We start from the raw sequence: 69178 nt of genomic DNA on the forward strand, positions 1-69178 counted from the left end.
CCATATATCAATAATTTAAAACTCAAAACATGGATGTACCAATCCCGGAATGCCCCTTTAAAACACAGCTTTACCAGTTCAACCAGTTTCAAGTTAATGTCATACTGTTGTCTTTCTGAAGCAAGTAGATTCTCATGCATTTATATTAAATGTTAACTTTTTTTTGGACAAAAGCAGACAGCTCTGTGACAGAGGTTAGGGCAATTTGTAGGAAGGAATGAGAAATTATCTCTTGATGGATCATTGGAGACAGTAACCTTAGTTTTGCATTGGGAGGTAAACCGAGGAATGTATTGTAGTCTTAAAATGGCTGCCCCATATTAACTCACACAAACGCATAAATGCATACACTCTCCCACAAACAGTGTGACATTTTAACTGTGATCTACTGTTACAGTACTAGTATACCAATTTTGCAAGTCAGTAAGCAACAAAGCATGGTAAGTGTCAAGTTTCTGATTTATCAGGTGTCTCTGTTTCCATTTTCATCATATATTCACATCAAAATCCAAACTTTGGCCCCAGAATAGGGAGGAAAACCAAGGCCTCATAAAATACGTTGACAAGATAATTTAAATAGGAAGTGCACTCTGACAAATATCTACCTTTTTTGTGTGCCACAAATGACAATTACACACTGAACTGTGTTCTGAGAGTGAGAATATGTATGTCTGTGTGTGTGTGTGTGTGTGTGTGTGCAACTGGAAAATGAGGGGGAAATACACAATGTATGATAGTGGTGCCACCTAGTGGCTGAGAAGCAAGCTCTGTGACAGTGAGTGAAATTCTCCTCACACCAGGCTATTATTCAACAATGACAATTCCCAGCCAATCAATATCTCATCATTGGCAGTCGACACAGCCTGATTCCTGGGACTAGAAATAGTCTGAGTGAGCTGCTGAAATACTCCAACGTGGGGAGCATGACATGTCCTCCTGTACATGCCACTGTGAATCTGTCTGTCCACTAAAACATGCACAGCATCAGTCAGGCAAGCCGTTTGAATCAATTTAATGCAATTTGATAACCATTTCTTTCTAGGATAAAACTACTGAAAGTTGAAATTCTGCTATACATTCCTTTACCAGTTGCACAATTCAAGATGAATGTGAGGGCCCCACATAATGTATGAACTATTGAAACATGTTCACATTTACCAAGCCAAGTTAATAGCCTTTTCCAGTCTGTAAACCATTCATCTGTAAGACAAAATTATATTTTTTCCCACATTGAAACACAAGCCTACTTACAATAGAAATAGCTGAGTGTGGAAAGGGATGTTATGATAAGGACAGCGCCAGTGAACACTGGAATACCAAAAAAACCAAATCATTTAATCTATGCAAGTTGTGATACAGCTGCCCATCAAAGTGACTGACAAGCAATGCAACAATGAAGGTGCTTTCAGCCACTGACGGTATAATGCAGCACTGCCAGTGAGAGGAAAGACAAAGACTGACTGGGATTGAATTGGAAAAAAAGATTACATTTCCATTTTATTTTGCCCCCCTAACTATGAATATGGAATGGTAAAAATACTACTATTCAATGGATTATTGAATCATATATTTGTATACATTGTATACATTCTTGGAAAATCTGGAATTAACCTAAACTAAAAGAAGAACATGAATGTCTATTTTAAAGTAGGCAAGAAGGTTTGGTATCACTTCAATAAGGATACATTAAAAAAACATGAGTTAATGCAGTAATTATTGTGAACTAATGATTAACGGATCGGTGTAAGCCTTGAATAACATGAAACACTGTCTTTATAAAACATGAGTAGATGTTTTGGTATAGATAGTGGTTCAAGCCAAACCTATTTACTACCATTAAATAACATGCTTCCAATCATTTATTGATAGCAAGATTGAAAAATGCTTCGTAAATGCATTTATCGTGTTAATCACTGCATTCATTAATTATTAAACACTCATAAATATGAGAACGTATTCAAACCCAATTATATTTCATGATTTCAACAATACATAGTTTGAGGCTATGCATTTATTGTTAAATGTGTCTTGAATGATTAGATATTAGATATTAGATGTTGTGGTTATTATTAGCAGTTGCACTTTGTCATTGAGCAGCAGAAGAACAAGCAGAAGAAAACCTTACTGATTGCAGAAAGGAACACATTCGAAATGCACCTTTGTGTGCTGTTTTTGGCACATGCTCTCCTCCACAACAGTTAAAAACTGCTGCTTTAGAATTCTTTGCCAGCAACGGTAAACTAAACTTTTATTCACGCTTCACTCCAGTGACAAGGAGAATGGAATTTGGATCAATTAAATTCCAGCCCCATGCTCAATTGGAATCATTTGTATCGAGATATCCTTGCCAGGAGTCAGCCTGAAGAAGTTAATTACCTGCCTGAAAGGAAATATTGAGAAATCACGGGGCTGCTGCCAAGAAGCAATAGAGTGGTGCTCTAGGATCCTCAGTTTCCTCTGTGTTTCCCTGGTAAAGAAAAATAAGAGAGAGTAAAGCTTGTATCTGTCTACACTGTAGCAGATGGCAAAGTTAGCATCGTGCAGTGACGTCGCCTTCCCGAGACCTGAAGTAGTATTGCCCTCATCCATAACGTCCTGGTTTTAGTAGGGTAATGGTAAGTACGCTAGCCTCTAGTGTACATTGTATTGTGGGATATGGTATTGCATTCAGCCTTGGGCAGATTGATCACACAGATTACATATACTAACAGAGATCATAATAATGTTCTTAAGAATAATGTTCTTAAACTGTCACGTCAGATAATACATGAATGCTCACTCTCAGATACAAATAGCATACAAATATAACAGTTTAACAGTGCAAATTCACAACTGCATCACCATAATCAACTTCACACATCAAACTGCAGGTTTATGACAATACACCCCATTGTGATGTCCATTTCTCCCCTCTGAAGCTGTGCACACAGATAGCAGACGTGGTGTATTCTTCTCATTCCCATCCTGATGCTCACCTCCTCCTCTGTGTTCATTAGGCCTGTGGACTGACCCACTCTAATCATCAGCTGCAGGATTGCTTTCTCTTTGACGGTCTGTAGACAATCACCCATTCCATTAAGGTGGCCATATAATTTCTCCTCTTCACGCTGGCTGGCGCAGAATAGGCTGCGAGATGGACAGTTTTCTTTCTCGATAAACAGAAAGACGGCTGATAATGAGAAACACTGCCAAGGCTATCTCTTTCAACTCGCTCTAGTGTTTCTTTTGTTGGAGGAAAGAGGGGGGTAAAGTGGTTGTGGGAAAAGCGACTGGTATTTTTCTGGGAGCAAATAATACAACCTCAACCAGCTCTTCACATCAAAGACAATGCTCTGGGAAGGCCCTCTTTAGATTCCAGCCAGCCAGCATGTCACTTTCTCAAAGATTCATGGGAAAGGTAGTTCAGTCTACGAAGGTCGGTGGGGATCTTCGTATCACTTTTTTCTGACTGTTTGATATCCAGTACTGATGTGCAGTTCACGAATGATTCGTTATTTTTGAAAACATCTTTTCAGTTAACTAAGTGTACTGAATCACTTCTCTAAAAGGCATGCTTTGAGATTTGTAAATAATTCAACATTTCTGTTGAAAAATGCAGGATGCTGTTCTGAAAATATTTTTGAGGCCTGTCAAAATGAGGGGTGTTAGCTCAATTCATGATCATGCACCTTACAGGAAATGTATCAGAACTTTTGGATTCATGTTATGTTGGTGACATACAGTAGTAATTCACAATGCAAATCACTGATTCTGTTATTGTTGTCACTAAAGCAGTTTATGCAATTTTATGACCATACAGTTTGAATTCAAGCCAAAATGCAAGGTAGATAATAATACGCAACTTTCCTGTTACAACGTAGGAGGCCAGTGGCCACCATAACATATTGTATTTTATTTCACTGATCATTGACAGTACCAAACATCACAGTGGAGTCACATCATTACAACAGGGGAGACCACATACTGACTACTTCAGTAGATAACTTCAGTCTATAAATCCACAAACTCGCATGTAAATTCATTTGAGTTCAATGGGTTATGTACAGTATGCACTCAGTACAGACATTTGCTGCTTTTTTCAAGCCGGGCTCCTGACAGAAAGTGTCCAATCAATCCAGTTGGATTCACTGCGATTTAAGCCACAAATAATATTTTAGGGCTACTATCTCGCCGCAGTGTGCATTTCTTCATGATACAGAGATGAGGAGACGGTGTGAGATTCACTGAAACGTTTATAGAGTCCTTTAAGATTGTTAAAAAAGGTCTTTGTCTGGCAAGTTTTTCAAATATTTTAAAGAATTTCAAATACTTATTTTGCCCGGGTCTAACACAGTTGATTAGGTCCATGCAGACAAACTACACAGAACTGACGGAGCTTGAACAGGGTCGTATCATTCTAGGATGGATGGAAGCAGAATATGGCCAAGGAAAGCAACATTCTGTCATATTCAAAACATTGTCCACTGTGAAAAAAAATGATGTCTCTTTAGGATCATGACAAAGTCTCCCTTCTCATATTCAGTACAAGTGCACAGTTCAGTTGCATCTGTGGAAGAGTTTGGTTGAAGCCATGTTGTCTTGGAGTCATCTTGGCTGAGGCCTACTGTTGAGTGGTCTGTGTGTGCTCCTCTAGCACCTGTGTCTCGCCTGGTGTTTCTGTCTGCTGCTCCGCCAGCATGTCGGTCAGCTTCATCCCCAGCACTGGATCCCTGCTGTGTGATGCCACCTGCAGGCCAACAGGAGAAAACATCTGCCATTGAGACAAACTGTGGTGAGGCCTCATGAGCCCAATCCAAAATCGACCCCTAATCCCTATACACTTACACGTGGAGGTGGCAAGATGGTCCTCAGATGTCCACAAAGGGACTTGATTTGGGATTGATTTGGGATTTACTAAGTGACCCCAGTCAGACCACTCAGCAAAGGTTTTCAGATTTCCGATTTGGGGTCAATACCATTTAAATCATATTCAATTGGAGATGGAGTGAAATTCAATGCACTAATTGGACATTTGGCCTACTGCTCTCAAAAATGATTTATTTTCATCGAATTAATCGAATTTTCAAGTTGTTTTACGACTGGACCGAACCACAATTGTCACATTGACAATGACTAAGTGGGAGGTGTTAACTATTCATTCTGATTCTCATCCCTTCACCCACCAGTGTGCACTGGTGCGTTTCCTCTCATGTAGTTAATAGCATTGGATTGGTGCCAGCATGCCTGTGGATAGTTCCCACCATATTTCTTACACTAGTCCATTCCCTATAGATCCATGCAGGGGAGTGTACATTTCTGAAGAATGGTAAAGAATCGGACCCCAGACTCTGACGTCAGACTACAGTACAAAAAAAATAAAATCAAAAATCAAAAAAAAATTGGGCAGCCATTCCAAGCTTATACATGGAGTAGCATCCTGTGGGTCATGGTGCTTTACACACTACAAGGCCAACCTGAACCATACTCTGCTGGCTTGGATATTTTCCTTTCGCGTTGTCCTTTCTAGCACTGTTCCAGCAACTATGGTGGATGCATAACCAGGCCAGCACAGTACAGCTCAGTCAGTTCAGGTTAGTAGTGTGAAGGGGTACGTGTCATCCGAACAGCACTCACCGCAGGACCACCCTTCCTCCTCAATGTAATACCCTCAGCAAGGAGGGCTTTTGCAGTCTCCTCAAACAGAGACCCTGCCTCCAGGTTTCCCTGGCTCTCTAACTCGGTATACTTCTGCACGAACCTGGAAGGCGGAAACAGAAGAAAACATTTATTTTCTCATTTGTGCCACCACTTAAAAGCAGCAATGCATCGTCATTATTGCTTACCAATGGCAGACATGCATCAATAGCCACACTGATGCAGGGAATCCAGTCCAATAATAACAGAATACATACAGTTCAAAACTGTACTGTTATATTACTGTGCATTATTTTGCAAACATATACACATATTTCATTGCCTGTGATTTACATCATTTAATTGAAATCGATGCGATCCTATGGTTCATTGAAATGAGAGGTCACAAATTTGGGTTTTTGTGTGCTTTTCACATGCAGTAGAAAGTGTAATAATGTGAGGATTTGAGTGTACCTTTGGCATGTAGAAACAAAGTTGACTTTGGAAAGGTCTAAGGCTCTGGGCCCTACTCCATACACCTCATAAAACTTCCTGAAAGAAAGAACCACATTTATCAACAGCATGAGATTTTAAAAACGAACTGCTTTTGGACGCCATCAATTTTGATTGGATTCGCAGTGCTCCTATGTTATTAGCTATGTATGTAAGAGTTCAGTTAACTTACGCTCTTATTTCATCCTCTCTGTAGAAGATCTCTGGCACAGTAATCTCTTTCTTCCCATATACCTTGGCTACTGGTTTAACATACAGTGGATCCCTCTTGGGTGGAAAGGCTTTATACACATCATACCAAATGGGTTTGTCCGACTGTTTGATGACACCAGCCCGCATGAGATCTCTGACTCTGTAAATGACATGGAAATGAACAATACACAACAACAATATAGATGCCAAATCAAGAAAAAAAAATGGCAAGTTGATGCAAAAATGTGACAGGTTTTTGGAGTTGCCCTGCATGAGGTTACGAACAACAATTCTCAGTCTCTGGTTCACGTAATATTTTTGATCAGGTACTCAAAGGAATAGCAGCCTTGAGCAGGGTAGCTGAACTGTTTTGAGTTCATGTGATGCCAGAGTTACATGAATTTTCTCTTTATTCAACTGCTAATACATTTGATTGAAAAATATGACTTTTACTCAGACGTTGTGGGGCCATGTGAAACGGGTCGTGGGCAGCATTTGCCTCTATTGATTAGCCCTGGTCTAAAGTCGTTAAGAAACCATTGTTGTCCCATTTTAACAACATGGATGTTGACATTTACGTCGAAGGGGGAAACTTCAGCTGCATTTTGCACCAAACACTACACAGCCTATGGCTTTTGCACATACACAAGCCTGATTGGTCAACTCTGACAGTAAACGTTATGTGAAAGCTGCAATAGAGCTAGCTAACTGTCCCTAGCTAACTGTCCCTTTGATGTAATGTTGAATTCAAACATTGATTGCAATACGGCTATTTCCACCTCTGCATAGTAGCCAACTAGCCACAAGCTGAAACGACAAGTGGATAGTCACTAGGTCGTAAGAAAACATCCAGTAGGTAGCTAGCTATAACCTTGGAACTAGCCTACACTTAGCTAGCAAGCTGCCTCCTTTGACAACAAAAAACAGGTCCTACCGCGTAAACACCGTTCCGAACTTTTCAAGCCGACTTCCAGCCATTGTGGACTTTATATTGAACTGTTATATATAATCCTGCCAACTATTCGGAAAACTCAAAAGCAAGTCTATAACTCTCATCCATCCAGCATGAGATCCCGTGTGTTGGGTGGGATCTGTGTTCTCTGAGCTCCAATACTGGAACTCCGCCCACCTACTACCGGTCAATGTAAATATATGTAAATGAGGATTTCTTCTAAATAAGAGCACCCAAGTTTAACATTTATTTTGCATTTAAACATGGTAAATAGGGATCCAGGAACCATAATATGCTAATCATCTTTAAAAAAAAATATAAAAATCATAACCATATAATATGTGTTTTTTTTTTTATTGCCCCAGAAGGGTTTGTAATTGTTCTTATATCCTAATTACCCTGATGAAATGTTATTGCCCCAGAATAAGAACTATTTTTGTGCAGATTGGGCACTTGGAGGTATATGGCCGGAGTAAATAGCCAGAAATATTTGCTATGACATCGCTTTAGATTCAAACTCACCTGATATGCATTCCAGAAGTACAGTGGTAGCAGAGATGAATTGAAATCTCCGAAATATTTCTGTACAATGTAAATTATAAAGTTCAAAATTACTTTTTCAAAATTGTATATAGTTTCTGTTGGGTAGTGGTAAATGTTGTGATTTCATCACTTTGCGTTCATGTTTTATAACTCTCGCTTTTATTTTGAAGGCGCAAAAACGGCGAAAAGCGAAACCGGAAGTCTTCATGTTGCTATATGGAGTTTATTAGAGCACAGAGAACGCAGATCTTGATAGGGTGGCTTACAACCGGTTGCCACTGGAGAAATGTTGTTTACTTCCGGGTCGTCTCAGACGAAAACAACACACCCACATAAGTGGCAGATACTGTAGTACTACTAAGCCGATTATTATACACGTAAACACAGCGATGGCAGGGGAGGCAGAGGACGAGATACCTGGTAAGATAATTGCATTATCAACCCGTCTGAGTGAACATGAGTAAATAAGTTAACTGAGTGAACATGAGCAAATAAAGTGAGCTAGCTAGTTACCAATGAGCTAATCTGTTGCTATCTAGCTAACCTAGGCTAGGGGACTAATATGATATAGGTATATTGGTATTGGGCTACGAGCTAGCAAGCTGCTATTACTAGCCAGAAAAGTAGCTTCTATCGACCCACTTGCATTCACCCAGCTAGCTTGGTTACTGGATGCTTCTCTCCACATATTTATTTTTATTTGTATTTAACCTTATTTATACAGGGGAAACACACTTAGACCAAGGCCTCTTTTGTAGGTGCACCCTGTCCACAATATTTACACAATAACAAAACAACACATAACAAATACAACACAGTTCAATACATAAATCAATACATTATATGTTAGAAGAAACAATCACATCTTTCACCAATGAGATCCTCAATTAACACCCTAAATTGCCACCATAACTAAAAGCAGATTTACCCAATTCGGTGGAACCTCAAGAGTTAATCAACTCTGAAAATGGGTTAGGTCATTTATGTTCTTGAATTGTAATAATGAGGTTAGGTAAGCTGGGAGTTTATGCAGTAGGGCTTATTGTTGATGTAAATAGTAAAAAGAACCGGACCAAGAATTTATCCTTGTGGAACACCCTTTCTTATGTCCAGAAAACCTGATTTAACACCATCAGTTAAGACACACTGTGTTCTGTCCGTCAAGTCATTTTCAAACCATCTACATCTACCATCTATTTCGGATAACCTTTGAATGAGTAGGTAATGAAAAACCGTCTGATCAGGGTCAGCAAAACCACAATTTCTCTCAAATAAAAAGCCTGCTGAGATGAAATGCTGGTTAAACACATTACTTCTAAATTTTCTCTGTAATGAGGCCAGAGTCTGACAAAACATCTTTAGGTAGGGATGAAGAGGAATTTCCATGCTTCAGGACGTTAATTGTTTTCCAAAATGTTGTAGGATCACCAGCAGAATCCGAGATAGCACCGAGAAAGTACCTTGATTTAGCTTTCTTAATTGATGAGGTGCATCTATTTCTCAGAATCAGGAGCGGTCTTCACGTTTGGGAAAAGCAAATTTGCTGATAATGTCCCCAGTAAGTTTTGGCTGAAAAACGACATACCCCTGAACATAGCCTGTGGGGATGAGCACACAGCATTGCTAACAGGTAGGTTTTTCAGTTTTAATGACGATATTATCTTTCCTTTCCACAAGAGTGATGGTTTATGTTAATGTCATTGTTAATATAATTTTCTATCCTAGCTACATCTGAATGTACACCCAACAGAAATGCTACACTCAGCACATTTTTGCAAATTAAATTATGTTCAAGAACAGCATCCAGCATCTATGTCTCAAGTGGTGTTTTTGTCTCCACAGAAAATGGAAAGCTATTTATGTTTGGCAGTAATAACTGGGGTCAACTTGGTTTGGGATCAAAGACCACAGTGAACAAGCCCACTTGTGTGAAAGGTTTGTATACATGAAAATATCACTTTGCTTTGTTTGGTTCTAAAGCTCTACTCTCATGTATTGCTGGCAAATATGTTAAGATATGGTGCAACTTTATTTATCCTTGATTTAGAGCAACTATTTTAGGACTACAGTACTGTATCATACATGGACAATCAACATACAGACAACTGACATACAGGACCAAGACAGAAATTTACTCAAGATGTAGACCATCAATAAAAGTCAGATGCCCTCAATAATACTAGACAAGATGGAGCAACCAGGATACATCATATAACATCATTAGACTAGATAAAAACCAGGCATACAGACAATATTGTTTTATTCTTATCTGATAAAATTATTTAATTGGCTGTGTTTCTGTGACCAACTAGATTATGGTATACCCTGCTTTCAGTTGCTGTAAGGGGGTACAGGCTTCTAGAAGGTAGCAACAAGAAGCATTTGAAAACAAAGACCCAGATTTGCCATCCCTGTAATCCCAATCTGGAGGGGTCCATAATCTTTCGTAATCTTCCGAGCAGGCAGACTGCAAAGATATGAGAGAGAACATTTCACCTACCATTGGATAGAATATTTTAACACTTATATGAATATTGATATACAGCTTTCCATCGATTGCTTTTTTTCTTTAGGATAGAATTGTGATTTTATGTATGTCTTTATAGTCATAAAGTGAGAGGAGTAATCACTGCATTTCATATAACATACAACTCTGTAGCTCAGATCTCTCTTTACATTCATTATGCAGTGTGAAATCTAGGCTAGTGATTTCACATTCTGCTGCTAATGTCATTTCCTATTTTAAACTGCTCTCCTTGAGAACCAGTCAAGTATCACAAAGTACCACACACAGAAGTAGTGTATGTCTACCACATTTATGTATGAAACTGAAACAATGTCATAGTAGTTCACACATCAGCCCCAATTACTGCTCCAATTTGGGCAAAAACAATACCTAACAAATCAGTTTTGAATACTCTACAGCATGATTATTTATTGTATCTTCTCTATAACAATGTTTTTTGAGAACTGATTCAAGCAGAGTTTTACTAAACAGTCTGAAAATGCACGTATTCAAAACTCCCATTGGATTATGTCTCATGGTGTCTATTATAGAAATATTATGGTTAAGAGCCTGACAAGAGAGATTAGTTGACACCCAGCCTATGTCTGAATAAGGTTTGTGTAAATGGCATGTATTATTTGTAAAATAACATGTCTCAATTATTTGTCTTTCCCCAAGCTTTGAAGTCTGAGAAGGTGAGGCTTGCTGCCTGTGGACGAAATCACACCATAGTTTATACATGTAGGTGTTATTATTATATTCTTCTTCTTATTATTATTATTATTATTATTATTATTACATTTTGTGTCCAGCAAGGATTTGTAGTTGACCTCTAAGCTCAGGGAGGAAATAGATAAGAAATTCATGCTGCATTAAAAGTTTTGATAGCAATTGCGTGTGTGTGTTGTGTGTGTGTCTGTGTGTGTCTGTCCGTAGCTCGGGGAAATGTATACGCCGCTGGTGGGAACAACGAGGGCCAGTTAGGTCTGGGTGACTGCGAGGAGAGGACAGCCTTCCAACTGGTGGACTTCTTCAGTTCACACGGACCAATCAAAATACTTGCTGCCGGCTCAAACACCTCTGCTGCACTCACAGGTCAGATTGTCCAGCTGCAAACACATGACCTTGTGATCTCTCAAACTCCTAAAAACTCCCGATGCGCCGGTGTGTGATATTGCATATTTGCATATTTTTGCATATGCATATTTTTTTGTACCTCATTTAGTTTTAGGTTAACAAACTTTCAAAAACCAATCTACATTCCTAAACGTATGATCCTAGGCATGGAGAGGTAGGCCTACGTCCTCCTCAGGCTCCTCTGTCTGATTTGTCAGACTAACTGTAGACTACTGTAGTGTCATATACATAAACAGTTGTCTAGCTTTTTATAGCCTTATCAAAGATTAATAAGCAACACTTTATTTGATCATTAAACCTTGCGCCAACTACACAGCCTGTCATGCTCAGAGATCCTTGGCCTATTGACAATTTTCTAGGAGTCTCTCTCATTATCTCTCTCATTATACTTTTTTAATTTCATGCTTACAATGGAACCTCCTGGTACATGCCTCCTGCCTATCATGCCTGTTTTTGGCTGTCTAGTATTGCCATGACATATTATGAACCCCCCCCCCATTTCAGAGAGTGGCAAGCTGTTCATGTGGGGCGATAACACAGAGGGTCAGATTGGGCTGGGGAGGGAGAGCAACACCCTGACCCCTCAGGAGGTGACAGTAGGACGGCCAGTGGCCTGGGTCTCCTGTGGATATTACCACTCAGCCTTTGTAACTGGTAAGAAAATTACACACTTCACTCAGTTACCAAATTAAAAAAATGTTTTCCAATTCCTAGAAGCTAAAGCAAGCACATATTGTTATTGATATTATTCAGAAAATGGTGTGGTTGACTTGACATTTTGACATAAAAAAAATAGCAAGTGCATGGACCTACCTGGCACTTGTGAAATAAGTAAATCTGCCATTTTGTGTCCTCCCTGGTCCCAGTTGATGGGGGCCTGTATACATTTGGGGAGTGCGACAGCGGGAAACTAGGCCTGACCACCAATCAGCTGGCTGGGCACCGCGTCCCCCAGCGGGTGAAGGGCATCACGGAGCAGGTGACTCAGGTGGCATGTGGAGGCGGGCACACTGTAGCTCTGACAGGTATGCAGCACAGTCAGTCTGCACACATATTAGAAACAACATGAAATGTTTTAGAATCTTTATTCCAAAGGAAGAAATGCTGGTGCGATTGACCATTCCAAGTGTTGTTGTTTTTTTTGCTGAACATTGTTTTTGATATCCAGCAGCGTTCTCTATCGTATCTAACCCCAGTGCATAATACATATTCCCAGAGTAGCTGAAACATTTGTCTTCTCTCCCTCTAGAGGAGAACATGTATACGTTTGGCCTGGGCCAGTTTGGTCAGCTGGGTCACGGGACCTTCATCTTCGAGGCCCGTCTGCCCAGAGCAGTGGAGTACTTCAGGAAGGGACGGGTACACCATGTGATGTGTGGGGAGAACCACACCGCAGTAATCACAGGTAAAACACACAGGCCAAGTGGACATAACTGGACCTGACCTGGGTCGAAAACTATCACAAATTCTGTGAGGCTTTGCTTTAGCCTGCCTGGAGAGCCTTATTTTAAATACTATTCTGACCCTGGTCTGAACAGAGCACGTTGGTGGTTGTTCCAAATACATTGCAGCCATGGTTAATGTGTGTATGTGCAGTGCCAACTGTTTTGGTAACTGGTTTTCAAATTAATAGAGACTGACTTTGATTTGAAATCCATAGATCAATTATATATATTCAGGAATTTATCAAGGCATAAGAGAGAATGGAGGATATTTGTGTTTTGAATTTCAGTTTTCTTTCTTTGTCGGAAAGGACTGGTTGTTAATATACTGCTGCAATACTGTCATAATGACTTACCCCTTGTAATGATGACAGCTGTGTCTGTCAAGTTGATTGATATGATTTGTCATGGCTTCAGACAGTGGCCTTCTCTATACCTTCGGAGATGGTAGACACGGAAAGCTGGGCCTTGGAGAAGAGAATTTCACCAATCAGTTCAAGCCAACCATATGTCCACGTTTCCTCAAGTACTACGTCCAAGCGGTATGTGTCTTATACAGGAAAGGTTTTGTGACAGTGGAGCAGGAATGATTTTGTGACAGTGACTTCCGGTGGAAGAAATTTTATTTCCTCTCTCTCTCTCTCTGTCCGTGTGCGTGTGCGTGTGCATGCGCCTACATGCATGTGTGTTCCAGGTGACATGCGGGGGCTGTCACATGCTGGTTCTGGCCAAGCCCAGAGACAAGAGCTGCGAAGAGGTGACTCTGGAGGAGGAGGATGTCACCAAGGACTACCTGGAGAAGTCCTACACAGATCTGCTAGGGAACACCACCACATCTGAAAACCTCAACAGGAGCCTGTCTGCCCGGGTCAGGAGGAGAGAGAGGGTAGGTGCTAGCCTGGGAGTATCCAAAAAGGGGAAAGCATGTGCTCAGAGCAACAGTATATAAACATCCGGGGCTAAACCCTTGTTTGTGTATTCTGTTTCTAGGAGCGTTCTCCAGAGCAGTTTGGCCTTATGTTCCGCACCCTGCCCCCCCTGGCTTCGGGCTACCTCACCGCCTCTCTACCCTTGTCCAGCCAGACCATCCCCCCCAGGCTGCCCCCCGCAGAGCTGGCCCACAGAAAGGTGCAGAACACCAACGGCATTCACCAACACAGGAGCACGGGCCCAAACAAGAAGGGTACCTACATACCAACCACCTCCTCGCCATCATTACTCTCTCCTTCGCTCCTGGTCTTATGGAAGGGTTTTAAGGATGTAAAGGATAGGTCTAGTCATATCTGTATAGGATCTCCTTTTGAGTTCCTTGAGGAATAGATCTCCACGCATATTTTAAGGCTTTGTCACACTCACAAAATGAACTATTACCCATAATGTACATCTGTACATACAAAATATTATGATATGAAAAACTCAAGCAAACCTCAAGACAATTTAACATTATACAATACACAATATTGACATAACCTATACCTATTCAAAATGTACTGTATACTTGCCAATAGCTCCTGGTTCTAGCATAGATTATTTTTTCTTATGATGACTGATGGATAGATGATTCACTTACTTAGTCAAATGTATTTGTTGTAAGTCGCTTTGGATAAAGTCGTCTGCTAAATGCCATGAATGTAATGTCAATGTCAAGGATTCAACAGTCTATTGTGCTATGTTTACATGTCAGAAAAGAGGACAGTAGAGAAGGCCAGTGATGAGAGAGACAGCATTGTGGAGAACATAACGGACAACGAGAGTGTCAAAGACTTAGGAGACACCACTGACTTTCTGAATATGGTGAGTATACCGTGTGACCCAGCCGCCTCACACTAAGCACTAGTTTGGTTATCTGCAAGGACCCACGCATTCTATCCGGATGTGTGCTGGAATGTAATTCAGTGACGTCATAGAGTGCCATAATAGATAAGTTGTATGCGGGACGTACATGTAGTTGACACAAATACCTTTTGTTAGACTCACGTGATGAAAATGGATCCCAGTGAAAAGACACTGACGTTGTCCCCTGTCCAGAAGGTAAGCCACTTACAGTGCTCCACATAACACTATTCTCTTTTGCAGTAGGGATGTAAGAGCAGCGTCTGCACATATACATATCAAGTAGGCCCTTTGTTTTGTGTAAGCTGTCAGTTGAGACCTTCGTCAGAGCAACACGAGTAGGGTTAAGCTACAATACTAGTAGAGTTAAGCTACAATACTAGTAGGGTTAAGATACAATACTAGTAGGGTTAAGCTACAATACTGGTAGGGTTAAGCTACAATACTAGTAAGGTTAAGATACAATACTAGTAGGGTTAAGCTACAATACTAGTAGGGTTAAGATACAATAAACTACAATGCTTAAGTAACAAAGCCACACCGTACCTTCTTTGTAGGTTAGATAGAGATTCTTTTTTTAAAACCTTAAACTTCAAATAATTAATAATTCGGAAGCGGGCACATGCTAATGTGTTTCTTTTTATTGTATATAGTCAGGTTTATAACTCAGAGCATCCATTTTCATTCTGTCCTTCTGTCTTTTTGCATGGCTCTTTCCTGTACCAATAATAGCCATCTCTCTTGTTTGCTTCCTCCAGCATTGAGTTCTGTACTCTGCCTTCCCTGCATTTTCACTTTTTTTTCTCTAACATTTCCCCTTCTTTTCCATCCTCTGCTTACTGGCGCCGGGATAGAGGAAGGGTAAGCTTGTGAGAGGGCATGTTAAGGATGGGGAGAAGGGAAGGGGGCCAGAGCCTTCAGCCGGGGATTACACCCCCTCCCATTCCCCTAGGAGGGCAGACCACACCCCTCGGCGAGCTTTGCCCACGGAGATGCTGAAGGGCACCAGTGCCAGGTCTCGGCTGGCAGAGAGCCCGCACCACAAGAGACCCCAGCACAAGGCTCCCCAAAGCAGAGGCAGTGGAAAAGAGAACCTCATCATGCAGGAGATAAAGCCTGCTGAACCGAAGGCTGGCACAGTCAAACTAAAGCCTCCGAGTCTAGGGGACATTAGCAAGGCCAAGCCGAAACCCCGTCCCTCTATGCAAGCAAGGCAGAGCGAAGTGAAGAGCCAACTGATAGATGTTGAGAGTAAAGGGAAGGAGGCGAGGGGCAAACCGATAGCGGACCTTAAAGCAGTGCAAATGAAGAACACTGCCAAAGGTTCAAAAAGCCTCAAGATAACTGAGGAGGATGCTCTTGGGAGTACAGATAAAGTTGCTGCTCTACCAAAGAACATAGCATGCAACGGCAAGTCGGCTCAATTGCTCTCTGAGGGCAATGCAAGGGCAAAAAAGACAGTGAAATCCAAAGAACCGGTCGTTGTATCTAGAGTTCCCAAGAAAACAAAGAATGAAAAAAATGAAAAAGAGGCGAAATCTACAATTGTGAGGGAACCAACTGAGGAAGAAACACCCAAAGAGACTCCGCAGCGCAGCCTACTGACTGAAGTAACCTCCCTCATGCCTGTTGTGGGACTAATGGGTCCACTGCATATGGTTAGAGAGGTGGTGGCGTCTAGCCAGTTAGGTTCGCCCTCGGATGATGACTCGGCCATGTCCAGCCCTACAAGTCAGATAAAGGCAGAAATGGTAACCAAAAACAGGGCGGTTGCCCAGTCTTCCTGGGGTGAGTCATCTGATTCAGATGCTTCCAAACCAAGCAAGAGGACTGCCGTTAGCATCAACATTATACCCGCATCAGGCACCCTCGATCAGGGGCCGGAGGAGAGCAGCTCCTTCTCCGAAGCCGTAGAGAAACAGGGTGAGAGAAGGAGAGGGAGGGGACGGGAGGAAAGTGATGAAGAGACAGAGAGCAGCGACGATCAGACATTACTCAAGCAGGAGAGTGGGAGTGAGGGGGAAGAGAGCCAGGGAGGGGTTGGAACGAGTGATGAGGATCCAGATGAAAGAGAGGAGATGACCAACAATATTGATAAGGTTACAGAGGAGGAAGACAGTCAGGAAGAGAGCACAGCACAGGCAGAGGAGGAGGAGGAGGATACAGGGACTTCTGAAAGAGAGGAGAGCGAGAGGGGAGAGGAGAAAAGCCAGGTAGAAATAGAGCAAGGGGAGGAGAGTGAAGCAGAGGTTGAGGAAAAAGAGGAGAGTGGGCTGGAGGAAGAGGAGGAGGATGACGGGATGAGTGGGACAGTGGGAGAGGATCCAGAGAGTGTAGAAGAGGAGGAGGAGGAGGAGGAAGAAGAAGAAGAGGGACAAAGCCAGGCGAGCGAGGTGGAGGAGGAGGATAGCAGAGAAGCATCGGAAAGTGAGACAGAGAGCAAGAAACAGGAATCTGAGGATGAAGATGAGGAGGAGGAGGAAGATGATGATGAAGAGGATGGAGAAAGTGAGGAGGCAGAAAGTGAGAAAGAGGAGGATAAGAGTGTAGAATCTATGGAAGAAGATGAGAGTGAGGTGGATAGTGGAACTGAGGGGGAGGAGGAAGAAGTGGAGAATGAGAGCAGTACACAGGAGGGAGATGAGGAGGAGAAGAGTGAGGAAGAGGCAGACAGTGATGAGGAAGCAGATAAAGAGGAGGCGGAGGAAGAAAGTGAGGAGGAAGAAGAGGATGAAAGTGAAGGAAAAGAGGAGGCGGAAGAAGAAGAGAGTGAAGATGAGGAAGAAGAGGCAGGGGAAGAAGAGGAAGAGGGAAAAGAGGAGGAAGAAGAGGAAGAAAGTGAGAGTGAAAAGGGGGAAGAGGAGCCAGAGGAGGAAGGTGAGGAGGAAGGAGAGGAGAGTGAAAAAGAGGAAGGAGAGGCAGAGGAGGAAGAGGGAGAGGAGAAAGATGAAGAGGAAAATGAAGAGGGAGAGGAAAGTGGAAAAGAGGTAGAGGATGACAACAAGGAGGAGGAGGAAGAAGAAGAAGAAGAAGAGGAGAAAATTGATAACAAGAAGGCCAAAAAATCTGTTCAAACCAAAAAGGACAAAGAGAGCAAAAAAGAGGCAGCACCCAGTAGTAAAAACTCTGATGCTAAAGCTACCAAGACTGCTGCGAAGACCAAACAGGGAACCACTGGGAAAGGTCAGCAGGCAAACAAATCCCAGGACCCTCAGGAGTTCTGGGATGATGTTTTACCCCAGTACCTTAACCTGAAATGATCTCTGTTCCAAACCAAAACCTATGCCACCTGTGCACTTTTCTACATAACATTCTCATTACTGACTTTTTGTTTTGCTTTTTTTCTTTCTGTTATTCAGTATTATTTTTGTTTTAGTTTGCTTTTTCTATCTCGCTGTCTTTTAATATTTTTGCATGATCACTGTTTTTTTTGATCAACAGTCATTGTTGTCTTCCATTGACTGTTTTCATGTGAGGATTAGCATTAGTCTGGATATTGTGGTGTGCCATAAATGGTCATCTTGAAACCCACAATGCTATGGTATCAATATTTTCTTTTCTTTCATTTTGGGCCACAGAAACGACAACTGTCCGTTTGAATACATTGAGTTTGATTCACTCAGTATTTCACTTGCCTTCTTATTGCTTTACCAGTAAACTAAAGCAGAACTGTGTTTCAATGTTTCAGTACGCTAGCTGTACTGTATTTGTTTTACTTGGCAGCTAAATTGGTGCTTAAATGCTAATGCCTGTGAAAAAACCTTTTGAAATGTTAGGTCTTCTGCAAAGACAATATGCCAGTACCTGCTACAGTGCAGTAGTAGCTTCACATGACTAATTCAATGCTGAATTCACCAGCAAAGACATTCTGAATTATAGGCCTACTCTTTTCTAACCATGTTTCTATTGATATTATGAATATTTTGGGTGTTCTTTTTTTACATTGTTTTGTAATAAAACATTTTTATAAAATATATAATCTCTCCAGGGAGATTATTTTATAGGACAGTTGTCTTCATAAAATGTTTTAAGTTGCATTTGTTATTTGTTGCATTTGCCGGTGGTACTTACTTGTGCACTTATCATTGGTCTGTTCCAGTAGCAGGTGGGATACATTTTTCTATCTCAGACCCCATTAGTGATATTTCACCCACCCACCCTCAGTTTGTTGTGTGTGTGTGTGTGTGTGTGTGTGTGTGTGTGTGTGTGTGTGTGTGTGTGTGTGTGTGTGTGTGTGTGTGTGTGTGTGTGTGTGTGTGTGTGTGGACCCTAAGCAGTCTAGATGTATTCTCCCCCTGCGACCAATCTCTATCTGAATTTATGTTTCTGTAATTCTCTATTATTTGATTTTAAATGGCATATTGAGCATTCTCACCCATTACTCTAACCGCACTACCATCCTTTGGCAGGATTTAAGAGCTGAAGAGGAGGAGGAGGAGGATGATGATGATGAGGAGGAGGAGGAAGAAGAAGAAGAGGAGGAAGAAGAGGAGGATGAGAAGCCGGAGGAAACAGATGGACAGTTGTTCCGGGGTCAAGAGCATTCAACAGGAAAACCTCTTGGGGTACAGCAAGCACCTTGCAATGCTTTCAGTTAAATACTATTGCTTCCATCCACTAAAAGTGTCCATTTTACCTTTCTCTTGAACTGAATTTGTTCTTTCTAGAAACCAGAAGAGGTGAATGAAAATACTCTGCCAGATGGAGCACAGAAAGGTGAATTTTACATTTTTCATTTATACTATGTTTTACAGTCTCTATGGAATGGGGCAGATTGTTAAGTATTTGTCTTTTATTGCCAGTTGCTGAAGATTCAGGTGTACCAGCCGCTCAGACAGAGGAGAAGACTGATTCCACAGGCTCACAGCCGCATAATGGAACCACAGAGGACAAACCAAAGAGCCAGCTGGGGCCTAACAGAAAGGTTATTGATGTTCTTACAGTGTACATAATTACTCAAGGTCTAGGCTGACACTTTATCAATGAACCTAGAGTTAATACAATACAATACAGACGATTGATTGGGTACGACCCTACTGTCTTCTCTCCTTCCCCCTGCTCTCCTTAGCTTTCCCTGTTCAAACGATTGTCCTCTAGCAAAGCCAAGCAGCCAGAGGAGAGGGCAGAAGGCTCAGAAGAGGGCAATCACGGGCGAGAACCACCTGCCGAGGGTCCCTCTGGAGTTCCGGAGAGCAGAGACCCAGAGACAAACACTATCGGCACCCAGCCGAGGGCCCCAGGCCCTGGCACCAGGGGTGCCCACTCTGCAACTTGCATTTTACTGTGACTGACTGAACCACTCACTTGGGGCCTGTGAATGACTGGACTAATTTCACCAACCAACTAACTCCCTTGTGCCTTGTGTTGAAGAGGGTGCACCATTACAAACAGCCACTACACTTCAACCACTATATTTTCACCAAGTGACCTATTTATTGAGATTCGGTTCTCTCTTGTGAAACATGTATTATCAATGTGTATACATGTATTTACTATTTCTCTTGCACAAAAATGTCTAACCACAGCGTGTGTGTTTGGTTTTGGTACTGTTTGAGGAATTTGATCTTTGTTAGAACTTTTTATACAGTGTAATTGATAGTTTCAATGTGTGTTTTAAACTGTGTGAATGTATTATTAATTATTTATTGCAGACTAGAATATCCTTAAAGCACACTTGCACTTTAAATACAATCTTTATGTGTGTCTTTCAGGGAAATATGACTTGTGTTGGTATATGGATTTTGTAATTCATCATCATAAACTGGTTTAATTGGATTGTGGTTTGAAAATCATCATCTCATTTGGATTTAATGTGATGCTTTTAAAGGGGCAATCTTGGATTCAAACAACAACAACAGACTCCCACACTGGAAATTAATCAAAAGAGTAGGCTACAAAAGCCTACACAACATATAAATAATTCTGACAACGAAATATATTTTAGGAGTTATTACAATAATAACAAATGTGCGAGAAATAAACATTTTTAAAACAAAAAAGTAACATTTTGTATTCTGTTGAGTGATAAATGTCATTCCCACTTATTCACCATCTGTGGGCAAATTGCTCTCGGCCTATTATTGTCATGAGGTCGAAATGTAGCAAGTAATCTAACCGAAAGTTAGAAGGATGTATTGCAAACATAACGGCCTACCGGTATTCAGTTATACTAGGCTTATAAATATACTAGGCTTATAAACACCAATGCATCCCAATGTAGGCCTACCTACATCTCGGTGGAAGGGTCACTGACGACATGACGCGGGAGAAAACAAGAACATCTGAATTCTTACGACCACGATTCCTTTGATCTTCGTTTCCTCTCCTTGATTCCTCTCCTCGTTTGTGACGTTTTGAGGAGGACGGGGGGGGAGAGGACGTGAGGAATTTACCAATCCCAGATTGCCCCTTTAAAGCAACATTGTGTAAAGCCTTAGTGATGGTTGTGCGACAGAGATGGCAGGGAAGCTCACGTTTTTATTCTATTTATTTTTATTTTTATCAAATCTGTACTGTACCCTCTGACTGTCCTCGAACAAAAAGACAGCAACGATTCTTCTCCACACTAGGTGGCAGTATTCATAGAATGTCAATCATGGTTGCGCTGTTACCCGCCTTTCTTTCACTCTTTGATTACTTGTGTGACAGCTAACAGGAAACTAGGAAATTTGTACTACAAGACAATACTACAAGACTATCAAACCGATTCTCAGTGGGAAGACACTGATTTTTTACCACTTTAAAGAAGGAAAGAATGGAGGAATATCATCCTGGTGACGAGGTAGAGAGTTAATAATATTTGAGAAAACATTCATGAGGCTCTTCTTGAGTACTGAATCAACAAGCTAGCTAGCCACACAAGGTTGTGTAGCTAGGCAAAAGAAAGCGAGTTAAAGCTTCCTCCAGACGGAGAGAAAGCTATGTAAATGTATAGTTAAACCAAAGACCGCATTTCCCTCTGGTTAAACTAAACTAAGCTCTGCTTCATAGCCTAATGTTGACATTGTAAAGTGTGTCAGTTAAAGCTACTTTCCAGCCAGAGTTTTGTCTGCTGATGATGATTGGTGGGGTGTGACGCCTTCACTGAACTGAACCAATAAATCACCCATGCTGTACTTTTCCATTTCGTTTGTTTTTAGGGGTCCTTTAATCCTGATAAAGCGAGTGATTCAGTGAAAGAGGTAAACATATTGTCTGATAATACTAATATTTGTGAAGTGGCTTGTTTTGTAGCTAATGTAGAATACTTGTGATTTGTTCCCTGGGGGCATTTAGCTAAGCGGGTGATGCACAACACAAGTTTACACATGACTCTGAATACAGCACAGCACTGTTTTCAATTGGACTCATGCTCCGCCGTGTGTGTGTGTGTGTGTGTGTGTGTGTGTGTGTGTGTGTGTGTGTGTGTGTGTGTGTGTGTGTGTGTGTGTGTGTGTGTGTGTGTGTGTGTGTGTGTGTGTGTGTGTGTGTCTTCATCTTCCAGTGCATTGAGAGTATCATAGGAGGAGTTGACTACAACCAGAACCTAGTGAACAAGTGGACAGCCAGTATTGTGGAACTCTCCCTCACCCAGCTAGTCAAACAGGGGAAACTATTCAAGTACATTGGTATGGCGGTATTGTTGTCAATAAACACACATTGTATACTTTCAAATGTTATTGTCGATACAGAACACCGTACCCTGTATAGTTTTCTGTCTTGCCACATCAATTCACTGTTAACAAGTTTGTTGTTTGTCAGGCTGTCAGGTTGTCATTTAGTTAATGTTTTTACAGTAGTCTGACCACTTTCTGTTTCTCTCTGCACAGTCACCTGTGCTGTGATGCAGAAGAGTGGTGCAGGTCTCCACACAGCCAACTCCTGCTACTGGGACACCACCGCTGACGGTAAGATTTAACACTGTGTGCTCAGCAACAGTGTATCTCCCATACCATCGCTTAGAAAGGAGAGCCCTATGTTGCTTGTCATAATCAGTCTTGGAGACCCTCTGATGACATTGTTTATGTCAAGGTGATGTATGCTTCACGGATGTTCATACATATGACATGGTGGCATGGTTTGTGTCACACAGGGTGCTGCACAGTGAAATGGGAGAACCGCACCATGTACTGTGTGGTCAGCCTGTTTGCCGTGGCTTTAGTCTCCTAGACAAAGACCAGGATAATGGATACTTCTTAGCCTGAGATGGAGAGAGGGCAATGCTGCCTGCTTCCAGCAGGGGGCCTCCAAGGCCTCTTTAGGCTGACTGTAAGACAATCTGAGGAGCTTAGAGATGGTGATTGGAAAAAGCAGCCTTGCTCTGAACTGGCTGAAAAGTTTTAGAGAATGTATTGATTTTCATCCATTGACATCTCTGTGTTAAGACTATGCTTGGCTGATGACTTATGCTGCAATTATTATTATTATTATTATTATTATTATTATTATTATTATTATGTCTGGCTTAATTATTTGATACAGGGTGAGGCAATGGCATGTGATTATATATACTATTTTGAATCACAGTTTAATCAGATAAAGAAGTGTATCTATGGAAACACTTGATATGATAAATAACCACAACTGGCAATTGGGTGTGTTTGTATGTGAAGAAGTGGCATCGGTTTAAAGCTGGGAGAATGTTTGTGCCCAATGTCGTTGATTTTGGCGCCATAACTGAATGACATTAAATATGGGATGTTTGATCTTTTATGGTGTTTCAGTTCTTTATTTTATTAATATCTCAGCATCACAGACCACAACTTAGAGGGTTATTGATGTTCAGAACCACTGTAGTTCAGAGATATTATAATACTTTATTCAGTGTCTTTCATAAGCCACAAGCCGTAGAAATAGCTAGCAAGCTACAAGTTAGTCAAGAGCAGTTTTTTTTCACAAGAGCTTTTGGTTGATTTTAATCTTAAACATTTTGTAGATTTTTTTACATAGGGAAAAAGGATAGGGATCAAAGTATTATGCAACATCTCACACTTATGCACATAGATGTGCACCTGCTCACTGCTCACAAATCACTTATTGAAGCGTTCACATTGTGAATGGTATAAACTGAAATATGTCACTCTCACACCACTTAACCTGTCCGCTTAAGTTCTGAGTTGAGTTTGAGCCCAGTAGAGGCTGCAGCTTTGGCCATTATCATTATCATTTCACCCAAAATCTTATTTTACACAAGCTTGTGATTAAAGCATACGAAAAAGGAAGGGGGGTGTTGAAACCACCAGAGTTTCCAAGACAGTTTTATTGCAGAAGGGAAACAAGACGCTGTCCGCCTTTGTAAACATCGTTAGGCTGTTTCTCCACATATTTGTGCAAGAAAACAATTGTGACATTTGACCATGAAGAGGCGTACTAGACAAGATTATCATGAGTAGGTGTCAGATTACTTACATTTTTGCTGGACAACATAGAGATACAAGAACACTTGTGACAGGTAAATTGTTTCCATTTGTGCAGATCATTATTTTTCTTTTTCTCTCACACATGAAAAAGCAAAGCAGTTTGCAGCACAACCTCTTACACACACCATTGACTGTCCATGGTAGGGACAGGAATGCAACAGTACAAAATGCTAAATGCAAATTCTTATAATTATCACTGCAATATTTAGACATCCTGGCAAAATAGAAACATTGCTTAACTTATCGTCATAGAGTATGGCCCTCACGTTTTTCCTGGTCAGCTCACATGGTAAGGCATAGGCATAGGCATAGGCATAGGCATAGTCATGAAACTGAGCATTTATCCACCATGGCTCATAGTTGGAGGGGCAGGGTGGGCTCAGAAGTTCTCTTTGTTGAATATGAACTCGACCCCGGCCTCAGAGTGGGAGAGACACTGCTTCTCTAAGGCTTTCCCCAGCTGGGTGGGGCCACACAGGAACACACCTACTTTAGACCTGGGTGTCCAAACACACACAAGCATATGAATTTGAAATAGGAACATTATGTTCCAAATACTCCAGTTGTGAACTATACAAGTACAGTTATTTACACATTTTACAATTTGTAATAATTATAACACAATTAAATTTGAACATGACACTAAGTCAGACGTTCAGAGATTACATGACACATTACCAATTCTGTGTAGAAAAAGGCTACATTGCGCTTACCCTGGGTGCTTTGCACCAATAGTAGTGAACTCGTTGTCCCAGTTGGGTTTCCCATACAGAGTCTTCTGTTTAAGACCTGTAATAGGGTCGTTCTCAGCCTCATGGTGAACTCTAAAGTGAGCAGCCTTTAAAAAAAAAAAGAGATTGTATGAAAATGACTTGCAATGCTCGATAGGAACAGCAAGAAGCCTAATGCGTCAGGGAGGCGTTATTTCTGGATTGATCAACCGTTGCAGCGTTTCTGACATGATCCTCTATACCTAAATGATCCTCTATGCCTAAATGATCCTCTATGCCTACAGAATTGAAAACAACCTACCACCAGAACTAGATCACTGTCTATTAGCACTGTGTATATCTGTATGCATGTGTGCTGCTGCACAATGGCTTTGGATTGGAAAATAGAAATAGAATATTCAGAAACAGAATTGGTCATCATGCTATGATTATCCATATTGGTCTACTTCCAATAGCAGACCTTGGTCAAATACATCATGTAAAATACTTTCAAATACTCTAGCTGCACTTGATTTGATTTGGCTGGCACAATGAGATGGCCCCAAAAGTGAAGTCCATACTAAATCAAACACACCTCAGATACTTTCAAGTATTTGACACACAAATAAGTAGGGAAAGTAGGGAACACATATAACACTGTAAAGATAAACTCCATGCAACACTGCAAAAATCACTGGGTTTAATAATCACTGACGTTTTGGTCAAGAGGCCGAGTGTAATGGCACTTGACACATGTATTTTTACCAAGCCGTGTGTGTGTGTGTGTGTGTGTGTGTGTGTGTGTGTGTGTGTGTGTGTGTGTGTGTGTGTGTGTGTGTGTGTGTGTGTGTGTGTGTGTGTGTGTGTGTGTGTGTGTGTGTGTGTGTGTGTGTGTGTGTGTGTGTGTTTTTCACCTCGGTCTCCTTCCAGCGGGTCAGGTAAATGTTGTAGGTAAGGAAGTCAGCCTTGCCCTTCTCCGTCATCTGGCCCTCCACAGACTGCAGCAGGTCAGCAAACCACTCGAAGGCCTGCGTTTCGGGGCACAGCCAGTAAAAGTAGATCTGGGAGGATGACATCAAGGACGTCAAAGGTCAAACAAAGGTCACTGCAGGACTGCGTTCCAAGTTAGGATCTTTACTCTTCTCCCCGAAGTATACCCCCATTCACTCCCTCTCTTGGATTTAAAAGCGTCGGACTGGTATAAAATGTATGGTAGAAACTCTGGTTCATGCTCACACACATCCAATGCTTTAAAACAACATAGGGGGAGTGATCTCTTAGAGATGCATTTTGTAAATGTCTGACAAAATATTTGCCTGTTCTTTTTGAATTATCATCCAAAGATTTATATCATAAAAATAGTTCAGTCTGATATGTAGTTCAATATTAGAATAAGTAATAATAATAATAATAATAATAATGGAAACTTCACATATCTTCTGTACCACATTGTATTTTTTTCTCTTGGGGAACTTCGATGGTGAAATTCATGGTGAAATGAAATGGGGAAGTACAGTGTAAGTGTGACTTTCATTATTTGATTTTTGCAGGGCGTTTGCATATAATACACCATACATCATCCCAGAGTTTTTCAGTTTTGTACCTAACGAAACAGATCCTCTCACCTTTTTGGTGAAGACCTTTTCGTTTCCCTGGATGTGTTTGTACCACACTGACTTAAGGATAGAGGCGAAAGGGGTGACTCCGATGCCAGCACCCACCAGCATCACCACCTCGTAACGGAAAACATCCTCACTAGCTGTTCCAAAGGGACCATCTATCGCCATTCTGCACATAGGAGGAGAGAATTCAAGTATTAGTCCTGTGCAGAAATAACCCACAGTCTAGCCTTCCACCCTTTACACTTAAATTTGAAAGGATTCGATAGGTACAGTACTACAGTATAAGCAAGATAGTGAATATTCAACCTAGCCAATCATAGTGCAAGGTGGAACTACAGTACTAACTCCTTGTTTGTACGCGTCCAAAGGGTGAAGGCCAGTGGTTGCAATTTTGCAATTAGACCTCTCCATTGCAATCCTTACCCCTGAAAAACCACATAATATCCTCTTTCATGTTACTTCCTCAAGTCGTTATTTCACAGTATAGTGCAACAGGAACCATTTGGCCTTGTTTTTTTTTATTTTATTATTACAGCCTGCTTAATGTATGTTGCCACGGTAACGGTAGAAACAATATACCAGTGATGTACAGTCATTTCTATAAAACTGTACGTAGATAAGTGTGTGTACTACGGTCGACGGAGGCATTTGCTCGCTAACAACGGGACCAACGTACTTGGGTAGCTTCCATGCCTCCTGGGTTTCAGTCTTGTCTCCCCCGCAGGCCTCGTACACCCCCTGTGTCCAGTCTCCCACGATGCGGATGTGCACGCTGAAGTGGTCTTCCTCGGGGGCAGAGGTGAGGGTGAAGGGGTGCCACTCCAGCTGAGAGACGCAGGGGCACTGAATGGAGACGTACTGGCCCACCTCCATCTTAAAGCCCTTCTTCTTCATCTGCAGCTCCAGGGTCTTGGAGGGGTGCATCACCACCTGCAGTGGAGAGGGGGACAGACCCGGGTCAAATACATCAGCTCAAATACTTGAAGGTTTGAAGTGTGCTTAGTTTAGCATGGAGTTTTGTGCACTGTGCACTTTTCAAGCACAGCTCAAGTATTTGGATGTCTTTGACAGATATTTGAACCAGGTCTGGCAGGGAAACATCAAGAGATTTATGTAGTAGTTGCTCACAACTAAAAACAATGGTGCAATGGAATGCAACAGATGGTATACTGAGGACACAGACCTTGGTGATAACAACTTGCTGTTGGGAACGATAGAACCGGACCAGTCTCTCACACAGGTACAGGATCATAGGGCCCACCACCCACTTCCACGTCTGAAATAGAAACCATAGAGAAAATGTACTTTGCACAGATATGATTCTGAATACAAAACCTTTTGCCCTCCTGAGATACAATTCTTGTAATATACCCTTTGTCTCTTGTGCGCAGGAGGAAAGAAACTTGAAGGAGAAAATGTTAGGGACTCCAGCAGACTGCTTGCAAATAGAAGTTGCAGGACAACGGTCTTTATTGGACCAAAACGTTGCACTAAAGTTACATTTGCAAGCAGAGATACTGTGTAAGTGCAGGAGTCCTGATACTTTTCTACGAAACAACTGAATTCATGTTAAAAAAAGGCTCAAGACACACAGTTGTGGCTCACCATAGGGGGGTTCCCAGCGAACTTTGGCTTAGGGCAGTAGCTCCCATTCTCCCCCCAGGTCTCAAACTGGTCAAAGCACATCAGCGGCTTGTGCTCCTTTAGGCTGGTGGCCGTCTGTCCTCGTACAATACGCCTGTGGCCAACACAACAGTCATTCACTACTACTGTCACCCTTGCTCTGCTCAGTAGGGCACAGAGAGGGGCATCCATGGGACAGAGGGCATTCTACTAATTCTATCATGAGAAGTGTGCCCCTAACTCAAACTCTAAGGTAAATCTTGCATTGGTACCTGTAAAATTTGTGCACACACACAGATTAGGCCAAGAGTAAGCACATATCTTAAATGTGGGGCACACACCCAATACTCCCCAAAAAGATTTAGAAATAAAAGCCTGTGTATGAATATTTTCTCTGTTTAAGATTTCTATTTTTCAATCACCTGTAAAACAGTAGATATGCTCATGCCACTGTGAGACTTCTTTGCACTCACCCAAACCCATGGAAGACCAGGCCTATGAAGAAGATGACAAAGAGATGATGGGTGTACCAGAACACCTCAAAATACGACCTCCTTATGATCTCCATGGATGATGTAATGATCAAGATGAGGGCCAGGGTGATAGCGACGCCCGTTAACCCCGCGATGGTGGTAAACATCACAATGGTCGGGTTCTGTCTCCCAGAAAAAGAGGATTTTTTCAGACCACAACTTGTAACACTGGAAAGGCATATCCGATGACTCATATTGTAGAGGGTCAATTTCATCCAGGAAAGTTGATTTTGTTCTTAAAATCCACATTTTCATACCCAATAAGTGGTCTAATTAGAGATGAAACCACATCCCACAACATTCTGTTTGTTGTATACAGTATAATATAACAGTCTGAATAAATCTGAATCCCAAATGAATCCCAAAAGAATCTTAAATAAATAATTTGGAGTTTAGTTGTACAGCTTGATCTCTGGATCTACAGATCTACAATAATAAGGGCCTTGGCTCATCTCAACATTTGACCTCCTTTGAGGACTCTGAGCAGACCCACTGAGTAGAGGGCATTCCATTAATAACCAAGCCATACATTAGCTGAAACAAAGATCTGGACAATTGTGAACAAAAAGTATTGCCATTTAATGACTTATTATGGACTATGGACAGCATGTTCTCTCTTCCTTTTTTTTTTTTTGCCAAACAGATTCCTCCTTCTGGCAGGAGATGAGTAATGGACCATACTGTAATGTCATCTGGGTGAGGGGATTCCCTTGTATTGTTTTTCTCTGATGTCACCATACTGTACTGTCATTGGTAAAGACTTCATTCAGTACCAATGCCCACGTTTTGCTATTTTGTAATTTTTTTGTTAATATTTTGCTTATATATTGTTTTTTTTATATTGTTTCTTATGTCCCATGCATGCACCAACCTCACCAAGTCAGTTTCCTGTATGTGCACATATGCTTGGCCAAATAAAAGAATTCTGATTCTGATTCTGATTTTACCATACCATTTCCTGTTAGAGTATTCTATGTGTGCAGGCTGGTATTGACAGAACAGACAGAGGTTGATGATAAAGCAATATTTTAATAATTGCTTGAAATAATTTGTTGGGTGAAAATGTGAAAATATACAACAATGTGATTGTTTGAATTAAATGGAATGCTTCTGATCTTAGATTTGAATGATTAATGGAAGCTTTAGCAGAGTCATTGTCTAAATAGCATTACGGCCATGAATACTTTTTCTCTGTAGCTACTGTACATGTGCATAGAAGACTCACAGTCTGGTTGCTCCTGATGGGGTTCAGGTAGGAAGCATTGTCTCCGTTACCGATCTGGGACAACACGAAGGGCAGGAAACTGCTGTTGCCAATCAACTGGCCATCCATGAAGTACTCAAAGTTAAACAAGTGGGCAACGATGTGCACCGCTATGGAAAACAAATGACGTGATTGAATGGCATAGTAAAATATTGTTACAACATCTGCACTTTTTAGTAAACAGCTGAGGGATGGGGCAGAAGAAATGTAACCGCTCTCAAATTCATAGATGGAGCTATGGATGCAAGGACTCACCATCCATGACATCAAAATCATACTTTTCACCATGTTTTGAAGCTAATAATAGTAAGAATAATCTTGGAACCCAGAAGTGAGACTAGGCTGTAAAAGTATAATTAAGAATCTGAGTGTCTTGGGATGAGAAAATGGTACCTGTGTGAAATGCTATCATGTAAGCCACCAGCTTGTGAAAAGTGATGTTTCTGTCCAGTTGTCGAGCAGCTGTGCGACTGCAATACTGAACGGTGAAAACAGACAAGTAATGCTGTTATTGTCACGATAAAATACATTTATTAATTGTTGTACTCCTGTAAGATACTGTATGCGTTTGCATGGGAAAGAAATATAATTGTGTCAAAAATACGATCTAAAGTATATCAACATATATAGGGTGGTTTCCTAGACTCCAGGTCCTGGAGTAAATACCATGTTCAATAGTGAACGAGAACACTATGGGGCATGTAGGGGGTAGAGGGTAGTGGCCAATTTGGGATTAGGGGTATGTGTCACCTGTATGGTGCCACGTAGAAAGGAAAGTAGGTTCCGGCAGACTGGCAGCAGAATCAGCATACAGTTAAAGTTGAGACAGGCAGCAGGAGCCCTGGCCCAGGAGAGGGCTTGCTGGTCGACAGAGAGAGAGATCACGGTCAGAGAGAGAACCCTGCAGATGTTCTCCAAACAGCAATGAGAAATGTATTGAGACATTGGAATCAAGAGAAATTGTTATATAAGATGTTTACCTATTACCAATTCACATTACCATAACACTAACAAAGGTATCGTTTTGGCAATAAAAGACTGCAATAATATAATCGAAAGGACAGCTTCAATTGCTAATCTGAAAACAAGGTTTCCAAAGAAGGGTGTTTGCAGTATGTGGTCACTGTACAACAGGAGAGATAGAGATGGTGATGCACTTCCTCCTTCACTGTGAAACATTCTCTCAATTAAGAGAATCTTTTGTTGATAAAATATCAAAATCAATTCCCAATTTCTATGCATCTACAGATGACAAACATTTTTAAATCATTTTGGGAGAGGGAGAAATGGCAATTGCCGCCCTATATATTTATAATTGCCATAGTTATTATTGTTTTTATTTGTATTTAATGTAATGATTATATTGCATTTTCTTTGGACCAAACATGTCACAATACAATACAATATTATATGTATTATCATTGTTGTATTTCTAATACTGTGATAACTATCACCATAACTGCTTTGACAATATTTAGAGTGTTTTAGGGTCAGAGAGACAGACACAGGGAGAGAGAATTGAAGAGAGAAGAATGCAAAAATACTAATTCTCTGAAAAAATTCACTCCCACTAACCCTATAAAAACACAAAGTTTCCAGCGTGCAACAAAACTCAAGTTATTATCCATTAAAATACTGTTTTGGACTCATTTTAAGCAAAAACTAAAATAATCGGTGACAGTTTCACTTCTGGTCATCATTACCCTGAACCCCAGCCACCTGGTCTGGCTGTGAAGCAGGGTTAATCAACCATGCACCCAGCTGTGACCGTAGAGGGAAGGCAAGCTGTTGCTATGGGGTTCAGTTTTGTTTCAATCTTTGTCACAAGAGCAGGGGGTAGGTAAAACATTGTGTTCATGGTTTAATATAACAAAATGGTATCCCTCATGAACCACATTCACTGAACACATATCACCAACTGTAAGTGTACGTGTTTTAGAAGAAAAAGCATTTGCTTCATGGTCATAGGCACATTTATCACTCTTTGGTTTTCAGTCGTTGAAAAGTAGGTGTACAGTATGTGTCATCTAAGATTGACATTCACTTGATTTATTTAAAAAAATATCTTGAAAAACATTTCTGTGTTCGCACAAACTTACCCCAAGAAGGGACCTCGTGTAGAACCATCTCTCAGTAAGGAATGCCATGTAGAAATGAACAAACAGGAATGCGTTGATTCCCAGCCATACCAGCTAAAAACAAAACCCACAGAATTCACCTGGTTAGAACAGTAGCACATAACATACTAAACAAAAATGAGTAAATCATACTGCACTGTAGGTGTATTTGACAGACTCACAATGACAAAGATAGACAGCCCTTCGTTGGCAGCAAAGTTCCCCATGGTGAGAAATTGAGAGTGTATGTGTGTGTGAGAGACGGAGAGTGTCTGTTAGAGAAAAAGATTGAGTGAGTAAGTGAAACATACAGTGACAGGCTGAGTTTATAGTCCCCCAGGCACCAAGCAAGGAAGTGTCTCAAGCTCAGGTTTGACTCTGACCACAAGCCCTGTGAGAGTGAAGTACAGTGTCTCAGTACTCCTTGATAGGTCAAGAGAGTGTAGCAAAAGTCAGAGAAATATTGGATTCCTATACCAGGCACAAAAATGATGTGCCTTTTTGGTGCCATGTAGAACCCTCTGACATTCTACATGGCAACAAAAAGGGTTCTCCCATATATAGGGACAAGCCGAACAACCCTTGTGGGTTCGAAGAAGTACTTCTTTTTTTTTTTGTACGAAGAATGAGTATTTGCTTTCAATCTATTTAGAAAAAACTCTTTCAAAATTCTTAGCATGTTTAATTTTTTATCTTTGTCTCTTAAAGCATGGGAAAATGTTCAGAACTAACATTCCAAGATGTATATCATCTGAAGTACAGTGACCATCACTTTCAAAAGCAAGTAATAGGTCCTGTCTTTGGTTTCTTAATGCCTTGTAGGCCATACAGTACAAGCTTTGACAGGGAAGTCTTAGTTTGATGTCGACAGAGTGATTTATATGCAGCAGAAGTTAAGAATTTCCACACAAGAAGTGAAACCACAGGTCCCAGTTTACAGTGCATGCAGATATTTCTATCAACATTTGTTCCAGTACAATCCAACAACATTAATTACAACATTTTGATCCCATCACTGAAACAACAGTTCTTAAAATTTGATTTAGAAGTTTAAAAAGTTTAGAACAACAAACAACAGAACAGGATTCTGATTGGAGTGACAAAATCGTAGGATTCTGATAGAAGTGACACACAAAATATTATAGGATTCATAGATTCCAATAGGAGAGATATTCCAATATGATTCTGATAGATGTGACAAAATCGTATAGGATTATAGGAATAGATTTGAAAAATCGAAAGTCATATAGGATATTTTGCCTAGGGCGGTCTCCCCCTTTATTTCTAAACTGTCTGAAAAGAACAATTCTACAGTGAGTGTAGCATTATTTAATTAAGTATGTTGTCTGCTTTTTATCTGGTAAGTCAAATTGTATTTATACAACAGATCAAACAAAAGATTGTCCAGTCCAAACTGAAGATGGAAATGTGTCGCCCTCTGCTGTAGCCTAATCCGTGAAAATAATGAAAACTTCACCTCTCTAAATATATTATTTGACAATTAGCCTACGTTAAAAATATGTATATATATAAATTGCGCACGTTTTACTACCACATCTCAGGTCACTTATGCCCGACACAGTCAAAATAGGTCTACGCCAATATACTGCCTGATGGTGACCGTATGGGCGCTAGTAGTTATTAGTCTGCTCGGCAGGTGGAGTTAGGCAGGTGGAGTGTGTGGATTCTGCAGGTGCCGCGGCTAGATGATGATAGTGCGTCTCTGGGGTATTCAGGTAGGCTATACTTAGGCTAACTGCAATATATTTAAATGCAAATTCAGTAGTTTTACTCCCTTTGTAACACATTATGAGTCTGTGTTTATGATTAGATGACAATAGTATGTTTTTTTTTTAAAAACATTCTGTGCGCATTGAAACCTATTGAAACAAGAAGGCTAGATATGTCTCTAGTTGCCGATCAGATGAGATAGGCTACATTTATTTAGTTAATAATGAACATTATTTGCTACAAGCAAGTTATAATTATCTAATAATAGGTACAATTCGACTACTCAAAATCACGTTGTTAGGTCTGACTGTGCTTCATAAGACCGCACTGCTCCACTTTCGATCGGAGGGGATAGGCTATGTGAAACGGATGGGTTCTCTTGCTCTTACTCAACATTTTCACGTAAGTTATCATACTTTTCCTTTAAAATCTCGATATCTAAGGTAACTGACCATTTTAATAGGCTAGTCTGTCAACGGATGAAGACAACTTGTCACAGCACAGGCAGTTGCTGCAGTTTCATACAGCCAACTGTAACTGTAGCCTACAGGCTGGAAGTAGGCGAGACAAAGATTCTACAGAAACAATACAATCTCTGATATTCCGTTTATTTTAAAAACCTAATTTATTATTTCCTTCCACGCAGAAGAACATTTAACCCGAACTTGATGTCTTGTCACTATAGTGTTCAGTTCAATGTTGGACACCCCTGCTAGGATTTTATGTAACACTTCAGCCAATTTGCTTAGAGACAAACAGGAGGCTTAACAACTGAAGACAGGAAGCCACTGACTTAAGTGTCCCTCACAGGACTTATATCCAGCACACTCTCTGGGCTATATTTTAACGACGTAAAAAAACAGTCTTAGAGCAAACGCGGGTGCGGGCGGTGGCGCTATGGCATGTGTCTGAAATATTGGTGCTATATTCAACGTCAGTCTTTCAGCGCACCTGATGGCACTTGACTTGCTCATTGTAATGAACACTCTTTTCCCCGCTAGTCCACCCACCTGAGCGCAGGCGAGTGGTATTTTCACCAGATACCGAGGACACACATTTCCAATATGCCTGCGTTTGGACTTGGCCGGCTGAAAGTAGAGCCCTCTGGTCCGGTTTTCTGGCCTATGACAAACCCCAGACAGACAGAGGGCTTACACTAGTCTCTCCCTTCTAGATATTTCCCTAAGTTCAGGCAATTGTCTCCATTCGGGCTGATCCAAATGTGTCCTGGCCATGGACACCTGACATCCAATCAGTTACCTTTATCCCATGTTGCCTTGGGGCTAGGGTTCAGTCTGTCAATGTAAACACTGATTGCCCTCAGAATAACTCTGAGCTAAATATGGCCCGGAGTTAATCCTTAAGGCCAAAGTGATCCCTAGCTCATCAGGGAAAGTTCTGCCCTCACTGAGACACAAAGGAGTAGGGCCAGCAGGACAGGGCCAGCAGGACAGACCATGCAGATTATCAGCATAGGATGGCAATGTAGAACCCTAAAGCTGTGTGTAAGTAAAACACTATATAATATGCATTAAGCAGGCATTTGCTGTGTTGGAATTTTCTGCATATCAGATTTGTGTGAGAAAGTGTGCTGGTGGATTTAGTTGGGATTTGCAGAGAGAGAAAGTGAGCAGTGTTTGTGTGGACGGACATTCCTAGGACAGACATTCCTTGGCATGACTGCTCAGCCGATTATTATCCACCATGAATGCCAGTTTGGGGTGTGTATGGGTCCTGTTCTTATGAATACTCATGGCACACAACATTTGCATTTTGTATATGTAACGTTTATTCAGATTGAATTGACTTATTACACTAATGCTTTTTACCCTATTACATAAGAGGGTATATCTACTCACTGCATGTATAGTTTGCAAAAAATTGCATTTCTCAAACATAATAATATACATTGTCCCATATCAGTGATGCAATAGTTGAATGTTGATTTAAATGTTCTGTAATGATGTCTGTTAGTCTTTTCTTTGTTGTCTATCGTAGATGTCTGTTCGCAATATAATGGACTGTATATTTTTTTATTATTATTTATTTATTTATTTTTAAATCTATTCAATTCATTGTTCATGAACTTTACTGGTTGATGGCTGGTTTTGATTTTATTGTGTATTATGTTTCTAATCTAAAGCATCATGTTTATGTCATTACAGCATGGTGGTGTTCACTCTGTTGCGCTCAACAAGCTGGCCCCTGTAAAATCATCTGTGCCGTATAGCTGTGATTGAACTGGGACTTCCGGCCATGAATACTGAACCCCCCTGCCAGGCAGAGCTTGACTCTGAGTTCCCTGCAGAGGAGCTGGCCGACATGGTGGCAAACATGAACGTGGCGGCCAACAGTATGACCCCCCCTAACGGCTACAGAAGGAACCCACCTCAGCGGCTCCGCCTCTCCGACAGGAAGTTTTCGTTGCAGGAGCGAGGGACTTACCAAGGGGGGAATCGAGTGGCCCGAACACCCACCATCGAGTCCAAGCGCGTATCCATCTCTGATGCTCAGGTAAGAGGTCCAGAAGGCATGAGATCATGCAGTCAACAGGCCCGGGCCTGATATATTGTATATGTGACTTTTGATGCCCTTTACTAAGACATCCTCATCCTTGTCAGAACACACATACAATTATAATAATAATAATAATTATAATGATTATTATTATTATTAATAATAATAATAATAATAATAATAATACATTTCATGACATTTGGTGAACAACATCAAGAAATATCAAAATATGCCATTTATGTGCCCACTTTTAGTTGATTTTCATGACTTTATGGGTATGACCATGACAGCCTAATGGACCTGTGTACCAAGTTTCATCATGATGGGATTAATTGTCTTTGATTTATAACCATTTATGGGAGAGGCCACACCTCCTGGACAATTAATTGGGCTTACACCCCTAATAATATGAATAATAATATATGCCATTTAGCATACACTATTGTCCCAGATATTTGTTTGAAACTTGCTAATTTCAATACAGTTACTAAGACAATATGTAAGCCTAATGTTATATTTTTCTAAATGGGCTTCACCTTTCTTCCTAGGATTGCATCCAACTCAACCAGTACAAGTTGAAGAATGAGATTGGAAAGGCAAGTTGATGAAATAGTTAGAATACTCAATCTAGCACACCACATACCATTGCTATACATTACTGTTACAAATGTATTTTTTTCAGCATGGTGTGTAATGTACATGTGACAGTAATGTTGATATACCTTGCTCTTTTACTTATCCAGGGTTCATACGGGGTGGTGAAACTAGCTTACAATGACGATGATGAGCAGTACTACGTAAGCAACTTGTTATTCTGCATGTTAAGCTCCGGACCCCTCCCTTGTCGGTCTAGATGAACATCCCGCTGGGCAGGACTTGGCCACATCAATATAGTTTCCTAGTAATTTCCATGTCCTTTATCAATGTTATCATGTTGCTATCAACATGGATAGTTAGTTAAATTTGCAAAAAGTCTTTCATCTTTCAACCACAAATCAGATATTTTCAAGGCTTGGTGTCAACTGGAATTCTTTTTAGTTGACAATTTAATTAAATATCAAGTTGGATATTGATTTTATGTTTATGTTGGGTCTCTGCTCGGTTGGATGTGAGTTCCATGTTTTTTTAATGACTTTTTTAAACACTTGCTTGCTTTGATTTCTTTATACTAAAATTAATAATGAAGCTAATTATGCTACACAAACCGTGTTGTCACTGTTGTTGTCAGAGTTGGTAATATAATTTTTTTCTTATTATTCCTTAGGCAATGAAAGTAGTTTCAAAAAAGAAGATGATTAAGCAGTATGGATTCCCTCGTAGGTGACATTCTCCCTTATGCTGTAGTAGAGTTCTAAGAAAATACTTGTGGTCATACACATACAGGTCACTGGTGGTCATACACATACAGGTCACTGGTGGTCACACACTTACAGGTCACTTGTGGTCATACACATAAAGGTCATCCTTTAAAAAAAAAGCCACCACCCGCCGTCATCGGAGGACCTAAGTACTTTGTTTGTTGTATTTGTTTTTATAGTTTTTTTGTTTGTTTTGTTTTTCTTAAATTATTTTCACATTGTTATTTCAGTGCTTTATGGTATATTTGGTATTATTTCTGGTGTAAATGCTAAGATATTTTTCATTTTAACTTATGTAGTTCCTGAGATTTTGTTTAATTCCACCCCTCAGCTGCTCTCGGCCCATCCCACCTCTCTCGATATGACAGGTTGTCTTTGTAAATACGAATCTGTTCTTAATTGAGTTACAATAATGAAGTATGTAGTTTTGTACTTTGCTGCCCTCTCTGGCCGCACTGAAAATGTGAAAACGTATATATGCTACAATTTCTAATAGTGACAATTGTGTGCATGTCCTTGTTAACAAACAAAACATAAAATAAGTATGTAAAGGCCAGTGCTTGAATAAGACAGCAGATTTTAGAAAGCGCTTTGTTTGGACCAAAACAGTTTCTCTTTACTGAACGTTCTTTATCATGTGACCTCATTCCTTGATCGCTACCGTTTTATCATGTCATTTTTGCACTATTTTAAAGCTCAAATCTACAAATCTGGACCTTTAAGTTAATAAATAGATTGTGGTTTGTTGTTCTGCAGGCCGCCCCCCTCCTCGAGGAACCAGCCCCCAACAGGGAGAGGCGCCCAAGACCCTGGGACCACTGGAGAGAGTCTACCAGGAGATCGCAATCTTGAAGAAACTTGACCACCTTAACATTGTCAAACTGGTTGAGGTGACTAAGCTGTATTGCTGTTGTTTTTTAGAGTAAGCTGCTTAGAATCACTGACTGGTAAGATATCTAAAGAATGTTTATTAAACTTAAATGGCAATCACCGTGTTCTCCTCTTTTTGGTTACATTTCAATGACATGATACAAGTTAATGCATTTTACTCTACCCACAGTATGTCCACAGTATGAGAGCTCTTCATTGTTCAGCTATGGAATGTGGCATTGCTACCGTTATTACTTAGATTTACACGTTTCAATTGTAGGTCCTTGATGATCCTGCTGAGGACAATCTCCACATGGGTAAGTATGCATTCACTGTTTTTATTCATTTCACTGAATGGTGTTGTAAGGTTCTGCTCTCCTCTTTTGTTACCTATTGGTTTGTTTATGACACGACTTCTTATGACACAATTACAACTTGTGCCTTGAGTAAGTATTCACCCCCCTGGACTTTTTCCACATTTTGTTGACAAAATTACAACAAGGTCCACACAGTGTGTAATTGATCCTATGCAGGTCAGAGACCCTATAAAAACAAAGATATTCATTCTGAAATCACATGAACTGTTATCCTTGGACTCAGTTCAACTTATTGAGTGACTTGTTGAAGACAGTTTTGCATTTGAGCTAATTTTAGGAGTGTCATAGCAATGGGGGTGAATACTTTTTGACTCAAGACATTTGAGCTTTTCATTTTTAATTAATTAGAAAACACTTAATCATTTTTACTTTCACATCATGGGGTATTTTGTGTAGATCAGTGACAAAAAACATCAATTAAATCTATTTTAAAGTCAGGTTGTAACACAACAAAATGTGGAAAAAGTCCAGGAGGTGAATACTTATAGAAGGCACTGTATGCCAGAGTAACTAGTCATTTAATCTTCTGCTTGTTTCTTTTCTAGCCTTTGAGTTATTGCCAAAAGGGTAAGTTTCACCACTTTATGAAATATATGTTATACTGAGTTAATTAAACTATCAGGCTCAGTTGCACTGTATTTGATATCCAATAATAAGTCATTATTATAGACATAGACAATGAGTTTTAGGTATTGTTATTGGTGAAAGATTTATTCAGACAAGGTTGTGGGGTATACTGTATGTTTGGAAGACCTCTTGAGGAATGACACTGATGTTATTCCTTTGCTTGTCTCTGTTGTTTTACCTGTCTAACCTGTAGCCCTGTGATGGAGGTGCCAACGGACAGCCCTTTCACAGAGGAGCAGGCCCGCTTTTATTTCAGAGATATTATTCTGGGTATCGAATACTGTGAGTCCTCTGCCTTGTCATCTGCGCTGTCAGACCTTCACTCTTAGAAAAAAAAATAGGCTTGTTCCTGTATACAAGAACCCTATATAGAACCCTTTTAGGTTCCACGTAGAACCATTTCCACTTCCTCTTCCAGAGAAAGAGTTCTACAGTACATGGCCCCAAAATTGTTCTTCACTTGAAACCTGTCTTACCCGTTTGGCCAGTGCACTACCAGAAGATCATACACAGAGACATCAAGCCTTCTAACCTGTTGCTGGGAGATGACGGGCATGTGAAGATTGCTGACTTTGGTGTGAGTAATGAGTTTGAGGGCAACGATGCCCTCCTGTCCAGCACAGAGGGCACCCCAGCCTTCATGGCCCCCGAGATGATGACTGATGAGCAGAGCTTTACTGGCAAGGTTAGACTCACAGAACTATAAGGACATATTAATATGTAGGTAACACTTTACTCAGTGGTATAATATAGCATTCATAAAGCATTCATTAAGCATGTATATGCATGACATAAAGAGTCATATTGGCCTACATAAGTTTATACATAAGTAATTTATGAAGAATGTTATAAATATGTTATGTAACATTGACATTAAACATTATGACAGCCACTACATAACATGCTTTATAAGCACGCTACTCTGTCTCCACCGACAGTAGCTTGCTTCTAAAAGTCGTTATGGATGTTGTTGTAATGTTGTTATGGATGTTGTTGTTATGGATGATGTCTAATATCAATGTTGCATAACACATTTATAAAAAACCTTTATAAATGACTATACACTAAACATATGTAGGCCATTATGAATCTTTACAGTATGTCTTGTGAATAAAGGCTTAATGAATGCTTTATGAATGCTACATTGCAGCACAAAAGTGTTACCGATATGTATACAATGTATGATATCTGTGAAACTGAAACTGATTGCTCCATGGTGAGTTATTGAATGTTATTGAGTGAGTTTGTACCAGATTGTTCATGTTTTGATTGTCACAGATTATGCTCCATGTTTGTATGTACCTCATGGAATTGAAATTGATGCTTGTATCAACATGTTGGGATTTTACCATACTGCACAATAACATCATATCATGATCAATGCTTGTGTTTTCTAGGCTTTGGATGTGTGGGCGATGGGAATAACTCTGTTCTGCTTTGTCTTTGGGAAGGTGAGAACCGATCAGTGTTTGAACTGTTGTATAACACGCCTGAACACAACATATTGTACTGTACAGTGCATGCTCCCTTGGATTATCATTATGCTGATGACTATAACTATTGTTCACTGAACTGTTGTCTTGCATAATGCTGGTTTCGAGAAATTAATATAATGGTTTAGTGGAAATTATATGTTTACCAATAGTCAGTATGTATGGGTATATAGCCGTTCCATATTTTGGACTTTTTCATCTTTACATTTGCATTGTAACGTTCTATTTCTTCATATTCCTGTTTCAGTGCCCTTTCATGGACGAATTCATACTCGCCCTCCACAATATGATCAGGAACAAGCCTTTGGAATTCCCAGAGACGTAAGTGAGGCCAGGATGCGCTATTCATTTTGTGCAGTGAAACCAGTGACAAATACACCAAAACTTGAGTTCTTTAACTCAAGTTTTGGTGAGGAAACCCTGCTGAAACACAGGTGTTGATGTTCCATGTGGGGATTGATCCTAGGTTTCTTGCATGCCAAGAAAGGCCAAGACCAGGAGGACATCTTCATGGTTAGAGGGTGACATTTGGGCGTACAAGTCTGAAGTGTGTTTGACACGGGAGTGGCAGCTGTCAGGAGGTCCATTCACTTTCAATGACAGCTGGGCGGCGAGTGGATAAACGCCATCTCCGTGGTGACAGTTAAAAAAAAAAAAATCATACATTTTTCAAGTGTGCCACTTCTGTTAACCAATTACTAATTGAGTAGGCTTCCTTCATTCCTGCCCAACATAAACATGCATAGCTAGCATGAAAGAGAAACTGAGGAGGAACTAATCTGAAACCTCTCCACTCTCAGTTGAGTGAACCCAGCGTCAGCGTAGCTGCTACAGCTTGCTCGTCTGTAGCGGCCTTTAGACGGGGCCATCCATCAGGAGTGTGTGGTTCCAAACCACCTCCGCTACATTTATTGTATCTCCGTTGTTTGGTGTCACAGGCCTGCCATATGTGAGGAACTGAAGGAGCTCATCCAAAGGATGCTGGATAAGGATCCAGAAACACGGATCACCATTCCTGAAATCAAGGTGAAAAGTGGGGACAGAGCTCGGCTTATGATGATGATTAAAGATAATTGAAGATTATTGTAATGTAGCTTACAGTGTTGACTTATGATGGCGTCTAGAGGGGGCTAGTGGACGTAGAAATCAGAGGACAGGCTAATTGTGATGCATGGAATGGAATGTGGAATGGTATCAAACATGTGTCCACCAGCCTCCCCTGGTCTAGTGATAGATTATTCTGGAACTGTGTGTGTGTGTGTGTGTGTGTGTGTGTGTGTGTGTGTGTGTGTGTGTGTGTGTGTGTGTGTGTGTGTGTGTGTGTAACAGGACCATGGGTGGGTGACAGAGGATGGTTCTGACCCTCTACCCCTGGAGGAGGAACACTGTACTGTGGTGGAGGTCACTGAAGAGGAGGTCCAGAACTCTATCAAACTCATCCCCAGCCTGTCTGCTGTGGTGGGTTGAGTTAGCCTTGTCTGTTCATCATGTCCTGGGTTCACCTGTTAAAACTGGGCCCAAAGTTTTTTTCCTGCTCAGGTCATGTGGTCAGGAAATCCCCCTAGGCCCTAGTCATAAGCAGAGAGAAACATGGCGGAGCTATAATTAAAGCGATTTGTCATAAGAGAGATTGATCCTTAATCCTCTGTACCTGCTACAGATCCTGGTGAAGTCCATGCTGAGGAAACGTTCCTTCGGTAACCCCTTTGAGTCTCAGAGCCCGAAAGCTGAGAGGTCTATGTCAGCCCCTGCAGGTCTCATTACGTAAGTACTGTACTCTACAAATCCTGCCTAGATCAGATCAAATGTACTGACAAACTGCAGACAGTTTTGGGGATTAAATCTCAAACAGAACAAAACAACCATGGAAAGTAAGTTATGTATATGCATTCAAAACAATACATTTAGTACAAAACAAAATCTAAATCTGCTAAGATAACAAACAATGACACAGACAGTGTTATATAATGTATCATTGAAAGACTTGCGTCATGGTTTGGGGAAATATTGGTTTGGCACAATCAATCAGTGGCCAGAGGAAGCCCAGATAGATAGATCTCTATCCCCCCCCCCCCCCCCCACATCCCCCCAACAAGCAGAAACCCCTGAGGCAGTGATAATGGTGTGCTGATTTGTTTTCCATTAATGAACCAGCCTTGTCGGAAGTGCACTGGGACCAGTGCTGAGCCATGGGGGGCCCTCTTCCACAACTAATTATACCTCCATGTGAACTGTAGTTATCCCCCTTCTCCAGTCTACACCACACAGCTTTCTAACACAGTGTCACACAAAAGCTTTTATGCCTTTGCTTTAAGTGACTCAATTGTGCTTTATTTATTTTTGGTTTCCTGGATCGGTTTGTTGATGATTTATGACAGTTTTATGACATTTCAGTGATATATCAAATATGCTAATAATGATATTTCCTAGAGATGGGTGTCAAAGAAGTAAATCTATGCTGACACTGCTCTATTATTTTCGTTGTAGGGACTGTGGGACATTGGGTACCTCAACCAAGGTTCATCCTTCTTTGAGGTAAGTGTTAGGTGTAAAGTGGCAGGCTATGCAATGTTGTTGTTGTCATTAGATTTAGTCCTCGTAAGTAAACTCACATCATAAAAGAGCACGTCGGGGCGCTTAGTGGCGTTGCACACGAATGCGCACACCACGTAACCGCAAGGTTCCTGGTTCGATTCCGACCCTCGACACGTGTTGCATGTCATCCCTCCTCTCTCTCCCATCCTTCCTGTCAATCTCTACTGTCTCTATTCCAATAAAGCAGAAAATGCCCTAAAAACATATTAAAAAAATAATAATAAAAGAGCACATCACCCACAGGAAAGGAAGCAACGATGGGAGCAGAGATGGGGAGCTTGAGGACCTCTATGAAGATGAGGCGTTTGCCTAGGCCTGCTGGCAAACCTGCCCCCACAATTCATTGTTTGGTGGACAGACTTATTCTAAGCAAACACTTCTGTATCATTGATCTATTTCAAGATTATACATTATGTAATATTTATGTAATGTGTTTGAAGAAGCATCCAAATTAAAGAGCTCTAGAAAGAAGTACGGTATGACGGTATTTTCAATCCTGCAAGATTATATGATTGATTTGAGACCAGATGCTAGGTGTTTAACCCTTCTAAATGTGCATCCTGCTGTTTCCATAGCTTTCAATGGCTGTTCCAGATATACTATATTACACATACTGTAATAGTCCTGAATGTCTTGTTTTTCTAAATGTTCTGTGTAGACTATACGCTACATTGAAATGTGGCTGTTACAATGTAAATATGTACCATTATAAATATGTTATTTTTGCATGCTTTCATACAGTTGGTGTTGAAGACAATAAAGTTAACAAAGAAAATGTAATTCTTGCTCCTTGTGCTGTATTTCTTGCTGTATTTCTTACACATACAGTAAATGTTGACATCTCTTGTATCCAGTAGTCTAAGCAACCTTTTCATGTCTTATCAAAAGTCACTAGAAGGCCTTTTCAGTTACCCATGAGTTAAATGCTTGGTTTCACAAATCTACAGCAGAATGAGCAATATGATGTTTTAAGGAGATGAAGAACTCAGTCAAAATCTCCCATGGATAGACATTTTGGAGGTTGTGTGATGGCAGCTTGACTTCAAGTTTAAGTAGGTAGACTCACCATGGCAACAGATTTAACAGATGAATAACCTCAGCTAACATTGACAATATGTCTTGTTTAATGAAAAAAATCTATCACAATGAAAGTAAACAACGATCGTCCTGTGTCATTTTTGGGGAAACTATACAGATAATGTAATCAAAATCTGACAATAGCTGCTCCAGTTCCATAGTGGAAATATACACTAGATGGCAGCACTGTGCCAGTTGTGTTATAGATCCTCTCAGTGCTGCTGTTCTCTGTCTTTCCTGTCAGGGTTTTCACCATCATTGTTCTATTCAGATACAGTGACACCTCTAATGCCAAATAAACCTGCAATTATTTGCCTTGGACCAGGAATACTCTCTCCTCATTCCCATTTGTTTCATTCAACTGTCAATAGTATCAACTGTATCTTGTTTTGGTAGTGAGTGAACAGCTTTTTTATATACAGTAAATCTATGATAGCTTGGCATATAGTCACATACATGCAGGCCCTCACATGATAAGAGAGAAATCATATGATCACACATGAAATCCATATGTGCCTCTGTCATACACTCCCTGCCAGAGGATGATAAAAATAGGTGTGCGCACTGAGTGGGACCATTTATCTCAAGGGCCTGTCATATCAGTCATATGTGTTATGAGTGGTGACTATGGAGTGACACACACAGTCCCTTTATCTTTTAAAAAAAACACCTCAGGGGTTGAAGTTCTACCACAGAATAAGTGAGTGACTTACTCTACTCATGCATGTGTTGGAGGTCCATACAAACACATTATGAGTCTTGTGTAGTATGCCCATGCAATGCTCTTCCTGGATGTTTCATATGATGCCTTGGAATGCAGCCACCTGGACAACATTCTTACATGGAAGCTGCAGTTTGCTATCATAGTTGGGTAGTAATATAGACGTCATATGTAGGGTGAATGCATGGGTACATACAGTATAGAGTGATAACAGTGGAAGTGCCCACCCCATGCACTGGTCTTTCGTCCCTGTGCTTAAATCTAACTTTACCAGAGAGGCAGGTGTCACGAATTATTTCCATCAATATCACCGTCTTCGGCCTACTAATGTGTGCCTGAATTAGCTGTCTAGACATTCTGAGTCTCTAGCTAGACAAAAAAGAAATCTACTACTGATCATTCTGGTGATCTATCATCACATCCTCTATCCTGTATTTCAACCCTACAAAAGAAGAAGAAAGTGTAGATTGCCTTTAAATAGATATTATATTATGTAAGCAATCTCTATCATGGGTTACTGTCCATGAAAGCTGTAAGACAAAATAAAAAATATGTTTGTTAATGTGTACATTGAAAAATGCAGTTTGGACCATGCTGAATTATTTATCTTAGTTGGCAAGGCTCCGAGTCAGTAAGATGTATGGAGTAAGTATGGAGGTCCTCCTGAAAACCACAGTGGTATGTTTCTGAGCAAAGATTACTGTGGAAACAGTTGCCATGCAACAGGACACAGTGCTCTTTCTGATCGGACCACACTATAGAAACAGAGTATATAGAATGGACTCAGTTCTTCTTTACAGTTCACACCAAAATGCAATCATATGTCTACTTGTAAAGTCGAAATTGCACAGAAAATAGAAACATATGGGTTGTGGTGCTTTATTTAACATAGTCAATATGATTTAGGTATCATACCACATGGAGATTCTGAGTAGTAGTGTTATCACTGATGAAAAATGAAGCTCTGAAAGCAACAGTGAAATACGCACCTGTGTCTGGTGAGACGTCCGTCCCTCCCCAGCATGCTCAAGAGACCACCGAGGCTCCAGCCCACTCTCTCTCCTTTGAGACAACCGTGTACAGTTGCTGCTTCATCTCGGGGCACAGGCCAGCAACATCAGCTACCATAGACAGTAGAGCCTTCTCAGACAGACTGACAGACTACTGCAGTCTCTCTGAGGGGGGTCTACTAGTGACTGCCACCCCAGTCTCAGCAACAGGCTAAGCCCATGCTGCTTCCCCTCCCCCAATTCTGAGTCATAGTTAAACCCACTACAGCTGTTACAGTCCATGGAGCTCTTACGGCTTGGGTTTCTCAATTAATTCCCAAAAACCCAACACTGATGGTTTGTTCCCTGTCCCACTTCATCATGCCAAGCATCAGGTTCTCAATATAGCTCCTCTCGAGTCAGACCCTGACATGCATGTAACATACTGATTTGCAGTGGATCGAATTGCAAAGTACATGCTAATGGTGCTGACATGCAGTTCTTGTCCGAAACCAACAATTTACAGCATCAATTTTAGACGCGTCAGAGCTGCAGAGAACTCACCTTACACCTCACAATACCTGCCTCAGCAACACTTCACAGCAGACAGTTGCTCATGCCATGATTTCTAACATGTAAACTGAGAAATTGTGTGTTGAATTGTTGCTGGAACAACGGAATGTACTCCATTGATTGCAGATTGCATAACGAGTTTGTTCAAAGTATTGCATGTGCTTCAGAAGTCTCTATACTGTATCCTACAGTACTGTACGTATATGCTAGTTTGGATGTACGGTATGTCTATGCTGTATGCTCTGTCTGTCATGGGTCTGACCTAAACAACGTCAACTGATTAAAGATACCAAATCAGAACACATAAACAGATCAATTTCAATCAAAACATGCATGGTTTGCATCACCAACAAGTGTGCTAGCACAGCGAACCAAACAACCATTTGCAATGCACAAGCCAAGCCTCTGCTACTGCTCAGTTAATCCAATGTGCATGTCCGATGTACCATTGGCTCTATGCTGTACGTGCTGCATGTCCTGTGCCATGTATGTTCCTGCCATGTGGGCACTCAGCATTTCGCTGAGACAGAGATTACTTGCTACGTGTTATTTTAAACAGAGTGGGTAGAGTACAGTATATCCCTCAGTCCAACTTTAGACTTTGGACACATAAGCCTTTATTTTATTATTTCTTTGGCCCCACCACTGTTATAGATGGCTGTGTATTAAGTGCTTAAGTCTGAACATTCTGTTCTGATATGAGAGTGCGGACAGTTGTCAAGGTGCCCTGGAAACAGACCGCCCATTGGCCTGTATGTCGAACCAGACATGCATCCCTTTATTTATGTGTTTACATGTACAGTGGCACATAGCAACTGGCTCTGCTACTTGACACAGGTGTCTGGAAAATCACACATGCTTGCCAACAGCTTATGATATGAACATTTGGGGGAGCAACTGTCCTACCAAAATTCTTCTTTCTCTTGTTTCTTTTTCTCGTTTGATCCTTTGAAGACAAGGCATGCAACTGACTGTTTAGTATGTGGTCCACTGAGTAAAGAGTTTGATGCTGCAGTTGAACTGTCCTTTATACAATTTGAAAACCCATACGTCTTGTATCTAGAAGTCATAATTTCCCTAGACGCACATAAAGTATAGAAACCTTCTATGTGTCTCTGTCAGCTCATATTCATGTATATATTCTATGGAAGGAGCCACATAAGTCTTCTAATACTGGAAGAGTCTGCAGCTTTGTAATTCCTTCCACTCCATTTTATAAGTAACTTAAAACTGTGCAATATAGTTGATGATACACAACCACTTCTTGCATTACATTGAAAAACCAGCTGTGTCTGTGGTCTGTGCATTGAGTGGATTCAAGCACCACGTCTCCTGTTCCAAATCTGTGCCCCAATGGCTGATGGGTTGGGTGGCATGGGAGGGGGTGGGTTATCATCATGAGCCCAATAATGTATAGGTTACATACAGTAGATTACAAGTGACAGGCATCTTTGACAGTGTGTGCGTGGGCTGGATGTCCATGAATAGTAATTCTTCTTTTTTGGGGGGGGTGGGTGGGGTTTGGAGAGGTTTATAAAACCACAACACAAGAAGCCTCCAAACCACTCACACCTCCACAGACTAGACCTCAACTGAAGCCATGGCTGAGAAACGCATCGCTTTCAACATGCTGCGAGAGCCCAATTTCGACCCCTTCCGCAACTGGCATCTTGGCAGCCGGCTCTTCGACCAGTCTTTCGGCATGCCCACCATTCCCGACGAGTGGTCCCACTGGCCTGGCACCCACTGGCCTGGCTACATCCGACCCCCAGGCTCCTCTGTGGATGGGGGCTTCTATTTCCCCTCCCATGTGGGCAACCCTTATGCCCGCGTGATGTCCCGCCAGCTGAGCAGTGGCATCTCTGAGATGAAGCAGACCCACGACAGCTGGAAGATCAGCCTGGATGTCAGCCAATTCGCCCCAGAGGAGCTGGTGATCAAGAGCAAGGATGGAGTGATTGAGATTACTGGTAAGTATTGGTTGTTATTGTTATAGAATTAGATGGGACATTATACAGGGAATTACTTTTCAGACCTGTATCTGCAACTTCAATCAAAATGGATATATCCAGAATATTGAGTTTGGATTGTTTCTCTGTCTCAGAGTACACTGCAAGCATCACAAGAGCAAAGGCAGTGGCTCACTAGATAAATATCTGAGGGATGATAGATCCGTAAATACAAGCAGAGGCAAACTTGCTTAGTCATGTAGCCCACAGTTGAGAGAGGATTCCAAATAACAATGTACTGTATCGTGAAGCAGACAGTTGTCATAAATTAGTTCTTCTAGTAAGTATTCTTGCCTTAGCCAGCTAGCTAACATAAAAAAAAGCATTCCTCTCTGTTTGAGTCAGGTTGTTGAGTAGGCTAAATTAGTAAGTGAATGGTAAACTCAGGAATTAATAAGCGAAAGGTAAACTAAGGAAAGAAAAATGAAACATTGTCACATTGTCAACTTGTCTCTCAAAGTAGCAACATACATGACATACAGTTGCTCACTACCTAAAGCAAATACTGAGGATGGTAAACATGTGCACAACATAAACACTCATAACTCCTTTGTGTCCCTCTCATCAATAGGAAAGCATGAGGAAAGACGAGATGAGCATGGATACGTGGCCAGAAACTTCACCAGGAAGTACACGTGAGTATAAATACTACATTTGGGAAAAATGGTTCTAAAAGGGTTCTTCATTTGTCCCTGTAGGGGAAAACAGAAGGTTCTAAATGGAACCCAAAAGGGTTCAACATGGAACCCAAAAGGGTTCAACATGGAACCCAAAAGGGTTCTTCAAAGGGTTCAACTACAGGGACAAATGAAGAACCCTTTTAGAACCCTTTTTTCTAAGAGTGTAATACTAGCAATGAAACATCCCTCTGGTGAAGGCAATGATACACAGAAACACACGTGCACATAGATGAACTTCAGCACCGAACTTCAGCATTTTTGCAATGCAGTATTGTCTGAAATTGTGATTATTGTGCATTGTTCCTGTTAAATAAATGATACAGTTTTAATACATACATAATACACATACAATCATTTGTTACAGTAGAGTGTCTTATCTGGTCTGATTCAAACCTGTGTTTATTGTCTCCTCTGTTTATAGACTGCCCCCTAGTGTGGACTCTGAGAAGGTGACCTCCTCTCTGTCTCCAGAGGGTGTTCTGACCGTGGAGGCCCCACTCCCCACGCTAGCCATCCAGGGAGGAGACCTCTCCATGCCCATCAAGAAGAAGTAAACTTCCTGCGGGGGCACGCATTTCCAGCGTTGTGATTTTGGCATACACCCAGTTACCCTAACGCCTTACACTTTACACTACTGTACCTTGAATTGCTTGTTAGCATCGCATTCTAGGAGTCTCTCTGTCGATGAACTTGTATGTGCTGATTCTTCAATATTTTTTATATTTCAAAGGTCCATAGTTCCAAAACCCTCTCCCTCTCTGTTTCCTCCAGTGAATGAATGCTGTTGAAGAACTTACAGGCGAAAGATTGACAGGACATTTCCTTAACATGTAGCAGGGATTCAACTAGCAACTAACACCTACTGTAAGCAACCCGCTGCAGGGAGAGTCCAGCATACAGTGCAGTACATCGGCAGAAGATCTTGACTAATGCGAAAGACAGTATTTTTTGCATAACTGACCATATCTGATTGATGCTGTACTCCATGCTGTATGCAAGTGAGTTGGGAGATAATAAAGGTCTGATCAGAAATCAGTGTTATAAAAAAAAGCTGAACATCCTGGTTATTTTTGATGAATAATACACAACAAAGCCTATAAATGGAAGTATGAATAATTCATTTCGCATAATAGCTATCTTTACTTTTCCATGTTAAAGATGTATATTTGTATATTTATATGTATATTTAATGGTCAAAAGTAACACATGTAAGTGTAGGAGATGAATCCTCAAATGTGATCACCATATCTCGATCAAAGTTTGACAAAGGATCAGATTGAGACTACTGTCTGATGTCTTTTCAAGGTGCCAGATGTAAGCAGTCCAAAGCTTTACAAAATAAGGTTTCTCCTGGTTATGTGTCTCAACATGGACACCTCACCAATTTATCACTAGAAAAATTAGACGTGTGCAGCAACACAAATAATTTCATTACTATGCCATCACAACGCAATAACTAACAGCATGTTTATACAATGTTGTTACTATTGTAACTAAGGAATTACTACACAGGTATAGGACCATTGGGGCAACTTAATGTAAAGACCTAAATAGCTGTGTTGAAAAGAGATCGTATGGACAAGATCTATGCCATACACCCAATGGTGATTGTCTTGATAAACATGCACAATGCTGATGTATTCGAATAGTATTGCACAGAGCCATAGATATACATGTACTGTACATTGATGCACAGGTAGCCATAGATATACATGGCTATCTATGCCTGCATATATATGGCTCTGGTTATTGCACAGAGCCTACTTTTGGCTGAGGGCTTGTTATGCAAGACTGTGATGATCTGTGGTGAACTATACAGTAGCCTAGTCTCTCTAAGTGAACCTGTCACATTGATGTAGCCAGCCTACTCTGTAGTGTCTTCTCACAAGCTGCAGGGGAAACTATTTATAGAGCTGTCAGGAAACTCTACAGTAGTCCTCTCTCTGTTTCTAATGGGTTGATATTTCCGGAGTAGCACTAGTATTATCTTTTGAGCATCTTAGCGGTGCAATCAAATTGAATTACAGATCACAAAATGCATGTTGACAGTCTAATGCATGAGTCTGTCTTGGATATCTTTGATATATAGTCTACAGTAGGTGAGTGGTCGTGTATAATGTTGGGATCCTACAGTATCAGATCTACCGACACTAAGTGGTTACATCCTTAATCCTAACCTTAATTAGTTTGCTCCAAATGATGGTCAAGATGATTGGTCTAGAAAATTGACATGTGCTGTGCACTGCATTGCTGTAGTATATTCTATATTATACACCCACAATAGTCAATCCTTGCATAAACATGTATCTCTAATAGGTTTTTAATTAAATGTGTCCATTTTTGTTTTTCGCCAAAGAAACAAACAGGATGGCTTACTGTAATACCTTGATCACAAAATTGAACATGGTTTGTTTTGGAAATGGGATTTAACAAAAGAGGGAACATGATGTGCTGTGTCATCAACATCTCATTTAACAAGCGAGACCTGTGGCCTGGCGTATATTCTCCGTCCTCATCTTCTGCTGCCATCCAGTGTCAGCCTATGGACCTGACACTCCTGTCCATGCATAGCCACACCATTAGGTGAGTTTGATGAATGAAAACGTGTACAGCTGTTTGTGTCAAACTTCTCTCTGACAACTCAAACGCTCAATAACACACCATTATAACTATAACGGTAGCTATTATAAGTATAGCTAAAAGGGGGGTCTATGTGGCTTTCAGCTAAGATATTGGGTAGCTGCTACAAATTATCAGTAGGCTGCAGTGGGAAAATTACAGATATTTGATGTAAGCCCTATAAAATCCCTCATTATGATAATTTAACATCATGCATCCTCCGAATGTGTGAATAGAAACACAGTGTGGGGATTGGAATTGCAAGACACACAGACAGAACTGAGAAAATATCTTCCATAGTCACTTCACACACCTGGACAGCTTGATTATGACATCTCAGTTGACAAAGTCCTTGATGCAGCAATCCAAGAAATAATGTCATCATTTTGTTTTTGTTTTGCTCAGAGAGAAATAGCATATTAAGAGCCAGAGCACAGATAGTCTGACCAGATGAAATCAACATTATGTTGAAAAGTATAAAACAAAAAAAGAAGAAAGAAAGCATTATTTCACTTTGAAAGAAAAACATCATCCATCTTTTAAACATCATCCGTGTTTTTATTGATATTTGAATATACCATATCTATTGTTCATTTGGATGGAGTGGGGTGAATTCTAACCTTGTATTCCAGACTTTACAGCCATGCAATATCCAGAGACACACTGTCTGGCTCTGCAAGATTAAGTTACGAAACATGCAATGTCAAACGAGATCTATACTTATGTAACCTCTGCATTTTGTTCTCTTCTGAAAGCCTTGATCAATGATCACGTGCGCAGAGTGTGTTTTTGTGGCAGTATACTGACCAATAAGATACTCCTGGACACAGGACGGATGTGTTCTGTTTCTGTAGGTCACTATTCCACTTGTCATTCTCGCTAAAGATGCTGTTTTGAGGACAAGATGTATACATACTGCACAAGAGAAAAAGAAAATCACAACACATAATGGGAAAAGACCCATGAGAAAAAGTGATCAACTGAACAATACATATTGGGAATGTAATCAATGTCAGTAGATCGAAAAAAGTGATACCAAAACAATCCCCTATTGAATACTGCACGTAAGAATGTTAGTCTTGTCATCTTTGGTGCAGACGGTAATAAAAATGATATCCTACTGGCAGCATTACCCTGAAGGAGAGCAGTGTGCTACAGCACAAAGTGGGAGACAGGTTACTGCTGCTGAATTCTAATGCCTCCTCTGGTGCTTGTGAGCTTTCATCTTTTTTTTTTTTTGCAGGATGCTATACAGTAGGTGTCTGAGCAGTGCAGCAAGGAGCTGGGGCTAATAGCAGGATGCTTATTATAGCCCTAGCAACAGGAATGGGATTGGTGGCTGTGAAGGGTGAGCCTATCAGCTATTGGCTGGCAAGGGAGACCATTCCCAGCACAGAAATTCATCTCATGAAAGCTTCAGTGCAGCAGGCTGCAGTAAGAGGCTGCAGTCAAGGGCTAGGCGGTCCAACAGCTTGCCACTTTAGCTTATCAATCAGTGCTGGGCTCTGCCTCTGTATTGAAATAAATAGATGTGAATGAATAATTTAGAGACGGAGCTAAACCGCACTGTGTGAGTAAAAGGACCCTGGGAGGATGAAGACAGCATTGGCTCATAGCATCGACATGGCGAGTCATTGTCCTTTTTTGAAAATACATTGATACAATGAAGGTTTTGAATATTTGAACTGAATATATTTCACCCAGATTATGAGATCACAGTATTATGAGTATGAGTATTATGAGTATTCACAGTAGCCCTGCTGGTTTAATGACCTATGTTGTGAAGTGATGAGTAAAGCTTATTGCTCTGCAATGCAGCAATACAGATAGTCTCTCACACTCATATACACATACACACACGCGCACACACACACACGTGTGGCATGAACAGCCAAACACATGCATGCATGCACACATGAATATGTGCACACACACACACACACACACACACACACACACACACACACACACTCACACACAGTGGCTTTGATCTGGGTCTGTGACCCATAAAGAGGTTACACAAACTCCTTAGAAGTAAATGAGGGGATGCATTGGATTTCTCAGTGTCCAATGGTGTACTATGCTCTCGCTTCTGGATATTTATTTATTTATTTTATTTTTTAAATAGAAAACACAAAACATCTGACTTTGTCTAGCAATGGGCTTTTAGGCTGAGGCAAAGAATATGCTATGATAGTTCATAATGACCACAACAAAAAAGAGAAATGAAAAAATATAAATCTGGGCTAATACTGACAAACAATAAACTTTAATGGGCAGGAGATGGCAACCATATTTCCTATAAAACATGCATAATGTATTTATAAAATGTTCAGCTAGATGTACTCAATGGTAATCAATGTACTTTCCAGTTAGTAAGATGGTGATTAGTAGATGGATGCCATAGTTGTAGAATGTTGGTGCCAAACGTACACTGTGTCTTAGTGTTTACATTACAGCAGTGTTCTTTGTCCTGCATATTCCCATCTGTGCTTTTCATCCTCAAAGACACACGGATCAGTGTCAAACTAAAGGAAAACAAAGAAAAACAACACATTAAATCAAACCAATGAACTGTTGTTACGTAATGAATGAATTGCTCCTACTGAGACCACGTTGAAATAATCCAACAAAACGAAAAAGAGAATTTATGGTTTCTTTCCGTGCAAACACGTCCTTCTGATTGTGTCAGTCTAGGTACCCACCGGTACATAAACAGCATACACATTTGTAATCAATGAACGGAGAGAACGGTTTAAAAAGTGGCTTTAGGTCTCAAAAGGGACCATAAGGCCTTAGGAAGTACCAGGTTAAGGGGATAGTTTACTCTAAAAATGTAATTTCTGTGATTAACTATAACAAGATACTTTATAAGCTAAGTATCATATTTAGCCATGTTTTCCAAAATAATGGAAGAGGGTGAGGTTCAATTAGTGTCAATCCTTTAATACTTGTGGCAACTGCACTTTGATTGGCATTGTAAAGTCTGATGATGTCACTAGATGTATGGCATCGAGGAGCACCCAAGGTTTAAGAAGATCCTAACACATTCTGAAATATATCATATTTGGTTTTCCAGGGTAAGCCATCAAACTTTCTCTTCCAGGTAGAACCTCCTTTTCCAAGAGTGCAGACAGATTATAGTCCTAGAATAGATCATTCAGGTCAAAACTGAATACAGTACCTTTTTGTCCTCATGGGGATCATACAGTTGTGACACAGTTCTTCATATTAAATAATGTTAACCCAAATGTCTCCACGTTTGCGCAAATAAGAGGCCTGAATCGGCAGCTAGTGTTTGACTACAACATTTGCATTATATTGGCTGAGTGGATTTGCGCACTGGTGTTGTGCTAGTGTGTGTAGTCTTCAAGTCTAAAAGTAGTTCTCATGCGCATTTACACCAACACCACAGCTTACGGGTCACCAGATTCTTTTACACTTGCTTCAACATTTAAAAAAATACATTTATAACGCCACAAAAGTTAAATCATTTTCTCTGAAGTACTTTTCGTCAAAAGCCAAATTTTACTTATTAGTGACAGCACAACAATACACTTGACCACCATGGATATGGGGCATTTATAATTGTGTCATATTCTTTTTTTATTTTATTATCATAGCTAATATTTCGGTTCTTGTGCAACTGCTACATAATGACTCACATTCAAGATATTTGTCACTCAGGAACAGCTAAAAGGTATAAAAACAAACAAACAAAAAAAGTATACTGTCAGAAATAAATTGTGGTCCATGTTGTGAATCGATAACAGAAACACTGATTCTGAAAACTTCACCATTGTTCAACTTCAAACTGGATAACATGACAGTAAAAGTATTCAAATATTGTTCCAAGAACAAAGTATTGTATTACAACGTCATAATCATAATTGAACTTGACAGACACTAGTTAATAAGATTAAGCGATCACTGGTGTGTTTTTTCCTATTTTTTTTCTTCCATTAACAAATTAAAAACACATATTGCATGTCACTATAGCAACGCCAATAACAGGTAAATTTCAACGATCACCATTTTGGTATAGCAAATTAAAACAAAACAAAAAAATAAATAAATTAGAAATAATCAGACATAGCCTATGTTTTTTCAATCATATGAATACTTAACACCCACAGTATAAGTTAATAAAGTCAAGCTACTGTATATAAATACATCACCAGCATGCACAATATTGAATAATCGATATTATTGTAGTAATCATCTTACACTGAAGAAACAGTATAGTAGGCAAGTGCATTTAATAAAACAAACACAGAAGTAAACGACAAACTCTGAAGCTGCTTTAAGATTTTTTTTCTCGGTGTTAAACTGTGAAGTCTCTACCTTAAAGGGGTGGTTCAGTCTAATTTCATGTTTAGGTGAAATGTCATTTTACCCTGAGTTGTCCTCATAGGGCAGTAGTGAAACATTTTCCGGTTTTCCGTTATCTACTTTGCTGCCGCAGCACTGGCTAACAGTTAGCAGCGCCATCTCCAATAGACAGGATTCCAACAATCCTAAATTAACATCGTTTTAATTACATGGCAAAATCATCTCAGAGAAACTTCAAACAAAGTTTAGTTGTGAGTTACGCTTGAAAGGATGTTTTTATGTACATTCTATTGAAAATCACAATAGTCTCCATTTGCTCAGAACTGGAACTATTTATTCTCCGTAGACTCACACACAACCTCTTTGTTTTGGCTTTGGTTTCACCGGCCTAGCTCTCCCCTCGCTGGAACGGCACTCGACCACGGAGTGTATCGGTATCCTAATGAAATCCTGGAAGTATATGTGACAACGGATCATTCCATATTATTGCAAAACTAACTTGTTTGCAATTCCAATAAATGCATGTACAGGATGCTTGGATCGTCTAGTGTAGCCGGTACTAAACTTCGTTTGAGGTTTCTCTGGTGAGATTTTGTCAATTTAAATCATGTTAATTTAGGGACGTTGGAATCCTGTCTATTGGAGATGGCGCTGCTAACTGTTAGGCTGTGCTGCGGTAGCAAAGTAGATAACGGAGAACCTGAGAATTTTTTAGGACTGGCCTATAGAGACAACTCAGGGTAAAATGATATTTCACCTAAACATGAAATTAAACTGAACCACTCCTAAGTTATCTTGTCCTCCAAAAGAGTCTATGGTTCCAGTGACATAATTGGAGTTTGTAGGGGAAGTACATTTTCCATTAAATCCAAAATGTACCTTACACTAGAGGTCACATATGAAAGTGAAAACTGCCAACTTATTGTTGTGTTTGGCATTTACTTTATTCAAAATCCAACATTTTGGGAAAATATATCTGCACTTATCTATACTTATTTCCCAGTTAGAATGTTTTGATATAGCTTCAGCTAGTAGTACTGGAACCAATGCAAACTATTTTTGTGAGGCCTTCTCATTGAAGTGTCTCAAATGCATCTCTATCACGCAAAAAACCTGAACATAAGCAGCTTCCCTTGGTACAACGAGATCAGTCCCTATGCCAGTGTGAGGCTGCCATTCCAATCCAACAACGACCACTTCAGGCTGATTGACTGACATATCAGTGGTTTTGGCAAATGTCAAGAGAAAATCAAGAAGACGGAGGCCCCTTTCTATTGTAATATATATTTGTATATATATATTGAAACTAAGATTTAACCTCCCCTCTCATCACTCTTTTGATTCTTTTCTTTTAACACATGGAAAAATAAAGAACTGCTGCTGTGGTAGTATCGTCGGCAAAAGCGGCTGCCAAAGTCCACCGGGGCCTTCATGTATTTTTTTCTAAGTGTAGGTTTTATCTTTAATTGTTGCCCTCCCCCCCCTCATCATCCTGCTGGTCACTTGTCCACAGTGTCAAGTTGTCTCGGAGCAGCTGCATGATGAGAGTGGAGTCTTTGTAGGAGTCCTCGTTGAGGGTGTCCAGCTCGGCGATGGCGTCATCAAAAGCGGTCTTGGCCAGGTGGCAGGCCTGCTCAGGGGCATTCTGGATCTCATAGTAAAACACAGAGTAGTTGAGGGCAAGGCCAAGGCGGATGGGGTGGGTGGGCTGCATGTGCTCTTTGCTGATTTCGTGAGCCTCATTGTAGGCCTTCTCTGATGATTCCACCACGGTGGACTTCTTTTCGCCAGTGGCTACCTCGGCCAGGTAGCGGTAGTAGTCGCCCTTCATCTTCAGGTAGAAGACTTTGCTCTCGTGCTGCGTCTCGTTGCAGTTCTTGACCAGGAAGTTGTCCAGGAGGTTGAGCACATCCTGACAAACAGCCTCCAGCTCCTTCTCGATCTTCTCCCGGTAGGCCCTCACCATCTCAATCTTCTTCTCGTTGCCATCAGCAGAGGTCTTCTGCTCAATGCTAGAGATCACCCTCCAGGAAGAGCGGCGGGCCCCCACAACATTCTTATAGGCCACAGACAAGAGGTTCCTCTCCTCATTGGACAGGGCCTCATTCAGCTCTGTTACCTAGGAGGGGGGGGGGGGGGGGGTACAGAGAGGTCAATTATCATAGTGCAAAAGAACTGGCACATATAACAACCAACCACAGCCATAAAACTACAAAACAAGCATCTGACTGTGTTTAGTCTCTCTTGACAGACTCAGGGCACTCTGCACGCACTCCACCCCAGTGTCTGTAAAACATAGCATGTTCAATGGCCATTGAATACTCCCATGGAGTAGGAGGAGGGGTTCAATCACCAAATGGCAGTATAAGTGTAACAGCTGTGAGAAGATGCTTGACTGTGTTGTACAATTCAAGGTGGTAGGATGATTAACTCAATGGCTGAATTATTTCTGCCATTAAACCAATTTGTTCTGCATTTATAAATATTCACAGTTTTTGTCAACAATGCCATGTATTTAAGACATATGCATTGAATATAAGATCATGAATATTAGCTCATCTAGGTCTATTGTACTGTATATCACAACCATGTACATATAAGATAGCATATGTATGTATATATTACAGTACTTAGATTCAAACTGGATGCACAGCAGTGCATTGGGGATGAGCAAGATTCAATTCATCATACGCTATTCCCAGTTTCCATGGTAATCAGATCATTAAGTGCACCAGTAGCTCCAGCTGCCACGTGGATAGCTAATGCTAGCAAATGAGGAACCATATTAAAGATACTGAGAATGGGGGTTGGGAAAGGGGGGTTGGAGATGGCTAAAATGTTCCCAGGAGCACTCCAAGGGCAGCTGCACTGTAAGTGAAGACGATCACAGCACAGGCAGTTCACGTGTCACTGTGACCTTCTATCTGGATCAAACTGACCTTTTCACCTGTCTGAAACACCATGTTATGGTGTCATTCTGACCATGGTTTTCACTAAATAGTTTACTCAATACAAGGTAGGACGCAACGTGTAAACCTCAACAAAGTCAAGTTACACATCTACTGTAGTTATGGTAATTATACGATCTATCAAAAACCTTTGAACCTATAATATCATAAATCATGGCTTGGTCTACAACCCTGGTCTCTTTTGAACTTACCAAGTTCCTGAAAGGCAATAACTGGAGTCTAATCGAAAAACATTGGGTAACAAATAAAAAAAAAAGATTGTCAATAGTTTAACACTCCTAATACAACATTGAATAGCTCAACAGCAAGAAGAAAATATTAGACAATAAATATCTTCCAGGTTATGTTATAGTTTACTTTGCTCACAACATCTGGTAATAGCATATTAGTAGCCTGTAGGGTCATTTCACGTCAAATCAACGGACAAAAGAGAATTTCAACACCATCCATCTTAGATTGTTCTGAAATAGTTTGAAGAGTGACATAAATAAACTGTTGTAACTGAGCTAAACTGTTGTAACTTAACACTGAGAACAATATAACAATTTTAGACTTTATTCACCGAATAGTATGGACAGCGCAATCTAGTGGACATAATCTGGTACTATTGCATCGTATAATGGGACATTGTACACACAACTTCAATGACTAATACCTTTGGACAGGGAAAGCTCCAGATTACCAGATTAATCAGAAAGACATTACATAGTATGGAGAAATGCAACTCCAAGCCACAGCTTCATATTACTTGTCAGCCATTGAGAACTGATATTCCATACTGGCCAGTAAAATCTTCTAAATGAGGGGTTTGGAGGGTTCATGGGTGACGTTTGACCGTTGTTTTGGATTCCTCATGTATCAATCATTATCAGGTACAACTTTGGTCCAAATCGGATTTGTGTGAATAAATGAATCCCACAAAATGAAAATGGTCAATTTGGGTGCAATCAATAAGCTTATTCCTCAGGGATGAAACAAAACAAAATAATTATACAGGAATACTCATTTTATCTGTTTCTAACTACAGAAACTATTTCAGAACAATCTGAGATGGTTGGTGTCATGGCTTGTTGATTTGACATGGAATGACCCTGTATATTTATTTTCTATTATGAGACACACAGATTAAACTATATGAAATTGTATCTTTATCAAAATGATTTGCCAAATTACCGTTGTTTTAATGAACAATAATTACATGTACATTTGCTCTTCATAAGATGTGTAACACATCTTCCCGTATCAAGACCTATCAAAACTCTAGGAGACAAGATAAAGATTTCAATTGAAAAGTAGAGTCTCAAAATCACTTCCAGTCCCATCAGATAGCATAGATAAGTGATTTCCTCTTTAATCAATAACTGTAAAAGCATTAGATGATCAAGAAGTACAGGAATAGGCCTTCATATGATCCATGAGTATAAGAGCATCTACTCTATATCTCAATCATGTACTGTACAGTACATAAAGATGACATGTGTGAGTTATATTATACAAGGATTAAAATCATGAGGCAAATACAAGAAAATATAGCCTAGCATATGGGTAAACCTTTCAATCAAACTGCTCCCATTGTAAAGCTAATGTTGCTCTTTTCTCATGAACTGGTGTGACATCCCTCCCAACTTCAAAGCAAGTGCCATTGCTTTTCCCTGTCACCAAGTGAACCCAGGCTGCAGTAGCCTAGCAAGGGATTTCCCATTGATGAAGGGAGGGAGAGTACACACCCCTACCCTGCGAAAAGCCGCAGTTTGGACTGACTGCACTGACAAGGCAGATTGTTTAAAGGGAAAGCAATCACACATGCACACATCACTAAAATGTCATTGTTTGCATCAGAATTATACAGTACAATGGAAACAAAGTGATTTACCAGAGGTTACTCATGGGTAGCTTATCGTATATGTGTCACAGTAAGAAAATAAATGGTGACTTGAGTTTTAATTATATCTATCTAAAGCTTGAGGAGGACTGAACACTACATTTAGGGCCCTGTGTGACAAAGCATATTTGCAGAGAAAAAACCCCATCAATAAGCCTGGTCTGCTCTTGTGACCAAAAACAGACTCTAATGGCTGGACAACCTGTTCTAACAGTGATGAGACAGGCCATGGGCCTAGGCTGCATCAAACTGCCAATAGCAGCCTTTAGCCTAGATGTTTCGATCCAATTTCTGTTACAATTGTATTCAAGTGATGTGGAAACTGGAGGGGATTCGCCCCTTTTTCTTAGAACAGTCATCATTTCCGTGGAACAACAGATGTCGATGGGCTCATTGGCATACAATGCGACACTATACAGGAGGATAATTTGTTGATACTGAAGAAAATAGCTGAAAACATAATAGCCAATCTGATTACATTGACTCACTGCAATACGACAAATACATTACAGAACATTCTAGAGAGAATTCTGCTGCCTCCTACGTTAGTCTTGTGTATAGAGCTTGAAACTGAAGAACCAGTCATGTAAAGGAATATCCTCTGAAGATAATTCGGGAAAACATCTGTTTACTTCATTTTAATAGGCATGTCATTATAAATACACAGTAAGAACAAATATCTCACAGCTTGATAGGAATGGTTGTTAGTTTTATCATTTAATTCAATGATTTATTACACTATTCAAGGAAGGGTTTTGAGCAACCTCACATGGCACAGCTCTCAGTGTAGATTACATTCTAAATGTCCTGAATTAAGTTGTATATGTGATGTAAAATGAATTGAATGATCAAGTGTACATTTACGTAGTACTGTATGCATTTGTATGTATGTATACTGTATGCTTCTGACCGAGAAATCAATGTTTCCTGGTGTCTCATACATATCATTGTAATATCACTCCACTGCATGTTTTAAAGATACGAGAAAGGCACCGCCCATGGAGCAGACGATCCCCATTCAATACATTATCTTCATAAATGTTTCAGCTCTCTGATATGCAATAATTGGTTTCATAAACGGGCAGTGACCAAGCCCTATGTGTCAGATTTTATATTTTCGGGTGGTGTTGTATTGCAATGCAGTGATGTCTTTACATGTACCCCCAGAATTGTTGGCAACAGACCACCTCTACTATATCGAATATCAAATGGTCTCACTGCTGTTCTTTATGAATTACCGAAATAGAGATACATCGCTTTATCAATTAGAATTGAACATTACAGATAATTCAAGGCTTAATTTATACACCTTATTCATATTTAATTGGAGATGGTTTGGAAGAGAGACTCACCGATTTCATGGCAGCTGCCATATCATCATATCTTTCAGCTTGTTCAGCCAGCCTGGCTTTCTGGACCAGCTGCTCGCGATCAACCATTTTAATATTTGTTGTTGATTCAAGTTTAATTCAAGATTTTGGGATAAAACGCTGATATCTTACTCGCAATGCAGTTAAATTCTACGTGGACCTGAGGCTGCAGCTGTTCCTTGCTGTCTGTGCTCGTGCCGACGGGACACCCTTTCCCCTCCCTCCTCACACTTTCCCTCGACTGCGTCATTGCTCAGAAAGGTGGGTGCCTTGCTCATGATGTAACAATCCTTACATGAAATCCAGATGTCCTGCATATCAGGGATTATAGCGAATCAGATCCCCTGTTTCATTCCAGGCAGTGAGTAGCTATGAGGAGAATTAATGGGATGGTTCAGTCTATTTTAGTTGTTTAGGTAAAATATCATTTTACCCTGAGTTGTCCCAAAGAGGATGAAACCAAGAGGTGGGGCTTTTAGCATTTTGGGGTAACACTGCTAACGGCTAATATCGGAGTGCATTGTGGTATATGAGGAGACTAGATTCTAAATAGAGGCCAAGGAAAGTGAATGAGAAATACACAGCAAATGGTCCTCCAAGGGACCTTTGTAAAGAAACAGCTTGACAACGGATACATTTTCTTAATGATATCATACAATAAATGTGTTTTATAACTAACATGATATACAGTGCCCTGTGTAAGTAATGGGACAGTGAAGCATTTTTCTTCTTTTGGCTTTACACTCCAAAACTTTGGACTTGAAATCAAACAATTATTACTATGAGGTTAAAGTACAGATCCTCATCATTCATAAATGGCAACACCTTTTATGCATAGCCCCCCTATTTCAGGGTACCCAAAAGTGATTTATCAAGACTCACCAAATGTCCAAATTAAGCACTCATGTTTAATGTTTGGTGGACAATCCTTTGTATGCAATAACTGCCTGAAGTCTGCAACTCATTGACTCCACCAGACACTGGGTATTTTCTCTGGTGAGCCATTCACTGCAGCCATTCATTTGTTGTTTGCTTTGAGGACATTTTGCCTTAAATCTGCTCTTCAGCAAATGAAATGCATGTTCAATAGGATTTGTATCTGGAGACTGACATAGCCAGTCAACAACTTTCCACTTTTTGGCCCTGAAAAACTCCTGTTTTGTCCTGCTGTATGATGATGTGCCGTCCAATGAGTCTGGAGAAATTTGCTTGTATTTGGGCTGACAATATGCTTCTGTACACTTCATCATCAATGAAGGCAAGTGAGCCAATCCCAGTGGAAGCCATACAAGCCCAAGCCATAACACCCCTCCAACATGTTTCACAGATGAGGTGGTATGCTGTGGACATTGGGAAGTTCCTGTTTTTCTCCACACTTTCCTCTTGCCATCACTCTGGTACATGTTCATCTTTGTTTCATCTGTCCACAAGACCATGTTCAAGAACTCTGCAGGCTCTTTTATGTACTTTTTAGCAAACCATAAACTGTTCATCCTGTTTTTGTGGCTAACTAGTGATTTGCAACTTGCAGTGTAGCCTGTGTAGTTCTGCTGGTGACATCTGGTGGCATGCAGATGTTAGTCTTCGACACATTCACGCCTACCTCCTGGAGAATGTTCCTGATCTGTGGGACAGTTGTTTTGGGATTTTTCTTAATCATGGTGCGCATTCTTCTGTCATCCACTGTAGAAGTCTTCCTTGGCTTACCAGGCCATTTGCGATTTCTGATCTCACCAGTGCAGTCTTTCTTTCCTTTAAATGATGTTCCAATTACATGCCTAAATCTCCTCAGAGAAACTTGAAAAAAGAAAGAAAAAAAAGAAGTTTAGTTGCGAATTATGGTTGAATGGATTTTTTTTGATGTACATTCTATTGAAAATCAAACTATAATCTCTATAATCGATTTAAACTATTTCTTCTTCGTAGACTCACACAGCTTCTTTGTTTCGGTTTCACCAGCCAAGCACCCTCCTCGTAAAGGCACTCCACCGCGGAGTGATTACTAGCTGTGAAAAAAAAGTTGAACGTGCTCCAACCATGATAAAGCACTGGTGAAGTGTGCCCGCCTCGGCTGTAAACAAAGTTCTGTGCCCATGTAGACAGTAAAGTTCAACAGCTAGCTAAGCTACTAGCTATCATTTACAAAATGTACATAAATTTAATATATACAGCTAGATGTTGGCAGATTTATCCCAGGAGATTTTCTTATTTCTTAATATGAATGATTTACCAGTCAATATCAGATATGCTACGATTTTAGTGAGTAGAGTAAAATGATCTGTGAAATGGGATATTGTTGAACGTGTAGGTAGTACTAGATAGCAACCAGCGGTAACATTGTAAAATCACCCTGTGAAGGACTAGAAAAAAAGCTAAATAAAGGCGAGGTTAAACAAGTATGGCTTAAGATCTCTCTTAAAAATGTCAGCAGTTTCGGCCCCCCTCAGGTTCTCTGGCAGGCTGTCCCAGAGGTTGTGGGCATAAAAACTGAAAGCTGCCAACCCGTGCCTCTTGGTCCTGGGCTATGGAAAAGTTAAGAGACCAGTGGTAGGGGACCTGAGGGATCTACTGGGTACATACGGTGGCTAGCTATCTTCCACCCTCTTAGTGAAGCTTTATTACTACACTACTTTGGTATGTGGGCGAGTGCTTTCTCTCAAGAGAGATTTTACTAATTTGATTGTTCCCCCTGGCTGTAGCACAGATGGCAAGAGAGGTTAACGCTAACACTATCCTGTCAGTCTACATGGCGGAGCTAGTGCGCAACTTGTCCAACTCCCAAGGAGGGGACAGGTGTTGAAGTTGCGCTGCCTCCTCACAGACCAGGTGACCCGCTCCATCAAGCCACAGCCCAGTCCGTAACAATGGGCCTTGCTGTGTTTGGACAAAGAACCTCATGGCACGATGAGTCAAAGATCACTGCTAGAGTGCACTGAGACATCCTCGGTAGACCCGTCGATCAGTCTGTGTGGTTTGGTGTCGCTTTGGTTGACTTTTGGGGAAAAAGAATAGGGATGTTTACACCACCGCCTTTCCCCACAGGGACAAGCCTAGGTCTGAGATCTTGGTTGAGCTGGAGGAAGTTCTGTGACATCCATGCATTCATGTCCGCAATTCATTTCACCAAGGAATCAATCAAATTGAAATGTTTGAGTGATACAGAATTGTACAGCTGGGTGTCATCTGCGTAAGTAGCTGTGCGTAAGTCTGTTGGAATTCTGCCTCCAACATTTAAAACAAAAAACAAAAAAAAATCACAGTGCCAACATCTTTCAGGTTTCCAAATACATGTCACTTACTGGTCCTCACAAAAAGAATTAATAAAGGACTCTTTCAATTATTAATGAATTCATTCATTCATTCAGTAAGAGTTGACAAAGGACACCATCCCACAGGTTGTCACTGAACATTCCTTTATTGCATTTGCTGCATTTGCTGCCGTTTTTTATTTCTATTTAAAAATATATATATTCCTACAGATGCCCACCTCACTGAAGACTGTACTGGATGACAGGTGACACCCAATGACACCAGGCCATACCAATGGTGACCAATGCAACAGGTGACCTCTGCTGGTCATTTTGGATTTATGCAGCTATTTTGTCATACTGGTAGGGCATAGAAGTTGGCTGTGCTGTTTCTTATAAGAGATCCTCTCCTCGCAACCCAACTGGATGACAAGCAAATCATAGTATCTCAAAGGCTAGGTATCCTATACCATAATTCGACTACAGAGCTGGGCTGGCCTTATGCATCCACGATAGAGGCTGAAGAGACCTCATGCTCCACCTGGCACGATGAGGCCTAAGAAGAAGAAGAAGTAGAATATAGTGGTTGAAACAGTGCTGGAAAGACGTTTAAAAAAAGAAAAAATATCTGAGCCATCACAGTGTAGTTAAGGGTCAGCCCTGTAGTGTGTGAAGCTCCTTACTGTTTCATATTCATAGTCAGTGAGATCGCAAGAAGGTCAGACTTCTGAGATGAGTGATAGAAAAGAGACCCCTGTCTGTTGTCTGTATTTGTCTCATAGAAATTTAATTTCCTCCAGCAGTACAAATCCAATGACTTAAAGCCCCCTCTGCTGGCGTAACATGGTAATGTCATGACTTGTCACCGTGAAGCATCACAGTGTTTATCTGTACTGTTGTTTGGGGATATTTACTGTTACAGTATATCTACCATATATCTGATATCACTACTATTAATTCATGTAGACTGTGTGTGCAGGAAATAATGCTTGAGTGAAGGTTAGTCTATTTTAGTCAGATAGTTCTTACAGCGAGCATGTAGTGGAGATGGCAATCCAGGGTCACACCTGGCTCCATGTTGGCACCAACATGGAGCAGCAATCAACTAATCAACAAAGATGTTCCAAGCTGGATTAAGACATCTCAAACGTCAGATGATTATTTCTGTCTCTGTAAAGTAGGACGTCAGCATCCTTATCTTTTGTTCTCTCTCTCTCTCTCTCTCTCTCTCTCTCTCTCTCTCTCTCTCTCTCTCTCTCTCTCACTCTCTCTGTTGGTGAGATAATCACTTGCTGACCTCAGTTCAGAGGAGGAAGTGTTGAGTCCCAACATGACAAGTAGGTCAAGTCATGAGAGGAGGAGGGGAGGAGTCAAGAAGACAACACATGAGAAGAAAATTACCCAAATTACATTCACACACCCATTTACAGCTATAAATTGCTATAAGCCCAGCAATAAGCTAATTAATGTTAGAATATATTGTAAGTACAATTTAATGGAAATGGTGTACTGTATATTGCAAACATGGATTATCATTGGTCACACAAAGTTAGAGCTGATACGTTTCATCTTCTTGTTTAGTGGTGCTACATAGATATTGTAGGCTATCGCAACATTAGCTTCCCGTAGCAATACACATCCTTAGCTCAAACAAAGATGTGTGTCTTTCTCCTGTTGATGTACTTTCTATAGAAGAGCTGCAGGTGGGACATGGTTGATCCACTTTCCCTAAAGAGGATTAGCTAACTGCAGCTTACCTTGCTTGCCTCATGTAAGGGCGAGGCTGTAAGGAGAGCCTGTTGTCTGCAGTAGCCACCTGTCTGCCAAGTGCAGAGAGACAAGGGATGCTCGCTCTCACACAGGAGTCAATGGAGGGGATGCTTGCATTGGATGTGTTTCGGCACCCAGATGGACTGAGCGTTTATACACCTGACGACTCAGAAGAATGGGAGCTCGAGACCGCCAGCCAGTTGTCTCAGCCCACTGTACGTCTCTTTGTGGCTCTTTACCCATACAACCCTGCTGCGATGTCCCCCAACCCTGACACCGCTGGAGAGGAGCTCCCCTTTGTGCCAGGACAGATCATCAAGGTAAAATACACTTGTAGAACAAGAAGGTTCTACTAAAAACCCAAACAGGTTCTCCAGATGTCCCTTTGGGAGAACCATGGATTCTACACGAAACCCAAGGATGAAAGCTACTGAGGGCTTCTTCTGTACTGCAGCAGAATGACTGACTAGAAATTCTGCATGACTTAGAGTTGATAAATAAACAGTTAATGACTAAGTTTGTCTTGGAGTTATAAAAGGTCTTTAGTTTTTCCAACCGCATTGATGGTGCTGTTTCCTGTTTGTTCTAGGTGTACAGTAGGTCTACTTGATGTGCAAGAGCTGTGTGGTTTGGTTTTCTCATTTCCTGACATAATTTGCATCTGGTTGATTCAACCGATAACTTTCCACTCTCGTTCCTCTGTTGTTCTGTCATAACCACAGTATGTCTCTGGTCCTGTCTACATGAACAGTTGAGATGAATGATCATTACCAACCAAACTTCATAACAGAAGTAGAATAGCTGAGCTGTGTTTGTATGCTTGGCAGGTGTTTGGGGATAAAGACGATGATGGTTTCTATAGTGGGGCGTCTGGCGGCCTAACTGGTTACGTGCCTAGCAACATGGTGTCTGAGATCCCAGTCGCTGACGACTACCTCAAGTATCAGCTCATGCAACAGGGTTTCCTGCCTGTGGATCATACAGGTGTCCTCCTCTCTTACTGCTTATGTAGTACTAGTAACCAACTCAATACATTCAATATTCAGTACATAGATTAAATACAAAGAACCATAACCAGATAGATGCATGTCATCATAGGGCATGTCATCATCCTCACATGTTTTCATGTCTTGATCTCTGTTTTAACCATTAGACTCCAGTGAGGAGTCCGGTGTCCTAGACAACATTGTTGTCCGCAGGATGGTGGCCATCTTTGAATATGACCCATGGGAAAGCTCTCCCAACATTGACAGTGACGTGAGTGACGAATCTAGATGGATATCCGCATCTACTGTACACTCTTAAAAAATTGGACCAAAAAGGATATCCTGTCTTGCCCCTGTAAGAGAACCCTTTGAAAAACCATGGTTTTG

The 69178-nt window shown here is 40.7% G+C and overlaps 8 protein-coding genes across 10 annotated transcripts in view; 5 read left to right on the forward strand and 3 right to left on the reverse strand.

Annotated features, from left to right (window-relative positions):
* Window positions 1-3831: 3831 nt before the first annotated feature.
* Window positions 3832-7389, reverse strand: mrps23 (mitochondrial ribosomal protein S23). The gene is made up of 5 exons (XM_083685357.1): window positions 7253-7389; window positions 6299-6478; window positions 6088-6165; window positions 5614-5737; window positions 3832-4726 (listed from the first exon to the last, which is right to left on the reverse strand). Exons 1-5 carry the CDS (start codon window positions 7294-7296, stop codon window positions 4601-4603), a joined length of 552 nt encoding a protein of 183 aa, XP_083541483.1. The 5' UTR covers window positions 7297-7389; the 3' UTR covers window positions 3832-4600.
* Window positions 7390-8142: 753 nt separating this feature from the next.
* Window positions 8143-18622, forward strand: rpgrb (retinitis pigmentosa GTPase regulator b). Its single transcript, XM_083685113.1, has 14 exons — window positions 8143-8233; window positions 9318-9443; window positions 9656-9748; window positions 10998-11060; window positions 11256-11414; window positions 11961-12110; window positions 12323-12481; window positions 12706-12861; window positions 13316-13440; window positions 13593-13784; window positions 13889-14081; window positions 14583-14692; window positions 14870-14929; window positions 15586-18622. The coding sequence occupies exons 1-14, from the start codon at window positions 8203-8205 to the stop codon at window positions 17989-17991; spliced, it is 4023 nt and encodes a 1340-aa protein (XP_083541239.1). The 5' UTR covers window positions 8143-8202; the 3' UTR covers window positions 17992-18622.
* Window positions 18623-21373: 2751 nt separating this feature from the next.
* LOC310815575 (dynein light chain Tctex-type 3-like) lies at window positions 21374-23420 on the forward strand. Its single transcript, XM_083685410.1, has 5 exons — window positions 21374-21512; window positions 21871-21912; window positions 22215-22338; window positions 22540-22617; window positions 22803-23420. The coding sequence occupies exons 1-5, from the start codon at window positions 21486-21488 to the stop codon at window positions 22877-22879; spliced, it is 348 nt and encodes a 115-aa protein (XP_083541536.1). The 5' UTR covers window positions 21374-21485; the 3' UTR covers window positions 22880-23420.
* Window positions 23421-23429: 9 nt separating this feature from the next.
* Window positions 23430-32259, reverse strand: cybb (cytochrome b-245, beta polypeptide (chronic granulomatous disease)). Its single transcript, XM_083685411.1, has 13 exons — window positions 32181-32259; window positions 31981-32073; window positions 30632-30742; window positions 30275-30359; window positions 29843-29991; window positions 28558-28739; window positions 28067-28199; window positions 27645-27737; window positions 27138-27391; window positions 26465-26627; window positions 25754-25900; window positions 24843-24967; window positions 23430-24626 (listed from the first exon to the last, which is right to left on the reverse strand). Exons 1-13 carry the CDS (start codon window positions 32223-32225, stop codon window positions 24509-24511), a joined length of 1698 nt encoding a protein of 565 aa, XP_083541537.1. The 5' UTR covers window positions 32226-32259; the 3' UTR covers window positions 23430-24508.
* Window positions 32260-33648: 1389 nt separating this feature from the next.
* On the forward strand, window positions 33649-44335 carry camkk1b (calcium/calmodulin-dependent protein kinase kinase 1, alpha b). 2 transcript variants are annotated; one of them, XM_083684484.1, is made up of 18 exons: window positions 33661-33734; window positions 34031-34131; window positions 35895-36243; window positions 36795-36842; window positions 36990-37043; window positions 37511-37562; window positions 38361-38494; window positions 38755-38791; window positions 39397-39418; window positions 39672-39760; window positions 39967-40163; window positions 40876-40929; window positions 41219-41292; window positions 41910-41997; window positions 42301-42429; window positions 42632-42735; window positions 43459-43506; window positions 43810-44335. In XM_083684484.1, the coding sequence occupies exons 3-18, from the start codon at window positions 35986-35988 to the stop codon at window positions 43877-43879; spliced, it is 1458 nt and encodes a 485-aa protein (XP_083540610.1). In that variant the 5' UTR covers window positions 33661-33734; window positions 34031-34131; window positions 35895-35985; the 3' UTR covers window positions 43880-44335. The 2 variants fall into 2 exon arrangements, with proteins under 2 accessions (XP_083540611.1, XP_083540610.1); XM_083684485.1 differs by lacking the exon at window positions 34031-34131 and having other exon boundaries at window positions 33649-33734.
* Window positions 44336-48507: 4172 nt separating this feature from the next.
* Window positions 48508-50215, forward strand: LOC310814966 (heat shock protein beta-1-like). The gene is made up of 3 exons (XM_083684545.1): window positions 48508-48896; window positions 49507-49570; window positions 50037-50215. Exons 1-3 carry the CDS (start codon window positions 48527-48529, stop codon window positions 50167-50169), a joined length of 567 nt encoding a protein of 188 aa, XP_083540671.1. The 5' UTR covers window positions 48508-48526; the 3' UTR covers window positions 50170-50215.
* Window positions 50216-55818: 5603 nt separating this feature from the next.
* Window positions 55819-64701, reverse strand: ywhag2 (3-monooxygenase/tryptophan 5-monooxygenase activation protein, gamma polypeptide 2). Its single transcript, XM_083684921.1, has 2 exons — window positions 62770-64701; window positions 55819-58685 (listed from the first exon to the last, which is right to left on the reverse strand). Exons 1-2 carry the CDS (start codon window positions 62854-62856, stop codon window positions 58029-58031), a joined length of 744 nt encoding a protein of 247 aa, XP_083541047.1. The 5' UTR covers window positions 62857-64701; the 3' UTR covers window positions 55819-58028.
* Window positions 64702-67820: 3119 nt separating this feature from the next.
* The window catches only part of LOC310815219 (RIMS-binding protein 2), a 2703-nt gene continuing 1345 nt past the window's right edge, over window positions 67821-69178 (forward strand). For both annotated transcript variants that reach the window (XR_014554616.1, XM_083684922.1), the window contains exons 1-3: window positions 67821-68125; window positions 68633-68789; window positions 68959-69062. Coding sequence is in view for 1 of the 2 variants with exons in the window: in XM_083684922.1 (XP_083541048.1) it covers window positions 67880-68125; window positions 68633-68789; window positions 68959-69062 (507 nt within the window). In the remaining variant the exon portion in view is untranslated. The remainder of the gene's footprint in view (window positions 68126-68632; window positions 68790-68958; window positions 69063-69178) is intronic.

This window comes from Argentina silus (genome assembly GCF_951799395.1).
Source record: "Argentina silus genome assembly, chromosome: 14".
NCBI lineage: Eukaryota > Metazoa > Chordata > Actinopteri > Argentiniformes > Argentinidae > Argentina > Argentina silus.

Excerpts from the sequence above, each read along its gene's own strand:
- ywhag2 (XM_083684921.1), bottom strand. The coding sequence starts at position 62,856 with ATGGTTGATCGCGAGCAGCTGGTCCAGAAAGCCAGGCTGGCTGAACAA. Across the intron at positions 58,686-62,769 it reads TGGCAGCTGCCATGAAATCG|GTAACAGAGCTGAATGAGGC; the intron begins GTGAGTCTCTCT and ends CCCCCCTCCTAG.
- mrps23 (XM_083685357.1), bottom strand. The coding sequence starts at position 7,296 with ATGGCTGGAAGTCGGCTTGAAAAGTTCGGAACGGTGTTTACGCG. Across the intron at positions 6,166-6,298 it reads AGAGAGGATGAAATAAGAGC|GAAGTTTTATGAGGTGTATG; the intron begins GTAAGTTAACTG and ends TCTTTCTTTCAG. Across the intron at positions 5,738-6,087 it reads TTTGTTTCTACATGCCAAAG|GTTCGTGCAGAAGTATACCG; the intron begins GTACACTCAAAT and ends TCCGCCTTCCAG.
- cybb (XM_083685411.1), bottom strand. The coding sequence starts at position 32,225 with ATGGGGAACTTTGCTGCCAACGAAGGGCTGTCTATCTTTGTCATT. Across the intron at positions 30,360-30,631 it reads TTCTACGTGGCACCATACAG|TATTGCAGTCGCACAGCTGC; the intron begins GTGACACATACC and ends TTCACCGTTCAG. Across the intron at positions 28,200-28,557 it reads CTGGTCTTCCATGGGTTTGG|GCGTATTGTACGAGGACAGA; the intron begins GTGAGTGCAAAG and ends TGTTGGCCACAG.
- LOC310814966 (XM_083684545.1), top strand. The coding sequence starts at position 48,527 with ATGGCTGAGAAACGCATCGCTTTCAACATGCTGCGAGAGCCCAATTTC. Across the intron at positions 48,897-49,506 it reads TGGAGTGATTGAGATTACTG|GAAAGCATGAGGAAAGACGA; the intron begins GTAAGTATTGGT and ends TCTCATCAATAG. Across the intron at positions 49,571-50,036 it reads AACTTCACCAGGAAGTACAC|ACTGCCCCCTAGTGTGGACT; the intron begins GTGAGTATAAAT and ends CTCTGTTTATAG.
- camkk1b (XM_083684485.1), top strand. The coding sequence starts at position 35,986 with ATGAATACTGAACCCCCCTGCCAGGCAGAGCTTGACTCTGAGTTCCCT. Across the intron at positions 39,419-39,671 it reads TTTGAGTTATTGCCAAAAGG|CCCTGTGATGGAGGTGCCAA; the intron begins GTAAGTTTCACC and ends TCTAACCTGTAG. Across the intron at positions 39,761-39,966 it reads TATTCTGGGTATCGAATACT|TGCACTACCAGAAGATCATA; the intron begins GTGAGTCCTCTG and ends CCGTTTGGCCAG.
- LOC310815575 (XM_083685410.1), top strand. The coding sequence starts at position 21,486 with ATGGAGGAATATCATCCTGGTGACGAG. Across the intron at positions 21,513-21,870 it reads AATATCATCCTGGTGACGAG|GGGTCCTTTAATCCTGATAA; the intron begins GTAGAGAGTTAA and ends GTTTGTTTTTAG. Across the intron at positions 22,339-22,539 it reads GAAACTATTCAAGTACATTG|TCACCTGTGCTGTGATGCAG; the intron begins GTATGGCGGTAT and ends CTCTCTGCACAG.
- rpgrb (XM_083685113.1), top strand. The coding sequence starts at position 8,203 with ATGGCAGGGGAGGCAGAGGACGAGATACCTG. Across the intron at positions 8,234-9,317 it reads GGCAGAGGACGAGATACCTG|AATCAGGAGCGGTCTTCACG; the intron begins GTAAGATAATTG and ends TCTATTTCTCAG. Across the intron at positions 13,441-13,592 it reads TCAAGTACTACGTCCAAGCG|GTGACATGCGGGGGCTGTCA; the intron begins GTATGTGTCTTA and ends TGTGTGTTCCAG.